The following is a 71,611-nucleotide window of genomic DNA, read 5'->3' as shown; positions in this document are numbered from 1 at the left end:
TCAAGTATGGTATGTTGATTTTATTCTCTGGTTGATTCGGAATTTTTTCAGTCCCACCAAATCCAAAATCAGAATAGATTTCATGAGCCTTGAATATTGCTATCCGACTATTTAGTGCGTATTGTTAAGTTTGATGTTCCTCTAGTCAGAAGTTTTTCGAAGCCAGTCATTCCCTTTGCATAACTTATTTATTTCTAGCCTCTTCTACACTTGACATTGCATACCTTGATCAGGATATCATATATCTGCTAGTGTATATATCCAATTCCAATAAATTAAACCATTTCTTCCATGTGTTCACACCATGCCTACCTATATATAGCGAATCTCTCGCTATTCCATGGTAGTTTATTATGCACACTCATCAAAGTTCGAGAAGACTCGAAGGTGATTTGTTGTCATCGTCATCAACCTTGCAAATTTCATTATCAGGAAAACCCATATTCGTCAGCATTCACGCCTCTCACACAAAAAAAAGAACAGAAAAAGGAAACCACAAAAAAAAGGTCTAGCATACAGAAGATCAGAATGATCATCCTCAAGCAGGAGGAAATTGTCAACATCGCTTCCATATTCATGTGCAGAATAGCTAATTGAACTACTACCTACGCAATAAAGTTAACAAAAATATCTCCAGCGTCCTGAGAACACCTTTCATTGCATAGGCCTCTCAGTCAATTCTCTGGCATGAGTTCATTCTCTCCCATATACTCTGGACAGTATTCTTCCAATGACTGGCATTTTAAAACTTCTTTGTATTGGAGGGGAACTCTTATTTAGCTTTACAATCTAGATTTCAGATTTGCTCATTCTTTCAATTACCCTACCAAGCTCCAGATAAGCTTTCCACAAATATAAGGTAGATAGGAAACACCTTGGCCATTGGCCTGTGAGAATTATCATGTGATGAGAGTAATTCTGGATCATGACAAGGTAATTTCACTAGATACCTGCTCTTGGAAGGTTTACAAGGGAATAACATTGTTGGCTGCTCCTGTTTTCCTTTGTTCATGGCATTGAAGTCGAGCAACCTAGTGACATAGTGTTAAAAAACTTTGGAGCTATACTGTTGATGCTGTTCACTCTCATAAAATAAAGAACATTCTTACAACCTCCTGGCAATGAATAAAGTTGGTATTTATGCTTGTGCTCAATTGCTAGATGCTACTTTGATGAGTTTGTTGCAAGTCTCTCGACCAAAGTCTATGTGGTGTCAGTAAGTGTTTGCACACAGGACACTTGTTTGCAATCTACCTATGCTAAGCTTTCAGGTTTACAAAGCGTATAGACAATTTGAATCGGGAGACCCTGTCACCTATTGTAGTTTCAGAACTTTCCCTCTCCAGAGATGAATCGGCATGAAAGCAGTTTGACATGGATTGTATCTTGTATTTTTCTTTGTAGCCACTTTTCTTACTAAGAATGTATAATGAAGAGAGAATGTGTTGCTCCCCATTTAGTCTTCTCAATGTAGACATCTGTAAGAAAATCTTTGCAACATACTCATCTTGACCTGCCCTTGGATGCAGAGTGGTTACTTGCTAAAGCATAAATAAAGATCCTTTATTTGTTTGCTGCAAAATTCAGACTTTGTTGGTTGCCTTTTGATATCCACTTGAAAAGGTTGACTATCCCAGCATTGCGGCGTAGACAGTCTGCTTCAAGTTAATGCATGCAAGAGAGATTTGTATCTAGGCTTCTCTGAATTAACATCGATGAAAATTGTTCCTCCTACAGCATCTTGCTTTTCAGACACCATGCATCAGAGTAAGACAACAGAGACAGAGACCGCTTTTGGTGAGGTGATTCAGGATTCCCACTAGATGGTTGACTGTTGATGAACGGACTTGTTTGAGATCTCCAGTGCCATTAAGCAAGCAGTCGTGCTGAACTTGGCCTACTCAAACCAAACCGTGTATAACTACTCAGTTTCTTGTGCTAAATGGTAAGCACAAATTAAAGTCGATCATATCATGCCTCAGTAGCCCTTTTTTCCCAAGCACGGGCTGAGCGTGTCCTACTCAAAACAAGCCATGTATGGAGTATTAAACTACTCGGCAGTTTCTCGCACTGCTACCAATGCTAGTGTTTTTTTTTTTTTTTGATAGAACTTCATACTTTATACTTTATTGATCAATTAACCATAGAGTCTTTACAAATAGCCTCCTTAATACAGTCAGGAGGCACACCACGCCACACAAAGCTACTAGATGATTCAACAAAGTGAGCTAACACATGTGCCGCAACATTCTGCGAGTGAAAAACATGAATAATAGAAGAAGACTGAAAAGAGGAGAGCAACCTCTTAACATCTTCGATCACCGCACCACAAATCGAGCGATCCTTCGCCGGAGAACTCACCCGTTGCACAACAGAGAGACAATCAGATGCACAGATAAAATTGTCAAGTCCTTCCTCATTGGCGAAGGATAGAGCACTGCCAATGCCTCGGCCAGCTCCGGATTTGTGACATTTGGTATTTTGTCACAGCGAGCAAGCATGCATTCACCAGTATGGCCACGAACCACAAAACCCATCCCCATACTCCGGGAGATTTTGAACAAAGCTACATCCACATTAATCATCGGCTTACCTTCCATCGGCGGAGACCAAGACACTTCTGCAGATGTCTCACGCCTGGGGATTGTGTTAGCTTGGATCAAATGTGTTTGAATCATGTCGATGTAGGCTATCACCTTCCTCGCAACACTTGAGGGATCAATATGGCCGCCTTCCTCCCGCAGCTTGTTCCTTGCATCCCACATGTGCCAGAACGTAACATCAAGCGTAGTAGCTTCGTCGCCTCTACACCTAGCTAGGAATTCAAAGAGCCACCTCTTAGGAGTAGAGAAGCACTTACGTCCAAGCTGAATTCCAAACCGTTCCTTCACGCCATCCCAAACTGCTCGAGCAAAAGGGCAGAAAAGCAAGGCATGCTCCACCGTTTCATCAGCCGAGCAGTGAATGCATGACGGCGAACAGGGCACCCTCCGCCTTAGAAGTTGCTGGCCGCTCGGAAGACAGTTATGCGCGAAGCGCCAGAGAGTGATGTGCATCTTTCCAGGAGCGTTAATCGTCCACAACGCCTTCCAGCTTTTCTCCACGGCGCCATTATCAGAGGACATGCCTCGATTTTGCCGCTGCGCTCCGTCTGAGCAGACTCGTGTCGGGCGAAGTTGTACGCAGAGCGAACAGTATAGCCTCCATGTTTGGTGTGTGGCCAGGAGATGAAGTCCTCGTCGTCGTGACGACTAATAGGAAGGTGAAGGATCTGCTCAGCTACATCCTCCACAAACAGAGCTCGAACACGTTCTTCATCCCAGAACCTCCCATGAGCCGAGAATAAGGAAGCCACCTTCAAACTATCACGGATAGGCGTCAGAGTGTGGAGCGTGCATGGTATTGTACCCGGTATCCAATAATCAGTCTTGATGTTAATGGACTTCCCATTACCGATCCTCCAAAGAGCACCTCTTTTAACCAAGTCCCTACCATGCAGAATACTTCGCCAAGTATAGGATGCCGATCGAGGGCGAGAAGCAGACCAAAAATCACAGTTTGGAAAATACCTTCCCTTCAAAACCCTCGCACATAGAGATGAGGGATCCGTGATCATACGCCAACATTGCCTACCCAGCATAGCCTGATTGAATAATTCTAGATCACGAAAACCCAACCCACCCATAGATTTAGGTGACGAGAGCCAGCTCCACGAACGCCAGTGCATTTTTCTTTTACCATCTTTGAAACCCCACCATTGATTAGCTATTGCTTTGCGCATCATCTCACATATGGCTACTGGCAATTCAAAACAACTCATCACATACGTCGGGATCGCTTGGATGACTGCTTTAAGCATTATCTCATTACCCTTCCTGGAAAGGGGTCGATCCGACAACCCATTAATCCTTCTCCACATCCGATCATAGAGATATCTGAACGTGACAATAGGAGAACGGCCAATTTGGGTAGGCATACCGAGGTAGGAGTCTTGAAGAGATTCATTATGAACACCCAACTTTTGTTTTACCTCATTCTTGATCCCCACTTGGCAGTCATTTCCAAAGAATATTGTGGACTTGTCCAAATTAATTTTTTGACCTGATCCATCACAATATAACTCTAGAGTCCGGTGCAACGCATCAACACTTCTCTTGTCACTTCGAGCAAAGAAGATAATGTCGTCTACAAACAGTAGATGTGATATAGAAGGACCAAGTCGACCATTTTTAATGCCTTGTAGTTCACCTTGGACCTCCTGTTTTTGCAAACACGAAAGACCTTCAGTACAAAGAAGGAAAAGATAGGGGCTGATGGGATCGCCCTGACGAATGCCCCTGGTGGGCACCACTGATTCGGTTAGTTCACCGTTTACCCGAACAGCATACCTTCACCGTTTACCCGAACAGCATACCTTGCTGATGTAACACATCTCATAACTGAGTCAATCCAACTTTCATTGAAACCATCTCAAAAAATTTTTTTTTCACTGAAACCCAATCTAGCAAGGCAACCTCTCAAATAATTCCACTCTACACGATCATAAGCTTTGAGAGGCTGGGAGACTGCATTTCCATTTTTTCCGTGCTAAAAAAAATACTCCCCTCTGTAAGTAATTAGATTTGTTTAAAAACGCCTTTGTCCATATCCATTGGGCCGAATGGTCGAAATCAGCCGTGCGTCCGTTTCGTCTAGGGGTGTCCAGCTGCCTGACCCATAAATTTGTTTCCATTAAAAAGCCAATATTTTACGTAATTATAAAAATACATAAAAAACCTTAGAAAAATAAAAGGACCAACAAGGCATGCTAAAACCTAGGTACGGACTACTTCTCGTTGTTGCTGACGAGGTCGATGAACCCCGGCATCCGCCATGGGAGCTCGTACACCGGCAGTGGAGGAAGGGGAGCCTGCGGTGACTGCAGTAGGCTGTGGTGAAGGTGGCCACGGATCCCAGGCAGGCGAAGAACCAGGAGACGGCGTGCGCGCGTGGATACGTGTCGGTGTGGCCGGAGGAGTCATCGGCCTCCCCTGCGCCAGCGATGACTCGCGAAGCTGGATGGCGAGGCCGTCCCACATCGAGCTCGCTATTGCCCATTGCGATGGCAATGGCCTCCTCCTCGCTAATGCCGGGCCGCAATCGCCGTGGTTGTTGTCCTCGCCTTGGACATGGTCGTCCGACTCGGCCTTGGAATTGTCGGCGTCGTTGTCCTTGGTGTCCTCGTCCACGTCGCCGTCGGCGTACTCATACTCACCCTCGTCGTCATCGACCTCCTCGTCCACAGCGAGCTCGCGGTTGAATTATTCGATGTCGCCGAGGTATCCCGTTCGGCAGTGTGGGGCGAACACCCACGTCCCGAACGAGATCTAGTGGTACGAGTTTAGCGCGTACGTCAGATCTTCTCGCAGGTCAGCCAGCAAGATGGCTGGGCGGCGGCGCACGTCGTCGCGGCGCTCTCGCCCCTCGCCTGGCACGGGAGGGAGTGACACGTGCCTAGCGTTGAGGTACCAACCTCCTCCCGGCAGGCTCGCATCCGGCCATGGCACCGGCCGGTTCTCCTCCCAGGGGTGGCGCGCGAAACTGATGCAGACGTACCGCCCTACCCGTGGCTTATTGCCGGACCGCGAGTCGTTTGCCTCGTGGTCGTTCTTCATCTTGCAGTAAGGCCAACCCTTCCCCATGGCATCAGTTGGTAGATATGTTGGGCTCTGGCAATGACGTGGTCGAGAAAATGGGCGCCGCCAGCGGCCCTTAAAAAGGCTCGGACGCCACCCCACCTTCAATGCCCTGCCATTGAAGCCGCTGCGACGCTGCCCACCAGCGTAAGCGCGCGGAAGGCGAGACACGCTATTAATGCGGTGTGGAAAGCTGCTACGCGTCGCCCATCAGTTATGCCACGTTGAAGACGAATCATCAGTGTCGCTGCTACGCGGGCCCACGCGAGAACCGTGCGGACGCCCGCGCTGACCGCGTAGAGTCCCCCAGACGCATTTGTGGCACATTTTTGGGTCACGTTTGCGTATGGACCAATAGGTCGGACACTATGCATGGGATCATTGGACTAGGTACAGAAGCATTTTTCGACAACGCGGCCGCAAACGGACACGAACTATCCTTTTGCGTTGCCCCGTTGGAGATGCCCTAACATGGGCCTAGCTTGTTTGGGCCCTTAGTGGGTGTAAGAAATGTATAATCCTACCGCCAAAGCCCAAGAATGGAAGACCCCAAATGACCTAGGAAAACCTAGGGTTTTAACCGCTGCCGGCGATCTCGACGGCGACGGGTTTTCTCCAACTCCGGTCCACTTTCCGGCACCATACGTCCCTCCTTTCTCGCTCAGGCTGATTACGAGGACGTCTCCGCACGTCTACCCGGCCTTGGTGGGGAGGCGGGTGCTCCTGGGGACGATGATCGGGTTCGTGAAGGGCTAACCCTAGGCGATGGCGGCTAGGTTTCCGAAGGAGGGAGGGTCGTCAGGTGCGAAGGCCCCGGTTGATCTGCAGTCACTGATGTAGAAGCTAGTGCTGAAAGATGAAGAGCTCGATGATGTGGTCCTCCCGAGGGAGGAAGTGGTGACCTTCCGGGAGAACGCGAGGTGGATGGCGGTGGTAAAGGTGCACACATCCAATCTGTTTGGCAACTAGCCTTTTTTCCAGAAGATGGACGCCGCATGGGGATTTGCCAAGAAGTGGTCTATACGGCCAGTAAAGGAGAACCTATTCATCCTCCAAGTCTCTTGCCTTGGTGATTGGACCAGGGCGTTGTTGGAGGGTCCATGGATTTTTAGGCAGATGGGCGAATGATCGAGCCCTACGATGGTTTAGTCGATCCAGAGGTCACGGAGCATATGTGCAACTCTGAGGAGGGGGGCGCAAGGCTCTGGCTAGCCAACTTGATCGAGACATTGCCGCAAGAGGTCCAGACGAGAGTTGTTGTCACGCTATGGGCCATATGGCATGCTTGCCGGAAGGCGATTCACGAGCAGCAGTTTCAGAGTCCGTTGTCGACATATTTGTTTGCCGAACGGTTCATACAAGATTTGAGGGCTGGCGAGCTCCGGGCTCAGAGGTGTTTTGCACCTCCCGCGAGGGGAGCAGCACATACATGGATACCCCCTCCGCAAGGCATGATCAAGATGAATGTCGATGCGACAGTGGGGAAGGGAACATGAAGTGGTTCAGTGGCGGAAATAGCAAGATCTGAATCAGGCGAGTTCATGGGGGCCTCAGCGGTTGTCCTCAATGGCAAGACGGATCCTGAAACACTCGAAGCTATGGCGTGTAGGGAGGCTGTGGCACTACCATGCGATATCAATGCGCGGCGAGTGCATGTGGCGAGTGACGGCCTTGCAGTGGTGAGTAGCATCAAGGCAGGGCGGATGGGGGTTTATGCTCAAGTGATTTCAGAAATCAAGATGGCGATGGAGGTTTTTGATCATATGTCCTTTGGTCATGAGAAAAGAGCATCAAATAAAGAAGCTCATTGTCTAGCTAGGAGTGTTGTTAGATGATCCAGGTCGTCGTTGTCCGCCTGAGGGTCTTTGTATACCTGAATTTTTGCAAGTTTGAATAAAGGCGGTGACTCTAAAAAAAAGAATCGAAGACCCCTAACCCAACTCGCCAATCGCCATATGCAAACACGAAGACTACGCCCATGGCCTCGCCGCCGGTGACGGCAGCCACGAATTCCGTCTCCCTTTGCCGACGGGGACTCATCTGCTGTCGTCGAGTCCAACCTCCCCCAAATCTTAAGGTACACCAAACCTCCTCGAAGCCCTCCCTAGAGTAGGTCACACAACCAAGGCGGCTAGCCATGGCTTGGCCGGAGATCGCAGCCGGGTACGGAAGCTACAAATTCCACGTCCGCTCGTTGCAGCCGCCGCGGACCCCATTCGTTAGCAACGAGGTCATACAAGGGTGCCCAAACAAGGTGGTCAGCCATGGCTCGCCGGAGTTCGTCGCCCGCGACGACATCTATGGCTTAGAGCACCTTCAACCGTCTCCCCAACTAGGCCCCCGACAGCCCTTTTTTCATCCGGACGACATTATTCGGCCCAGCCACGCCCCCGGTTCCTCGTTTTCCCCCATAATAGGCCCTTAATTCATCCGGAGAGCCCAGGCCATCCCCGCCCCCCGGGGTGCGCTCAGGGACTCCGGACGAGAGAAAAGCGGGAATGGGCTCGCTCTGTCGGTGAGAGAACACGCGAACCCCACCACTTTCTCGTCACAAATCCCCCTCCCCCCTCGTAGCTCTCTCTCGCCGCCGGCACCACCCCTTGCCAATCCGTCGGCCGGTTGCCTGCACTCCGCCGTCCCTCCTCCCACTAGCCTATATTCCGTCATCCGTCTTCCCGTCTTCCCGTCTTCCTATATTCCACCATCGGGCAACTCCTCGCGTCGTGTCTCGTCGACCACGCCCGGCAGGTGTTCGTCCATTTGCCTGGGTGGACATGGACTCTGACGACGAGGAGGAGCAGATGTTCGCCGACCTTTTGAAGAAGAGATGGCAGCCGCTTGCTTGTCCGGCTTGTACGCGGAGAAGGCCATTGGCCGTCGTGGTGGGTCGACACCAGGTCGCCGGAAGTGCAAGCCGAGGCAGGGAATGGAGGGCTAATGCATGCTCTACACCGACTACTTCGCCGACATTCCATTGCACGGCGAGACTGTTTTTAGGTGTCGTTTCAGGATGAGCCAGAAACTCTTCCTGGAAATTGTGTATGCCCTTCGAGACTACGACTCCTATTTCAGATGCAAGTTGGATTGCACCGGCATGGAAGGGTTTTCCGCCCTCCAAAATTGCACGGTGGCTATGCGGATGCTGGCATATGGAGCTCTTGGTGATTATGCCGATGACTATCTTCGGATGGCGGAGTCCACCGCCCTTGATTGTTTCTACTGGTTCTGCAGGGCGGTGATAGCAGTGTTCGGGGACATCTACTTGAGATCACCCACTATCGAAGACACTGCTCGGATCCTCGCTTTCAATGAAGCTCGAGGATTTTCGGGGATGCTTGGAAGCATTGACTGCATGCATTGGAAATGGAAGAACTGTCTGTTTGCCTAGCAGGGAATGTACAAGAATCACAAAAAGGCTGCACTTTGATACTTGAGGCAGTGGCTATCCATGATCTCTGGATTTGGCACTTCTTCTTTGGTATGCCGGATCCAACAACGACATCAACGTCTTGCAGTGCTCGCCGATCTTCTCCAAGCTTGTTGAGAGTCATGCTCCCCCGGTTGAGTTTGTGATCAATGGCTGACACTACAACAAGGGATACTATCTTGCAGGAGGTATCTATCGAAAGTGGGCAACATTTGTGAAGACTATCTCAAGCCCGGTCCTCCCGAAGGAGGTGGAGTTTGTCAAGGAACAAGAAGGTTGCCGAAAGGACGTCGAGCGTGCATTTGGTGTCCTCCAGCAGAGATTTGATGTAGTCTGGTTCCCCGCTATGACTTGGTGCAAAGATCAGATGTGGGAGGTGATGAATTGTTGTGTGTGCTTACACAACATGATTATTCAGAATGAGCAAAAGTATCTGGTTCCTCTGAGCGAACAAGCTGTACCATATGACAGAGAGGGTCCTCTTGCACAGCCTAATCACCAGGTGCTAGCATCGTGGGCTTCGTTCATCGCTATGCGTCAGGAGATTCGAGACTCCACAATGCATCAACAGCTGCAGGATGATCTGGTGGAGCACATATGGAGGCTTCGAGGAAACACCAACTAGTTTAGATTTGATTTGTTTCAAAACATGTCAAATTATTTGCTTGCTTTGTTGAACTGCAACGTTTATTTGTAAAATAAGCCAAATATAGGCAAAATTTGTCAAATTCGCCGAACTATGAATTTATTTGTGAAACTAAGATAAAAATGCCGATCTCCGGGCGTCTACCTGGGGAGACGGCTAGAAGTTCGGTGCTCCCCACGCCAAAGTTTCATCCAATCCGATGCGATTTATCGCCAGATTTGGCCGTGGGGAGCGCCAACGGCTGGAGGTGCTCTTATACCCCGCTTGATCCCCGACGTGCGGACGGAAGGCGAAGCCGGCTCAACTGTAAGAGCACTTCCAGCCGTTGGATCCGGCGCTATTTAGCGCCAGATGGATGTAAATTTCGGTCTAAGGCGGCCCAATTTCGCAGCTGTGAGCCCAGGGGGAATGTAGGCGAAACTTGAAATTCAAATAGAAGATGACGAAAATCGTTGAAACTTAGCCTAAAATTAGAGAAAGTTAACATATATAGGCCGAATTCATAATATATTTGAACTCGGCGGCGAGGTCGGTCGCCGCCTCCTTCTTCTTCTTCCGCTTCCGTCCGCGTGACGGAGACGAGGCGCCCCCCCCCCCCCCCCCCCTCGCGGATGATGAGGGCACCGGTGCTGCATCCTCGGCTTGGCGGTGGAGATGCGGGCTCCTTCTTCACGGCGCGTAGGGAGCTCCTCGGCGTCACAAGAGGCGCCGATCCGCAATAACGCGTGGCCGGCATTGACGCCGAGCCCGACGAGGAGGACGACGCCATTCGCCGCGGCATCCAGGAGCTTCCGTGTCGGCGCGACATGGAAGGCACCACCGTTGGCGGTGGCATCCCTAGCATGGGGTAGTTGCCTCCCTCGATGTGCGCGACGACGGCCTCGAGCGTGCGGCCCGGCGCGCTCCAGCAGCGGCGGCGGCCGACGACATTGTTGCGCGCGGGAGGGAAGGAGGGCCGTCGTACGCGGCAAGTTCGCGGTCGTACCTTTCACGGAAGAATTGCATCCAAGCCTCGTAGTTCTCCAGGAAGAAGCGAGGGTCGATGCGTAGCTCGTCGCTCATGGTGGCGAGCGCTGCCTCGATCTCCGGCACTAGGGCGTCGCCTTGCGGAGGCGGCGGGATCGGCAAACCTCCCGCGCTTAGCTGCCAACCTCCAAGCGCGCGGAAGTCCGGCGGCGCCGGGTAGCCTGCCATGTACAAGAGCCGCCCCTCCCACTGGTGGAGGGACCGCTGGCCGAAGCCGTCGTTCGCCACGCCGTCGCCGGTGAAACGATTCGCCATTGGAGCTGAGACTTTTTCGAGAGAGAAGAGTGGAGAGAGGGGGACGACGGTGGTGAATGCGGACATGCGCGGTAGCTCCGCGATAAATAGAGGGGAGCAGCGCGTGAATTCGAGGAGACGGCATTAATTTGCCGCGTGGAAGCTATGCGTAGTGGCGACGACTGATCGGCGGCAGGCTTTTACAACGCGCGGAAGACGATGCGATGAGGACGATGATCGGCCTTTCTCGCCGACAAGTCGGGGCCACCAGACGCGCGGGATATTTCCTCGAAAATTCCCGTGCTTTTGTTTCCTCCGGACTCCCTGAACGCGCCCCAGGGTGGTCCGGGTTGACTTGGGCTCGCTGGATGGATGAAAGTCCGAATCCGGGGGAAAACGAGGACCCGAGGGCTCGACTGGGCCATTTTTCACCGTCCGGGTGAAACAACGGCTCCTGGGGCCTTGTCGGGGAGACGGCTGGAGGTGCTCTAAGAGCATCTCCACCGACGGTCCGCCAAATAGGTGCCGGTAGAGGCGCGGCACTGCCGTATGGGGGATGCCGGCAGAGCATCCTCTATTGGGGGATATTGTTCCCACACCGGCGCCATTATACGGCAGCCCCAATATAAATTCAAACTTAAAATGACATTTTTCAAACGATATTCATATGAATATTGATTAGGTTTGTACAAAAGTTACTTGAATTTAAACTAAAAACTAAAAAAAAGCTAGCGGCAGTGTGCGTCGAAGGCGCTGAAGTCGAGGTTGTTCTCGTCGCCGCCGTCGTCGATGGATGTCTCGAAGGACCAGTCGTCGTCGTCCTCCTCCTTTGGTGCCGGTGGCTCGGAAGGTCCGACGGGCTCGACGAAGTTGGCGCCGTGGTCCCTAGCGGACCACAAGGCCACCTGTCGTGGGTCCATCGTCAGCCGGTAGTCCTCCTCGATGGAGCAGCCGACGATGAAGTTTTGGTCGGGGAACTCCTCCGGGTCGTCGCCGCCATGGAGGGCCGCCTGCGCCTCCTTCTCCCACCATTGCTTCTTCACCGACAGAAGTGGTGGCGAGCCCGCGGCGTCCTCCTCCTTGAGGCGGCGGCGTTGGGCCGACCACGTCGTCCGACGGGCCGGAGCCGAAGACGCGTGCCTCGCCCCATCGTGGATGATGATGCCACCCGAAGGAGGCACGTGCGCGGCCGAGCGCGTGCGGTCGCTGGCTACTGATGATCCGGTGCGCGAGCTCACAGACACAGTCGTCCTTGCCGGCGTGCTGTGTAGAGGCGGCTCCTCCGGCGCCATACACTCCACCGGCGGGAAGTACAGTGGGATGCATGGCGGGTCATCATGGGCACGCTGGCGGTAGCCGTACTGCAGCGTGGTGTCGATGTCGCGGCCGTGCCACCAGGCACGGCGGCCGACGTTGTTGAAGCGGCCGTTCGCACGGCTGCCCGCCCGCGCGAGCTCGATGGCGCACTCCTCTTCGAAGTGTCGCGGCCATGTCAGGCTATTGAGCGCGTTTGATAGCAGGCTCCTCTCCGCCGGAGTCATACGCTTCCGCCGCTCGTTGATGAGGGCGCGCAACTCTGGTCCTGCCGGTGGCGGTGGTGGCACGGCGAAGCCGGCATTGCAGATGCGCCACCCGTGCGGCAGCTTGTATTGTATTGGCACGGGGATGCGCTATCAGTATAGTACATCCGCCTCGTCGTACGTTAGTTGAAGTGAGCGGAGCACGCCGCCGCTGCTGCTGGCCTCGTCGTTGTGCACCATCGCGTCGGTGGGGTGCGTGGGAGAGGTGGGTGTTTGCGCGGCATCTGCGACAATGTTGGTGGCGGCGCTTAGGGTTGGAAGGCGGGGAAGAAGAGAGGTGCGCACCAATGGGGTTTTAAGGGAAGCGGCGTACGCGCATTGAAGGCGCGTGGGGAAGGTGGGTGGACGGCTGGACGCCGCGTGGCCAGTCACCGCCCTCGTCGCCGCTTTGGTTTCCACGTGGGAGGCCATTAACGCCGACGACCAACCTTCCCATGTCGTTTCCACGAATCATCGCGTACTCTCGCTGCCAAGGCGGCTCGACACGCGAAAACCGTCGAGCCGCGAGGCGCCGGCGTGTCCTATTCGCGCCCTTCACCAAGAGGCCGACACGGGGTTGCCGGCGCCTCTATTGGGCTCGAAAAAGCGTCGGTGCTTTTTATGACGCGTCGGTGTGAGCCCATTTTCGATGCCGGCCCCCAAAATTCTATCAGGACCGTTATTGGAGCGGCCGGTGAAGATGCTCTAAGCCCATCTTCCTCCAAATGATTGCCCTCTGATCCCGTGGACCCCGAGGTGTTTTTCTTAATTTCTTTTGATCCGTAGAGTCGATGCGGTGCGGTGATGATGAGGATGACCTTCTAGGTTAGGCTTTGTTAATGTGATTTTACTCCTATTTCGATCTGCAACGTTTCGGAAGGTTTCTTCTATGTCGTCAGGTGCGACCTTCAGCGTGTTAACCATTGTGCACTGTGGGTACTCCATAATTACGCTTTCTTCTAATTTGAGGTAGAAAACACCAAAATGACACCATGGTGGTCTGTTTCCGATTTTTTCTATTGAGGAGACCAAAAGGACGAGTCCAGCAGCACGGAGTTGATGTATTTGGTCATGATGCAGCCAAGTGGGATCTGGCCTGAATCGTTTGCTTGCAGGGTCGGTGTACCGCAGGACTAACTATTCGATATAATTGGTGTGAAATCAAGCCATGTGCATCCTCTGCTAATGACCTAATGTGATTGTGCCACCGTCAACAGTTGCACTAGATCACATCACTTGGACCTAAATACTTGTCGGGAAGGGAAGGAGCAGTAGATTTAGACCGTTGCTTGGAGCTGCTGGTGCCTCCGTCATTAGCTGGGCTAGGGTCTTCTCTTAGGGCATCTTCAACCGGGCGATCCAAACCGCGCCCACGTGTCCGGATGGGTCGAACCGGACAAAAACGCGGCCCAGCGCGTGGACCCATCCCTAAAACGGATGGCCGCGGCGTCCTGGACGACCCAAACCCGGCCCAAATCTGGGACGAGTTTGCGTGGCCGCGGACGCCGAATGCTGGTCGCTCGCGTCCTCCCCTTGTCCGCCCCTGGCCCGCCTGTCTGTCTCCCAAAACACAAACCCCTCGCACACATCTCCCGCCGCTCCGCCGCCAGCCAAGGACCGGCGATTTGTGAGCGGCGTCGACGCCGACCACCGTCGTCGAGACGCCGGCAAGCGGGGCGAAAGCATAGGTCGCGGCCCCGCGCTTCTTTCGCCGCGTCGTAGCAGAGTCGGCGGACGCCGTCGCCGTCGCTGTTGTCCTCCCACCGTTGCGAGACGTCCCGCCGTTCGTAGCTGCGCCGTTGCCGCTGGAGGTGAGAGCTCTCGTGCACCGTGTTTGCAGACCGCAAGTCGGCCTAGACGGCCATGGCCTGCAGGTCCCTACGGACACATTGGATGGCCTCCGCCTGCAAGGTGTTCGATGAAATGGGCATACTAAAAATTGTCTGTTTTCATCTGTAGATCATGGTCGACAGCGACGACGACTACTTCTTCAAGAACTTCATCGACACGTCGGCAGACGAGGACTCCGACGACGAATTTTTCACGGATGCTGCGGTGATCATCCACGAGCACATTGTCTCGCAGATCCCAGTGCACCGGGGGTCGTTGCCGGGGCGCGCGGCCGCCTTGAACCGCAAAAGAGAACGCGGCCACGACTAGCTCTTCACCGATTACTTCCAACCCAAGGCATTGTTCACGCCGGCCATGTTTCGCCGTCGTTTTCGGATGTCCAGACCGTTGTTCCGCCGGATAATGGATGGCGTCAAGCTCTACGACGACTACTTCAACGCGAAAGTGGATGCAATTGGCAAGGTAGGCCTCTCTTCGTACCAGAAATGCACGGCAGCGATTAGGATGCTCGCATATGGCGTTGCCGGTGATTTCGTAGATGAGTACACGCGCATGAGTGAGTCTACCGGCTTGGAAGCGATGTACGTGTTCTGGCAGAGTGTTGATCGGTTCGTTCGGAGAACAAGACCTCCGCAACCTCTGCAGAGGACACAGCTCGTCTGTTGTCAATCAACGCTTCTGTGGATTTCCCGGGATGCTTGGCAGATAGACTGCATGCACCGGGAGTGGAAGAACTCGCCCCTTTGGTTGGCAGGGGGCATACATGGTCATTCCGAGGGTGCACGGTCATTCTTGAAGCTGTTGCTTCACAGATACATGGATTTGGCACTCATTCTTCGTAATGGCTAGCTCGCACAATGACATCAATGTGCAGCCGCTCTCCGTGTTTGATAGGCTAGCGTACGGTCGGTCCCCGATGTGGATTTTGAGATCAATGGCCACCACTACACCAAGGGGTACTACCTTGCCGACGGTATCTATCCACCTTGGGCTACACTCGTGAAGACAATCCGAAACCCAACTCGCAGCAGAGGCAAGGTGTGCCCACGAGCCAGAGGCAGCCCGGAAAGATGTCGAGCGGGCGTTCGGCATCCTCCAAGCTCGTTGGGCTATCGTCAGACACCCTGCCAGAGCCTGGGATGTGCAAACTCTGTGGGAGGTGATGACCACTTGTGTAATCATGCATAACATGATTGTTGAGGTAGAGCGGGATGATTCACTCTATGATAATGACTGGGAGGGCCAGAGAGAGTTAGTGTTACTCCTCAAGGTGGCCCGGCATCATTCCAGGAAATTCTTCATGCACACCATGAAATTCGAGATCTAGCTGTACACAACCAGCTGCAGGCAGATTTGATCGAGCACGTCTGGCAGCACGTAGGCAACAATGCTGCAAACAACAATGATGAAGGAAATCCGGAAGCCTAGAGCATTTGTATTGTTTTTTCAGTTTATTTGAATAATACTTTATCCTTGATCACGTGGACAATGTAATGTGTAATAAATTTTGAGTATTTGAACTATTTTATATATTTTCTAATTTATTTTGTGTTTTTTTAGTAAATTTACAAGATAAACGTATTGTACGGCGCCGCGACCCAAAACTGCCGCGTTGGGCGCAGGGCGCGACCCAAACGGACGCGCGGACGTGGGGCTCCGTCCGCGCGTCCACCCAAACGGCCCAAAACGGACGGCCCAGCGCGTCCGTTTGGATCGCCCGGTTGAAGATGCCTTACTCGAGTTACTCATCTGCAATCATAAATGCCAGCACGAGATCTGAATCACGACTTGTTATTGGTTGTTTCACGCCACTGAGTCTGGAATGATAGATACTTGCCAGGCTGGCAACTATGTTACTCCAGCTCATCTGATCAGCCACAGGATCAACGGTCTCACGTCCTCCTCCACGTGAGTGCCCAATGCGTCGTTTTCTCATTTTTCTGCGGTAGATCGTTTTTCTCCACTCATTTATTGTCCTGCTATCTTATCTCCTCGTATGGTTCTTATTCATGCGGACCTTTCTGATCCCGTGTACCACAATGAAGTCTGGATACAAATCTCCTCATTTATCTAAGTTATCATTGTGGTATCCAGACTTCTCCTCATTTGTCTGGATACAAGCTAAGAAGAAAGGTCTTGCCAAAGGAGATAAGCTAAAAAGAAAGGTTTTAGAGTCTTGAGGTATTTTCTTTAAATCTCTTTTGGTCTATAGAGTCGATGCTGGTGTGGTGATGATGAGGTTGGCCTTCTAGGTTAGGCCTTGTTATTGTGATTTTACTCCTGTTTTCTGCAACATTTGGGAAGGTCTCTTCTATGTTGTCAGGTGCGACCTTCACAGTGCGTGTTAATCATTGTGTTGTGGTTGTGGCTTATCGCTAAGGTTTTTTCTGTGGATGGGATTTACATTTTTTGCCATGGAGTGCTTAGAGCATGTCTAACAGGCCCCGTATATTTTCGCCCCTTAAAACGCGAGTAGAGGGCCCTGTATTCACTTTTCGCCGGCCGAAAACTCGGACGAGCTAGCAGAACCTGCTGTAAAATGGAATATTCCTAGAATATGCCAAATCGAAAAAAAAAATCTCCCCTTCATCTTCCTCCTCTAGCCAACTGTTGGCCTAGCCACCAAGCTCCCTGCCCCGGCCATGGCTGCCCCGCCCTCGCCTCGCCCCGGCTCCGGCCGCGCCGCCCCTGGCCGCTTCGCTCGGCCCGCCCGGCCCCCGCCTCGCTCGCCCCGCCGCTCGCGCCGCTTCGGCCGCTCGCTCGCTTCGCTCGCCGGCCACAGCGCCGCACCCGGCCGCCCTCGCTTCGCCCCGCCCCGCTCCCGACCTTGTTGCGGCCGTGCTCGCCCGGCCCGGCCAGCCCGCTTCCATGCTCGCACGGCCACGGCGGCGCTCGCCCGCCCGCCCGGCCGGGCGTAGCTCGCCCCGCCAATAGCTCGCCCCGCCCGGCTGCAGCTCGCCGGAATTTAGCCGGATTCCGGTGAGGCGAATCGCGAAAGCAGTTACATTTTCTGAAATTTCAGCCCGCCACGAGTGGGGGGTTGGCCCTGTATTTGGCCTCCCACCCCGCACAAGTAGGGGGCGAAGACTCGCCCCGTAATCGAAACCAGTAAAAATCGAAGCGGGGGGCGTTTTTACGGGGTCTGCTAGACGGCCGGGTAGAGCTCAAACCCGTATTTTGACGGTTATTATACGGGTTTGGGTGTTTTAAGGGGTCTGTTAGACCTGCTCTTAGTTAGCAGAATGAGTTTAGTTTGATCCCTTCCGTTGTGGTGAGCTCACCTGAAGCTGGTCGCTTGTCTATATATTACCCTGCCTCCTGCACAGTGCACACCCCTCTACTCCGCAGCTTGCACATCTGCTACCTGCCGTCTCTCTGCACCCAGCCCTTTGGCAAGACCTTTCTTCTTAGCTTGTATTTCTCCTCCAGCAGCAACAGTTCAGTGCCAGTTCTGGTGACTAACTGCATCTGTAGCGTTGGCATCTGGGCGCCCACGGCGCCGGCAGGGGCACAGCCGTCCCCTTCAGCTGGTATCCACTTAATCTTCTCTTCCATCTGTGTATATGTCCTGATTCGTCTGATTCCATATCTAGCATAATTTTTACGGTCCTGCTCTTCCATTGTCTTGAGCTTAATCTTCACTTCTTGGTTGATCACATGCAGGTACATCGATAACAACCCAACGATGGAGACGGCCGGGATCCGCGCGGCGACCTGGGTGGTGGGCAAGGCGCTGAGCCCGCTGTCTGGCGGCTTGCTGGAGGCATGGGGTGCTAGTTCCATGCTCGGATCCAACATGGAGGACTTGAAGATGCAGCTGCTGTACGCACATGCCATGCTCAACAACGTCCAAGGCAGGGAGATCCACAACCCTGCCTTGGGTGAGCTACTAGACAAGTTGCGGCAGCTCGCGTATGGGGCAGATGATTTGCTGGACGAGCTCGATTACTTCCGCATCCAGGATGAGCTCGACGGTACCTACCATTCTGCTGACGCGCATGCTGCAGGCTGTGTCCCAGACCTCGTCCTCAACGCTCGCCATACGGTCAGATCTTGCGTGAATAAGGTCAAGCTACCAGCATGCTCGCGTGCTGCCACACGTGATGAGCAACAAGATGGTGTCAAGCAAGGATGCTTTTCTCGCATATGCTCGTGTGGCAGGTGTGATATCTGCTCCTTACCACCATCACCCGCAAGCCAGGTTGGCCTGGAGGTTGACAAAGGATGCGTGCCGAAGGTTGCCTCCAGTGCTCGAGACGCCGCCCGTACCGTCGGTAAACACTTTCCGTGCTATTCTTTTCCGTCCGTTCACGATGATGATTCTGACACTAGCGTACGTGAACAACGATTTGTCTGTGGTGCCTGGCAGTCCTCCAAGGCACCACAGAGGAATCATGACGCACAAGCACCAAGGTTAAAATTTGATAGAGTTGAATTGTCTAAAAAAATTAGGGACATCGTAGAACAGCTGAAGCCCGTTTGTGCGATGGTTTCCACCATTCTTAATCTTGAGCTACTTGGCTCCAGCCGTACCCCTAGTAAGGAAACTGCTATGAACAGAGCCCAAACCACCCCAGATATCGTAGAGCCTAAGTTATACGGGAGGGATAGCCAAAAAATTTTTGTTGAAAATGAAATTGTTAACGGTGAATATTGTGCACTTACCGTGCTTCCTGTTGTTGGCCCGGGCGGTATTGGCAAGACAACATTCATACAACACATATATGATCAGATGAAGAGCCATTTCCAGATACCCATCTGGGTATGTGTCTCTCTCGATTTTAATGCAAGTAGGTTGGCAAATGAAATTGTGAAAAGGATCCCCAGAGTTGATAATGAAAACAATAATTGCAGTGATGAAGAGCTTATCAAGCAAAGAATCAAAGGGAAGAGGGTTTTACTTGTTTTAGATGATGTGTGGACACATCATGAGAGCGACTGGACAAAACTAATAGCTCTATTTAAAAAAGAGGGGGCAAAAGGTAACATGGTTATAGTCACGACTCGAATACCCAAGGTAGCAAACAAGGTTAAGACAACTAAGTGCTCACTAGAATTGGAGCGACTATCTCCCAAAGATATTATGGCTTTCTTTGAAGAATGTGTATTTGGTGACCAGAAACCATGGGTTGACCATCCAGGATTAGATGAAGTTGGGAGCAAAATAGTGGAGAAGCTGAAGGGTTCTCCTCTTGCAGCAAAAACTGTGGGTAGATTACTAAGAAAAAAACTTACAGTAGACTACTGGGTAAGCATTCTGGAAAGCAAAGAGTGGGAATCACAAACAAACGACAATGATATTATGCCTGCTTTAAAGCTCAGCTATGATTATCTTCCTTTCCATCTACAAAAATGTTTTTCGTATTGTGCTTTGTTTCCTGAAGATTACGAATTTGGTAGAGAAGAGCTCGTTCACTTGTGGATTGGACTAGATATATTACATTTGTGTGATATGAACAAAAAAAGAATTGAAGATGTTGGACTTTTCTTTTTAAATGAATTGGTTAATCATGGATTTTTTAAAATAACTAATAATCAGGATGGAAGGCCTTTTTATGTAATCCATGACCTACTACACGAGTTGGCGGTGCATGTTTCATCGTCTGAATGTCTTAGCATATATAGCTCTAACGTGAAGGACATACAAACCCTCCCTACGGTACGTCACTTGTCTATTATCGTGGATAGCACAGATGTCAAGAATAGAATGTCTTTTAAAGATTATAATGATAATCTGAGTGCACTAGGGAAAAGATTGAAAGTACAAAATCTACATACTTTAATGTTGTTTGGAGATTACCATGGAAATTTTGCCAAAACTTTTGGTGGTTTGTTTAGGGAGGCTAAAGCCATTCGCGTCATTTTCTTGTCCGGAGCGTCATACGATGTGGATGATATATTCCACAACTTTGCAAAACTTGTCCATCTTCGCTACCTAAGGATCAAGCCATTGTCTCGCAGGATCTTGTCCTTACCAAGCGTGTTATTCAGATTGTATCATTTAGAGGTTATTGATCTAAGCAACGCGGATCATTGTGTTATTTCAACTAGATATATGAGCAACCTTGTAAAAATACGTCACTTTATTGTGCAAAAGGACAAGTTTCACCTTCATTCTAACATTTTTAGGGTGGGAAAACTAAAAACAATTCAGGAATTAAAGGAATTTAGGGTGAGAAAGGAGAGTGAGGGTTTTGAACCGAGTCAGCTTGGGCAATTGACCGAGCTTAGGGGATCACTTGGCATTTATAATCTTGAAAAGGTGAAAACAAAAGAAGAAGCAAATGAATTAAAACTGATACATAATAAACACTTACGAGAACTCATGTTAGAATGGAATCCTGAGCGTTCTAAAAAGAATCCTTTACAAGAAGAAAATATTCTTGAAAGTCTTGTACCCCATAGCAGTCTTCAAGAGCTACACATTAAAGGGCATGTGGGCACTAATTGCCCATCCTGGCTCTGTGATAATCTCTCAGTTAAATGTTTGGAATCTCTTTGTCTTGATGGTGTATCGTGGAAGAATCTTCCGCCTCTAGGAGAGATGTGGATGGTTAATGAGCGTGGTGAAGAGTATCAGTGTTGTAGTATCTCACCTCCAAGCTTTCATAATTTGAAAAGGCTGCAATTAAGCAACATATTTAGTTTAACAAAATGGGTTGGAAATGGTGCTTGTGCTTTTTTCTCCCACTTGGAAGTGTTCATCGTAAAAAATTGTTCCAAACTTACAGAGTTACCTTTTTCACATCCTACTTGCTGTCAAGCACAACAAGACGAGAAAATGGCTTGGTTTCCTAAACTACGAGAGCTTGTTATTGTAGACTGCCCAAAACTAGCGTCGTTGCCTCCTATCCCTTGGAGGATTCATGCTCCATGCTCTGCTGAGCTACAAAGTGCGGGATCAGATTTTGAGAAGCTCATTTACAAAAGAATAGATGGAAATGAAGTACGGGTGGAAGTTGAGGGAAAACATGGTGACGGTGATGTGTTGTGGAATGTGTTGAATTTCTCTAATCTAGCCGATGTGGAATATTTGCATATGGAGAGATGTTCTCTCCTGCCGTTGAATCACATGCGAGTGCTAACTTCTCTGAAAAAGATCGAGATAGTAGGTTGTTTGAGTAGCATCTTGCCATGGGGTCAAGGCGTGGGTCATGGCATATACCGGTTTCCATGTGAATACTTTGAAATCACTCGGTGTGATACTAGTGGGGAAGAATTGACGCTGCTGCTCTCATTCTTTCCGGAGCTCTCGATCTTGACAATAGGTGATTGTAAGAATATAACTAGGTTGGGTGTGGCGGAGAATGCAAAAACTGCTACGGAAGAGCAGCAACAGGCAAGAGGTGATAATAACGAGGAAATAATAACAGCAGCGACAGCATCACAAGGACTGCTGCTCTTGCCTTCCAAGATACAGCACTTGCGTATTTATGGCTGTTTCTCCAATCCATCGAACGCACGTGGAGGTGGGCTCCAACATCTGCACTCCCTCCGCACCTTGTCTATCAGAAGTTGTCCCGAGTTCTTCTCCTCTACTGTTTCGTCCTCCTCTTTTCTCCCTTTTCCGACCTGCCTGCAACACCTCACCCTAGATGGCGTTAAGCACATGGAGACGCTGCACGCCATCTCAAACCTCACCTCCCTCACCGGATTAGAGATGGGATCACTTGGGGAGGCAAGCCGAGGGCTTGTGGCCTCTCCTCGCCCACGGCCGCCTCACAAAACTGGAGCTCCATGCTGCCTCCGGTTTCTTCGCCGATCCCGACCCCTCACGGCCGCATGACACCGATGTGTTTTCCCGTTCCTCCAAGCTCTTGGATCTGACCACGGGAAGCAAAACAGGAGTCCTTGCCGCGTCGATCTGCAGCCTCCTCTCTTCCACCCTCACCAGATTGAATCTCAGCTTCGACAACGAGCTGGAGCACTTGACAAAGGAGCAAGAGGAGGCCCTTCAGCTCCTCACCTCTCTCCAAGAGCTCCAATTTTCCCTGGGAGCCAAGCTGCAGCGCCTCCCTGCAGGGCTACACAAGCTTATCAACCTCAAGAAATTAAGCATCTGGTACTGCTCGGCCATCCCGTCCCTGCCCAGCCTTCCGAGCTCTCTGCGGGAATTAAAGATCTACAGCTGTGATTCCCTCAAGTCGCTGCCCAACAGCCTCCCGAGTTCTCTGGAAATATTGGAGATCTCTGACTGTCACGCCATCAAGTCACTGCCCAAGGATGGCCTTCCAAGTTCAATGCTAAAATTAAATGTCCATGAGGATACCAGCGAGGAGCTAAAAAGGGCGTGCCGCAAGCTAATAGGAACCATTCCGGTTGTCCGAACCTGACCAATCCAAGGTATGTAACAAGCGAATACTTTCCCTCAATCTCTGTACTCATCCCCAGTTCCTTCCCCTGCCTTTTCGATTCCTAACTTTGTAAGCCTCAAAATCGTTCCTTTTGTTTTGCTTGGTGCATCGCGCTCACAGTTGTTTGTTTCATCTAAGTAACTCACTTGTTTTGATCTACCGTGCAGGTTTCTCCTTGGATTTGTATATTCATGTAGCCTCCTAGAATGCTCTCCGTGGAATCAGGGTTTCTGGGTGCCAGCTGCAAGCGTGACAGGCTCAGTTTGTATGTTCCATCCTGCACATAAAACTGGTTAGTATACTCATATTATCAACAAATCAGTACTGCCTCGCATCCCTCACACTTTAGAAGAAGAAGAAAAATCATCTTAGTTTGTTCATCTGGTTGATGTTGTTTTGATTACCTGGGGCAAAATTCCCTTCGTGTGTCCGTCAATTTTTTGAGACGATTTCTTGTGTTGTTATGGACTGCTCTGTACTAGAGTTCAGTTTGAACAAATAAGATCTTGTTTGAATCCATCCACGATTCCACCACTACCCTCTGTTTTTTTTCCTATCCCACACCAGAAACCACAAATACCATCAATCTTTCCCCAGTTTATGTTGTTATTCCAAAAGTCTAAACTGTGAGTGTTCATAATACCATGCAGGCTGGGCCATGGAGGAGTCATAAATTCTCCCATCTGTGTATAATTCTCGGCATTCAGGCACTGCTCTAACATTATAGTCTTGATATGGTACGCATGTGTAACAACACAGTTTCGTAATTCCATGTATCAAGTCAAAACTTTCTCGTTTGGTTACTGGCTAATCTGATGTCTGAACAAGATTTATTTATGTACTATGCAGGGCTCCATCTTTGAGTTAAACATTGTTGCAGCCTTGTATATTTCGCTCCATTCATGTACAGCGGGCACATGAGTGTCATATGTGGTATATTTATCCTACAAGATAAATCAATACTTCTGGTAAGCATATGTAGGTGGAACTGTACTCATGTTGTACCATACCAAATTACCAATCCCCTACATGATTTTCTAATTAATGCTTAGATGTTCAGGAAAACCCATTAAAATATAATGTATTAAGAAATATCAAGAAAAATGACATGATACTCAGCTAGTACTATTTCGTAGTTTCTCTGTCTAGTGGACTTGATTTATGACACACTTAACACTTTGTCTATCTTCTGCAAGTATTGTTATGTTCGTTCTGGTTGTTTTCTAGACAAGTTTCAATACTGGATAATCTGATGTCTGAGCAAGGTTTATTTATTTACTATGCAGGGCTCCATCTTGGAGTTTAACATTGTTGTAGCCCTGTGTACTTCGCTCCATCCATGTACAGCTGGCACATGAGTGTCATATGTGGTATATTCATCCTATAGATAAATCCATTCTGGTAAGTATGTGTAAATACAACTGTATCATGTTGTACCATACCAAATTACCAATACCTAGATGTTCCAGCAAACACATTATAATATACTGTATTAAAAAATAGCACGAAACTAACATGATTCTCAGCTAATACTATTTCATAGCTTCTCTGTCTTCCTCCATGGACATGATTTATGACAAACATAACATTTTTTTCTATCTTCTGCAGGTATTCTTATGCTCGTTCTGGTTGTTTCTAGATAAGTTCATTTGCATTTTGGTCGTCACCCATAGAAACTTGGTGGTAAACTTGGCTTGTTCGCCCTGTGCGGGTCAGATCACCAAGGTCCAAGGCATAATGTTGGAAGAAATGGGACTCGGTGATTTGCTACTGAAATTTAGGTTTGTATTTTTCTACAGTTCGGTTCTATATTGAACCAATACAAGGTGTTCTTGCATTCTTCATAATTGTGGCTTAACAGAATTTAATGAATTATAGGAACTTGAACGAATACTCAATACTCATGATATTAGTGCTTGCGTGGAGCCAATTCAGATCTCGGGCTATCATTAGTTGGTATGCACAATGTTCTTCCTTTGATCCGTTTAGAAGTATAAAGATAAAAGATTTGTTGTATAATTATTTTAAGTTCTAAACTTTCAGACACAACTATGATCCTGGGGTTGTTGGTATATGGCATTTGGTACAACTATGGGAAACAGCTCTACAATAGAGACATATCTGTGAAGGTACCTTTGTTTGAAGGTTAGTTAAACCCACTGAAATGCATGATCGCTTTAGCTATGCTAGATTGTATTCAATGTGCAAGTGTCAAACTCTTGCCTCATGAGACCTTGGTTAGAGAACTTTTTGCTTTCTTGATAAGTTGATAGTCTAGCTTTTGAGCACACTTACATTCTCTGTATTCATTGCCAATGAAATAATATACGAGAGTGATGAGTTCATACATATAGTCGTAAAGATAAAGAACACGTGTTCATAGGTGATTGATGAACACTGATTGAACAAAAAGACTTGATTTTGCTAATATTTATGCATCAACCCTATGTGAAAGATGATATTATTCTCTTATTGATCCGGAATATTTTTCTGTCCCACCAAAGCCAAATAAGAGAAGATTTCATGAGCCTTGAGTATTGCATTCTGAATATTTAGTGCGTATTGTTAAGTTTGATGTTCCTCTAGTCTGAAGTTTTTAAAAGCCAGTCATTTCTTTTGCATAACCAATTTTTTCTAGCCTCCCCGACACTTGGCAATGCTTACCTTGATCGGTAGATTGCATACTCTACCAGGGTACATATCAAAATCCAAGAATTAAACCGTTTCTTCCATGTGTTCACACCATACCTACCTATATAGCGTATCTCCCACTATCCCTAGTAGTTGATTATGCACACTCGCCAAAGTTCGAGAAGACACAAAAGCCCTTTGTGGTCATCTTCATTTACCTTGTGAATTTGTCAGCATTGATGCCTCTCACACAAAAAAGAAAAAGAATAAAAAGAAAAAGGGAAAAAAGAAAAAAAAGAAAAAGAAAGAAAAGGGGGCACCATATAGAAGATTGAAATGTTCATCCTCAAACAGGAGGAAATTTTCAGCAACGCTTCAATGTTCATGTGCAGAATGGCTAATCGAACTTCTACCTGTGCAATAAAGATAATGAGAACATCTATTGCGTCCTGAGATCACCTTTCGTTGCATAGGCCTCTCAATCAATTATTATGATGTTTGAGTCCATTCTCTCCCACATACCCTGGACATTATTATTCCAATGACTGGCATTTGAAAAACTTTTTTGTACTGGAATTGAACTCTTATTTAGCTTTACAATCTAGATATCAGATAAGCTTTGAATTACCCTACCAAGCTCCAGATAAGCTTTCCACAAATATAAAGTAGCTATAGGAAATACTTTGGCCATTGGCCAGTGAAGGCTGCCATTATGTAATGAGTGTAGTACCGGATCATGACAAAATAATTTCACTAGACACGTGCCCTTGGAAGGTTGATAAGGGAATAAAAGTGTTGGCTACTCTTGTTTTCTTTTGCTCTTGATGTTGAAGTCAGACAACCTAGTGATTTGGTGTTCTAAAACTTTGATAACTATATTGTTGATGCTGTTCACTCTCGTAACTCCATTCTCTCGTGGCAATGAATATGAGGTGTTGTTTAAACTTATGCTCAATTGTTAGGTTGCTACTTTGATAAGTTTGCGGGAAGTGTCTCGACCTGAAGTTTATGAGGGTCTTAATAATTGTTTGCACATGAACACTTGTTTGCAATCTATCTATGCTAAGCTTTCAGGTATTTTACAAACATGTGGGCAAGTTGAATCAGGAACCTATACCCTGTGAAAGATCTGGTCTGCCATTTACTGGAATTGGAGACATTTTTCTCAAGGGAAGAATCTGCCATGGAGAAGCTTGAGTTGAACCGTACCTTGTATTTCCCGTTGTAGCCACTTACTTCCAACAATGTGATAGTGAAGCGATAATGGGTTGTTACCACACATTATTTTCCTTCTAGCTTCTATAGTAGGTTTCCTATGTATGAATGGTGCTGAAATAGGCCAAAAAATTTCATCCGTTCTTATCAATATAATGCACTTCTTTGCAGTATGTTCATAACCTGCTTGGATGTCAGTGTGGTTACCTGTGTTACGTTAGAAATACTGTGCCTGCAATGGTTCAATGTAAAATTTGGCCTTTCTAGTGGTATTATGATATCGAGGTGGCAGTGCTGATCCTCAAATCATGTCGTCGGTGTGTTGTCATGTTTATTATGCGCCCTGCTTTTTTACATTGAGAAAAATCATCTTATTTATGGATACAACGCAAGAAAAGAACACACGTGATTTTTTAAATGTAATAATAAGTTATGACCAGTATGGCAGTATATCTCAAAGAGAGCATCAATTTGTAGGCCTTCTCTGAATATAAAAGTTGAGGACTACTGCCAGAATTGTGTATGTTGCACCTGTTAGCATCAGATGACTACTGCGAGAATTGTGTGCACCCTCCGTCTCACGAAACTTGTTTGGAATATATCTAAATTTAGATGTATCTAGATGTTATTTAGTATCTAATACATCTAAATCTAGACAAATCTCTGACAAATTTTATGGGAAGGAGGGAGTATGTTGTATACTGTCAGCTGTGGTATCTTCCTGGGTGCACCAATTGTTATTTTCTCGGAAATTCAATTCGGCTCCCGGATGCATATGCTTCCTTTACCATAAAAATATATATTGAATTGTCGAAATTTTTTGATAATTTTTTTTACATGTACATCTCCATAATATATGTATGTTCGTCAAGTTTCACGAAAAACCGATATTTTTGTGGTCTATGTAACACCACAAGACAAGTCGATTTTTCATGAAAAAGTTTTGTTGACGCGTAGCACGTGAGGATGTACGTGTGAATTTTTAGTTTCATCTTTTCAACATTTCAAAATATATCTAAGATGCATTTTAAAATAAAAAGAGCATTCTAAATGTACCTCCTGTGGTTGAATTGTAGAGAGTAGAGACCAAATTTAGCTTGCTTTTTTTTAGCATAAAATTTAGCTTGCTTAGAGCGTCTGGGGTCTTGCAATCCTATGGGCCTATGCTATTTGGGCCTTTATTTGGGTTTAATCCTATGGGTTAAAGCCCAAACCTTCTCGGTCTCTAACCTACATTCGCTCGCCAGAAGGAAACACGAAGGCGACGGCGATGGCCTCGCCGAAGCTCGCCGCCGGCGACGGCAACTACGACTTCCACCTCCGGTCGCTTTCCGCCGCATCCAGGGACTCCGCTGCGGCCGCCGATCCAGCCTCCGATCCCAACCTCCTCCAGTCCGTAAGCGCATCTCCCTCCAATCCCCTCCTAATTCCCCAGAACCGGCCACGTGGTGTTGGAGCCGGAACCTTAACCTGTGTGCCTTGGCGTTGAAGGTGAGGATGGTGTTCGAGATATGCAAGGAGGCCAAGGGAGCGAACGACGAGATGGTGGCGCGGGCGTTTCCGGTGATGAGCAAGCTCTTCCAGCGCTGCGCTGCCGCGCCCACGCTGTCCACAGCCTCCACCGGCGTGCTCCTCCTAGTAGGGCCTCAGTACATTTCGACCGAGACGTTTCTGGAAATTGTACCTCGCCTCGTGTGGTAGAATTGTACTTCTACATGTGAATTTTCATATCTATGCTGCAATATGTTGCTAACTTTGAGTGGTTAGAAAGAACTTAAGATAGAATGCTTGATCTAGTGTGAAGCCTGCCACTACCTACTTTGTACTTACCCCCAAAACAACATTTTATCTGCCGGTTTGGTTGTGAAAAGAGTCATTCACATTGGATAACTGTATATGTGAAAATATACAGTACCGAAAACTGTCTAATAATCTGTATCATACTGCTTCCTTTCCAGACTATTCTGCAGTTCTTCCTGGATTTTGGGGAGGCGGTGTTGCACGATGCTGATGGCAGCCTGAAAACTTTCTTCCGCTCTTGCTTAAGTAGGTAATATTTATTTCTGTGCATTTGTTTCTTGTTCTGTGGGCATGCTATGGTTGGGTTGGTTCTACAAGATCTCAAAGCTGCTCATTTTTTATTTCTTGGTGATAGGGAGTTCGCAGATCCTGTTGTCGCAGAGCGGACGCTTGAATTCCTGATAGTGAACAAGATGAAGATCCTGAGCTGTTTTCCCACCTTGGTTCCGCAGGTGCGATACACATGACATGCAGTTTGTCATACCTTATATTGTTATTTTTGGTTGGATGCTTCCTTGCAAATGAAATATGCTGCTCAGCTCCTGCTGGTCATGCAGTTCTAAAGCACGCTGTTCTGAAATATCTCAATCAATTTCCCTTCTTTGATTTTTTTAAATATGACTCCCTTTTCTCTATTTAAGTTCGCAACATATTACTAATGCTGTTTCTATGCAGTTCTTCCCATTGCTGCTGAAGTTAATTGCATCAAATGGCGAGAGGTATACCCTTTTATTTTCAGGCATCTTCCCTCATATTGTTGATATTTTGCTGTTGTTATTTAAAGATGTCCTGCTAGCTGGTACTGTTAAAACGAATATTTTAGATAATCTTATTGGCCATTTACATAACTAATTTGGCTTTCTGTTGTTCCAGACTGGATAAGAAGTTTTCAGAAGTGCTTCCATTGATGATGTCGGCAGGATCTTTTCTTCCCCTCTTCCTGTCCCTTATGGATCTGCCAAGTATGCCTGCCAATTTCATACATACGAAACTTTCATGGAGTTTATTTAGCTGCTAGTTATCCTTTTCAATTCAAATGATAAATGCATGGCATTAGTGTGGGTGTCGTGATGAGCATTACTTATCAGGCATTATATTTTACAATGGCTTATGCTGCACTATTCTACATTTTTCCTTACGTGAGTCGATTTCGACTGCTTTATTCCTTATTAACTTCTTGAACACCATCAGTGTTAGTGGTAGCATTGGAAAAGGTGGAAAGAAGTTCCGGAACTCTCATCGGTAGTAGTTTAGCTACTATACAGAAGAGTGCTGCTCCTGAGGTTTGCTTTCGAGATTACTTAACCGCAAAAACTATGAGTGCAATATCCAGCTCCAATCTGTTAATCCTATTATCATTTTCTATACAGATGCTCCTTGCACTAATGGATGAGGCATATACTGGCTCTGCAATAGAAGACCAAAGTGGCAATTCAGGTTCTGATGATAGTGGTCCTCTAGACCTTGCTGACCCAATGTTCCTTGACCTTCTAAAAGATGAGAATGATGGCATTGCTGTAAGTAGTTCCTCATTTGCATTATGTTGCTGTATATTCTCTCCATCCTTCCCTATATTCTTAGTTATAATCTTATATTTTGTTGTTGTTTCCCTTTAGGCAAAACATTGGACATCCCCTACGATATCTTCCACCTTACAAGCGGCACTTAACAGCCCACAATCAGACAGATTAAAACAGTCACTGAAAATGGCACCTCGCTTTCTTTCTGTGTATTTTGCGACAGCATTGCGGGACGTCAACAACTGTATGTCCCGTATATTTGTCTGTTGCACATGCTAATAACTAACATAATGCTGATTTCACAATCTATTTTGTTGGTTCAGCACTCTTGTGTGCTCTGATTCCAGTAGTCATGTCAAGATATGCTGCAATGTTCCCTGACAAGGATTTCTCTTTCAAGGTAGCTAAACTGTTTTTATAATTTACTTTTCCTCTCTATGTGATACTAATACCTAGCAACTAGATATATGTTGATATGGTTTGTTATGTCCTGATTCAGTTGGTTATTTTTGCTCATATCACTTGTACTAGTTCTAGAGACATATTTGAATTTAAGCTGAACAAGCTCCTGGTTATAACACCCTTTTAGGTGAGGAAAAGGCTTTCGGATTTCTTATTGTCTGCATTCCAGCGCTCTCCTGACATCATTGCACTACTAAAGGTACCAATTGAGCGACTCTTGCTGTGTAGTAACAGTTTCTTTCCTGGTATACAACATGCCATTATTAGGGTATTTTCAAAAAGTTTTACATAGCAATTTCGAAACATTCTGCAGAAGCCTATTACTGATAGACTTGGGGAGGCCCATGGTAATCCTGCAAAGGCAAGTACATCTGTCAGTTAATGTATCTAATATTTCTTTGACGCTTTTATATCCTCACTGAGTTACTGGTATCATGGACTGCTCTTGTTGTTCTTGTGCTGGCTATCATAAAGTAAATAGATAATTTATTTTCTGATGGATTATGGTCTATGCAGACAGAGTTAGCATTGCATTTGTGTTGGGCCATTGGTGAGCATGGAGCAGGAGGGATAAACCACAAAGATGTAGCGCGTGAAATATTTGAAAATCTGGAGTTGCTCTTATATGAAAACTTGGCAACTAGGTTGGTCTTCGTTTTACAACGTCTTTTTCTCTAGGTCTCTATGGTATTACTCATGACTGACTTCTTTCATCTTTTGCTTCCAAGTCGTCTGGGATTAAGCCAGGAGCCAGGATTTGATTCTATGGGTCCAACTTCTCGAAAGTCATCCCAAGCTAGGCTCCTCTGCTTTGTGGTGACTGCCATTGCGAAGCTAGCAACATGCCATAACGAGTTGCTTCCAAGAGCACGCGTATCATTGGCTAAGGTATCGCCTTTATCCTTCTGGCATAACAAACTTATCAAGATTTCAATATGGTAGCGTCATCCATGATTGAAGTATGTTGTTTACTTCCATGCAGGTTGCTCGGTCCAGAACCTTAGACAGGAGAGTCTGGCAACGTGCCTGTGACTATTTAGGGCTCATGAATGAACCAGCCATTTGTTTATCTGTACTGGGTCCATCCACTGCCCAAGAAAATGGTCCTGGTATTGTCAACTGGAGCGAAGGAGGGACGAAGATGGTAGCTCACATTCCATTTTATCTTTTAGCCGAACAAAAAGGTAAACAAATTATGAGCACTTAAACTGTCAAGAGTAGAATAAGCATTACTTGTTTATAACAGAAATACGATACAACTTGCCCCATCTTTCTACGGGTAAAACGTGTTATTCAAGAATCAAGTAGAAATAACTCCATTGTGAACATACTGATCTTTGTAACTTGATCTTCATGATGTGTTCTTTCTCTGTTTTTTTTTTCCTTTATGGTGAACCATGAGCTACCTAACCCGTGGACTCGACATGTGTTTGCAGGTCCACCGTCTCATGATTTTTCATATGTGGACCTCCTGCCTGCAGAATGAAAACACCTTCATGAGTAGTATGGAATCGTGCAATGATTATCTCGCAGATGCCATGTGCAGACAGATCATATTGGTGATCATAGCCAAGTGCAGATGACGTTTCTTTTATCCAGTTAATTTTGCAATCTGGAAGCGCTTGCCCAGATGATTGATGAGTTCCTGTAATGTTGTAGTTTCTGGTATCTGGATTGTATCCACCGTTGCAATTCCCAGAGTATGTACTGTAGATGGTATCCAGAAACACTCTGAGATTGTACATGGAAATGATTTGTCACGGTGTATAACCTGGAAGTGGAAGGGAAGCAGTGTTGTAAACTAAGATATCTGATGCTGTACATCTTCTTGTGATTGAGGATAAGGAATGCCCGGTTTCAACGTTTCCACAAATCCTATACTAAAATAACTGCTCAATCAGTCTAATTGTAGCGCAGAAGATTGCGATGAAATGGTTCAGTCCTCCAGGAAGTAACATTTGTCTTCATCAGAGCCGAGAAGGAAGAGCTAGGCAGTTCAAAAGCAAGCACATCACAACACAAATTTGGGATTGAAACGGTGATGGATCACCAGAAGCGCTACAAAATTATAAACCCAAAGCAGCAGACAGGCACAAGTCTCTATTCTGCAGCACCTACAGAGTACTGGAAGTCTGAAGAACAACAACGACGACGACTGATAGAAGGAATTACAGACAGAAAAATTACGATTTTTTGTACTACACCAAGAACCCTAAAAGCCCAGAGGCAGCAGCATCCAAGAGGCCGACACAAAGAGGAAGTCAATACCCGAACCAGCAGCCCTTGCATAGTGGTGACACAAAACAATCGCCCAAATCTATGAGCACCACATGGCAAGGAGAGTCTGAGGTGCGTTCTTGACTTCCCACTGATGAAAGCTCCAAAATTTTACTGCTCCTGCATCCAGAAGACACCCAATGAGAATTCAGAGAAAACCAGCGAAACTGTCCACGAATAGTTTCAAATTTGCAAGTTGTTTGTCTGTCGACTTACCTCTGACACGGACATAGAAATATTGTTCAATTTAGAGAAGCTACTGCGGAGAGCTTCCTGCGCCAGAGATGGCCGCCTTGATGCGCTCCACGGTGCAGGCGATGAGGCTGTTCACGGTTGCCACCGAGCCAAGAGACAGCTTCGCGTCGGGGACGGAGTCGACCAGGATCTGGAACGCCACCGTCAGGAGCGACCCGCCGGAGCCGACACCGCTGTTGGCGTGCATGATCCCGGCCGGCCCGTCAGGCAGGATGGCAAAACCGGACGGCAGGAGCGCGACGTAGTCCGGGTCGCCGCCGTTGAGGACAACGTTCATGGCCACGACATCAACCGGCGCGTAGATGACATAGGAGCCCGACGCGTCCGTGCAGCTCTCCTGCAGGATCAGCATGTTGCTTTGGTTCGAGTTGGTGCTCTGCATATTTACAGACGATCAATGCATTAGCACATGGCGCAAGAGGAATGCTTGAAAGATGCAGATCGATGGCTTCTGCTTGTACTTACATTGACGCGAAGGAGAGAGACGCAGTTGCCATGATCACGCCCATTGGCGATATGAGCCATTTCTTGGACCATGCCACCATTGGAGAGGATGTCCCACTGCAAGCGAAAAGAATTCCAAGCCATAATCAGTTCATCATCTTCAGAATTTGAATTACATGATGTTGTGGGCAATGCAGTTTGTTCTGGTGTACCTCGCTGCGAGAAGACTCGTCGCGGAGGAAGTCGAAAACGCGCTTGGGCGGGACGGGGAGCCAGAACGAGGTGGCGGCGTTGAGGACGATGCCAGGCGGCCTCCCTGGGTCGTCCACGCTCTTCCTGGTCATGACCCTGACATCCTCGGCGCCGCTCCCCGACAGCGTCGTCCACTGGTGCGCCACGGATGCCGTCACACCGCCGCAGAAGCTCGCCACCATCCTCTCGGCCAGCTTCAGCATGCTCTTCCTCCCCTCTGTGCTTGTGATCACTGCATGCACATGGAGTGCTAGTTCTACTAAGCAATTGTACTGGATACGGTACAAACTCAATGGGCGCCTGCAAGAGTAGTAGCTAGTCGTGTACCTCCGATGTCGCTGGTGGGGATGTTGCTGGCCATGGCGCTGGCGAGGCGCTCGCACTGCCGTCCGAGGGCACCGACCCACCGGCGCGCACCAAAGGCGAGGCCTGAGTTGACAAGGAGCTTGTAGATGTTGTGCACGGCCCTGTCGTCCACCTCCACGTGCTCCACCCACGTCACCTTGGAGTAGCCGTTGGGCGCCTCCTGGATGAGGCAGCCGGAGGGCCTGCGCCGGCACTTGATCCCCTGCAGCGCGTCTAGCGAGACGTCGGCGACGGCCCAGGTCCCGTCGGAGTTGCGCTTGCAGTACCTGACGAAGTAGCTCTCCCTCGTGGGAACCAGCGGCGACGGCACCTGGAACTCCACCGACATCACCTGCAGCGCGCCGTCGTAGCAGCCCGCCACGCCCGTGGAGAGCACCTCCAGGGTCGCCGCCCTGGAGACAATGCTCGAGAACACCGACGCGTACTGGTTCTGTTCAGATGACATGCAGTCAGACATTCAGACCGATCGATCACATAGAGAGAAATGCAGTGCACGATGATGGATTGATGGATGGTGAATTGATGATTTTCTATACTTACGACGTCCATGAGGATCTCGACGAGGCTGGCGGGTGTCATGATGACGACGGCGGCGTCCCGAGAGGCCTCGGAGACGAGGCCGTACTGCTTGGGCCCAAGAACTCCGCGCGGGCCAAACATCCGGGCGTACTCCTCCTCGTCCAGCGTTCCATCCGCCGTCCACAGGGGCCCGTCCATCCGCGCCATCCGGACCAGCTCCTCCATGGCCGCCACGGCCAGCTCCACCACGACGCCCTGCTTCTCCGCGTCCACACCGCCGGCGCCCCTCATCGGCGGCAGATCGGCAGCGCCGAAGATGTCCGCGGGGTGAGCGCCGTAGGCTCCCACGGCGCCGAGCGTGGGGTTGGAGAGGACGGGGAAGGGCACCATGGGCTTGCCGATGTACTTGGCGGCGATGGCGGAGAGGCGGTCGATCTCGTCACGGAGGCGCGCGTTCTCGACGCGCAGGTGGTGCTCGTCGAAGGACATCTCGCCGAGCGCGGCGGGGCCGCCGCAGTTGGGGCAGGAGGCGCTGCTGAGGGCCTCCTTGTAGCGCATGTTCTCGGCGCGCAGCTTGTCGTTGTCGGCCCGCAGCTGCGAGTTCTCGTGCCTCTCGTGCTGGTTCTGCAAGTGCCATCCACCACCGCCATGATCGTGTTAGTTTCCATTGCTAGTTACGAATGATCATTGCTCATTAGCATAGAGTGAGATCGATCATCAGGCAAAGATCAAATGCAGCAGATTGACTGTGCGTATGCATGCATGCAGATATGCAGTGGCCAGGTGATCGATGAGCAGCAGTGTACCGTACACGTCAGCGTGGCATGCCAGCAGAGACTGAGGGGTGGGGTTTGACTATGGCCGGGCCGGCCTCTGCCACATGTGGCAGTGTGCACGCAGACGCGGACATGGGGGCTATGTGTACTGTGTGGGCGAACTTTGTCCAGATATAGTAATCGGCCATGAATGCGTGCTGCAGCGACCTAGGTCAGAGGCTTAAATGAAGGTGGTTGCAACGATGGCTCTCGCTGGCTGGCTTTCCGGCACGAAAATTTTCTCATCATCTCGGCCACAATGCACACCTCTCTCAGTTCCAATGGAAAGATCGGCAGATGAACAACACAATTGAGACTATTTATTCATCTGAGGTGTTGTGTACCTTCATTTGGGTCCTCTTGTTCTGGAACCAGAACTTCACTTGGAGAGGCTCCAGCCCCAGCTCCCGGCTCAGCTCCTTGCGCTGCTTGTCGTCAGGGTGAGGACACTCCTTGAAGAAACTGCACATACATATACACACGTACACATCATCGCTACTCTTCTTTTTGTAACAGAAAAAATGATCCCACCAGTATGTTATAAAATGAGCCATCAATTTATTAGTACTACCATAAAAATACAGTATAAAAAAGAAAGCCCAGTGTGTGAATACTACAGAGCAACGACCTCCTAGCTCTAGCTGGATTTTGGTTCTTGCATGCCCGTCCGTTTGTTTCTCGGGAAGAGCGCAAGAGAACAGAAACGGTTTGGCCTCAGTCAACTTAAAACGTACGCCATTTGTCCGCAGCGACAACTCAATTTGACTTCTACGTGTGCTCGTGTGAACGCCACCTGCTGATAGCTCATCCGGCCAGCCCAGCCATAACATTTTGTTCTCATCTCCTCGGAACAAAATTCAGTAGTCGTGCTTAGTACATACCCAACAACATTTCATGCGTGTTTGTTTTCGTTTTTGGCTATCAACAACAATAGAAAAATATATATAGGAAATTATTGGTTTCATGGTACGTATTTCAAGAAGAACAAAGAATTAAACGAAGAGTTTATAGTAGTAATGATCATGACTAAGGAAGGAGTTCATATAGGCTATTATGCTTCAATCCCATTACAAGAACAAGTGAAATTATAAGGAAAGCTAACATCGACCCAAGGCAGGCATTACAAGAACAAAGAATTGAGCAGAAAGTAGCAGTACACCATGTAAGAGCATGCGTGATATGAGTAACTAAGTAGGAGAGTATAGTGTGGAAATTAAAATGTGCAAGGGAGATCAATCACGTACGCTTCCATCTCCTGGATCTGGTGCTGGGTGTGGCGGTGGTACCGCTTCTTGCGCGGCCGCTGGCTGGGGTCCTGGTCGGCGTCCACGGCGTCGCCGTCCACGTTCTCGCTGCCTGACCTGCTCTCGAACTCGTCGCCCAGCGGGTCCATGGAGTCCCGGCCGCGGATCATGCCGTTGTGTGCGTGGTCGCTGCTCTCCGCCGTCGTCGTCGGGATCTGCTGATCGAGGAGGTGGTGCTGCTGGAGCGCGTGCTGCAGGTGCTGACTGTTATTGTCCAGCAAGTTTGGCTGCACATCAATTTGAAGAGGAAGCGAAATTAAGATCGATCGGTCAGCGTACTGCTTCTCCTGCTGATAAATTTGGAAGAAATTAAGTAGGAGTAAGCCGCGAGCCATATGCCTTGCTATTACATAAGCGCTCTACAATGTTTACATATGAACATTAATTAGTAGCCAGACAAAGGGAAAAGTTTCAGGCACAAAATTGAAGGCAAAAGAATTCTGCAAATTAAAGTCATTTAGATTTGCTGTTTTGGGGAGAAGAAAAATGTGTTCATTCAACAAATATTTTTGGGGAAGAAATGGAGAAGAGATACAAATCAGGAATCAAGGGGGTGTGGATCATGGGACAAGTGAAGCAACTTTTTCGTCCATGATTGATTTCTCATTTTCTCCATAGATGTGAAAGCGAGATTGAAGGAAGAATAGAAGAGGAACAAAAAGGCAGGTTTGCTCATAAAGTGCCACAAGACCCAGAAGATGGATTTGGAAGAGCGAGGAAGGAAGCAACAGCAAACCTGCGTAAGCACTATTCTCTACTTCTCTGGATGTGTGCAAGATCAAGAACTAGGCATGGTGAAGTCTCCTCTCTTTCCCCCTCTCCCATCCTAGCTAGTCTTCTTCTTTATCTGCTCCATTTATATAGGAGTGGGTCTTAAAGAAAGGGGTGCTCGTGTACTCTCAACTCTGATGACCTAATCTATGTGTGAACAGCAGCCACTAAGTACCGCAGATAATCTCTCTCTCACTTCTCTCTTCCCAAGAAAAAATCTGTAGTACAAATAATTATTTTGAGAAGGATCAGTATTCACAAGAGGAAAAAAAATGCAAATCAGAACTAGAAAAATTTAAAGAAGCAAATGATCCACTTTCGCACATAAAAGCAAGAAAACGAGCAAAAAATCATGAAGGATTAGTACACGTGCAAGTCAAAACAAGAGTTTTAAACCACACCAATTGAAGGCAACGCCAGCAATTAATAACTCCTGCAAGCAGCGTGATCGATCCTTCCAAAGGAAAAACTGATTGGAATTAAAACAGGAACAAGCTAGCCTTCTGATTTCCATTTCCTCAAATAAATTAAGCTCTGCACATGGAGGAAATAAAAGCTGGAGTACTGTATTATATTACCTGACCGAGTGACAGTGCTGATGAGGATCCGTAGGCTGCGCTGCCGCTGCTCCGGCCGATCATCGACGATGGCATGTGCCTCGCCGGGATCATCATGGTAATCTCCGCCTACGTCTGAAAACCCTAACTATCGCCTCCTCCAAACACCTTCCATTTCTTCACATACACACCTGCATCTCTCCCTCCAATCAAAACAACATGTGCTATATATGGAGAGAGGTATATATATCTTGCTTGCCAAGCAACAGCACAGCTGCACAAGTACGTAGCAGCAGATCTAGGAGAAGGAAACACAGAGAGCCTTGTCAGGCCGTGAAAGATCTAGATAAGCACCCTATATGTCTAAATATGTATAGAGAGAACTCCGATGTATCCTTCTCGGCCTGCGCTTTTGTATCTAGAAGGAGTTGTGCTGCGTGTGAGAGCTCAGAAGGGATAGCCAGATGATGAGGAGTTCTTCAGGAAGAAGAAGAGCTGGGCGGCCATGGGAGGGGAGGAGGAGGAGGAAGAAGAAGAAGAAAGGGGGAAGAGAATGTGTAGAGGAGTTATTGCCGGAGAGTGTTGAGAGGGTGCAATTGCATTTATGGAGAAGGCGTAGTGCAATTGCTAGGGGAGAGAAAGAGGTAGAGTCAGAGGGCAGTGTGTTTTTTTTTTCGCAATCTCTCTCTTAGGGGTGGGCATTCGGTCATGACCGAAAATTCGGTTTTTGTATTTCGGTCTATTTCAAATTCGGTCAGAAAAAAATGAAGACCGAAATATACTTGTTGCTTTTACTACCCGACAAATTCGGGTACCCAATAATTCGGGTTCGTGTTCGGTCATGACCGAACAATGTGGCCGACGTTGTCAACGCAAAACTTAGACATTATTTAGTAAAAGGTTGGCAACATTTTGGATGTTTTTTCATTGCATATATTATTATCAATTGGCACGAATAAATGTTCAAAAATCTAAACAAAAATGTAGCAACGCTGGAGAATTTTGTGAACATTCAACAATATCACATCTCACGCATATCACAAAATTTAAAGATTGGGATAGTCTTACGTAAAATTCGGTCAGTTCGGTCTATTCGGTTACTCAGAACAAAATGACCGAATTGATCAAACGTAATTCGGTCTATAAAATTTTCTACCCAATATTTTATCAGTCATTTCGGTCTCGGTCTTTTCGGGTTCGGTCTCGGTCTTTTCGGTTTCGGTCTTCGGTCATCGGTTTTTTTGCCCACCGTGACTCTCTACTGAGTAAATGAGTATACACTCCATATACGGTGAGATTTGTATTAATGTGCTACCAGTACAAAGACGTCTACTCCATAAATGTTTGTATTTAGGGTGCAATCGTATTTGTGCTAGGAGTATTATAGAGTTTTTGGGGTGCCAAAAAGACAATAAATGATGTTTTATTGTACATTAGTATTAGTATTTTGTTTTTCCTTTGAAATCCTATATAACTAAAAAAATTCATCCCCACTAAAATTATTTCTCTTGACATGCAAGATGTCCACCTCATCAAGCATCTTTGAGCAAATCCTAGGCTGCCACCTAAGCAAATCTCCCATATAGTGGTGCCACATCATCAACATTTTTTTATTACTCTTCCAATTTTTAATGTGATTTTCCCACACATTCGTCATCTTCACAATCAGAAGTACCCACGGCCTCATAATTATCATCATAATAGCTCCACCAAGGATTTGAGTGTTCACCTCTATGCCTCCCTTTTTAATTTTCAAATTTTCTACTACGAACTGGTGACCTGCATGAACGATTGATCACCCCCATGGAACCTCCTTGGCTTCGTGTAAATCACACTATAAATAATGTTTTCAGAGTATTTGTTTCATTTCTTTGTCTTCTTCCGTTTCACTAAAGCAACCACTTTAATAAAAAGTTGCACTAACGGTCTAACGCAAAGGCAATGATGGATTTCCTCAAGAGTCAATCCTCTTCATATTCTACAAGCATCAGGAACGGATGGAGGTGGCATATAAACTGCTCTCTCCTTCGAGCAGTGGAGCATCTTTCATTCCCGTGTTAGCTTGGTGGCTGCGCCCTTGCTCGGACCAAAATCTCAGATGTCCTCCGTGAGCTATATCCTTCTTCTTCTACAAATCTATAATATCTATAAAGTTCATCCCCACTACTTTTAATGTTTGCAAGCTCACACCTTATGCAGCCACGTCACCCTAATTGTTCATAGCCATCGGATTTCAAATCTAAGGTCATTAGTATACACATGCATCATTGACACATCATCCACTTATTTTGTATTTATATATATCTAAAAAGGAAAAAAAAAACGTTGTGGCTTCTACATCTACCCAACCAAACAGACACTCAAGCCGATCAGTATTCTCCAAGTGATGCACATACTACGGGAAAAACTTTCTTTGCCGTGCATTGCATCTTTGCCGTGTGTTTCCGCACGGCAAAGATTTCTTTGCCGTGCGCACGTAGAAAAACGCACGGCAAAGATTTTGGCCACGGCAAACACAGACACAAGCGCACGGCAAAGATTTGATTCACGGCAACGACGGAAGAGAGCGCACGGCAAAGAAAGTTGCACGGCAAAGGACCAACATAGCGCACGGCAAAGATAGGCTACACGGCAAAGACGTTGACACACGGCAAAGCACAAAAGGCATCGCCGTGCACGCCTTTGCCTAGTGTTTTTAACAAACGCACGGCAAAGCAAGTCTCTGCCTAGTGTTTTTAACAAACACACGGCAAAGCAAGCCTTTGCCTAGTGTAAGCGCACGGCAAAGATGTAAAAACTGGATTTCTTCTCAGCTCAAAAGGTGTGGCGTGGTATAGTTATCAACAAACGAACGCTTAGCTCAGTGGCAAGGTTGCACGCTTTCTCTACTCTGTGTCCTAGGTTCGAATCTCAGACCGATCAGTTTGGAGTTTTTTTTAGATAAACCATATTTAGCACACGGCAAAGAAGCAACCTTTGCCGTGCGGCGTCGCACGGCAAAGATCTTTGCCGTGCTCTTTGCCGTGCAACATTGGCGAGGCGCACGGCAAAGAAGCCTTTGCCGTCGATTGCTTTACCGTGCGATCTTTGCCGTGTGGTAACGCACGGCAAAGCCTTTGCCGTGCATATAAGGCCCTTTGCCGTGCAAATAGTTGCATATAAGGCCCATGCGATTTAATTCTATGGCGAACGCACGCAAGATTTAGTTTACCTGCATGCACCTGTTTCATGTATTCGTTCATATAAGGGCGATCGCTGAGCAGAAATTTTCTCGACCTGGCTGTCTCCCTAATCCTATCTCTTATTCACATCCTCATACCAAGTTACATACACGTATGGCAGAACATCAAGACTGGAGCAGCTGGTAGACATAGGGAGAAGGTGAAGGAATCGAGGGAATATGATCCTTGACCTATGCGGTGATGTGCACAAGTAGAGCTAAAACATAAATCAGGTGAAACTATGCCATCGGTTGATCTGTTACACGGATTTTTTGCATCCGCATTGGGTCTATCCTTTTCAACTTTGGAAAACAAATCGGTAGCATTTTTTATATGTGATTAAAGCGTTTTTTTGAATTGCTATTTTCATTGCTAGATGGATGTCATGCATGCGTGCAGTAGTTGCTCTCATAATAGTTGTTTTATTTTGCAGATTAGCGTGGCATGTGCCAGGATTTCTTATTTTCTCAAGAACATTTACCATAAGATTGGCGTGGGATATGCCAGGTCTGCTTATTATCTCGAGAACATTCATCATATTGGTTCTCCAATTATTATTGTTGTTGATTACATTTTACTGGTCAGTGGGGATTTAGATATGTTGTAAAATCAAGTGGACTAGATCGAAGTGAACGGATAGCTTTTAGCATATACCACATACACATTTATCTACCAATTGATCTGTTTGGTATATATGTAGTTTGCATGTGCAAAAAGTCTGATAAAACAAGTGCCGCCAATAGTTTTAAAAATCATATTTCATGGCACAGGTATATTATGAGACAGTGTGAATAATTCTTTTCAGTATGCAACTATGTATGCCTCTTATATGTTCTAATCTTTATTGTAGCAAAACGTTAATTTGCTACCCCACCTCTTTACCTTCTATATGATTATGACATTGTATTCGATGATATATGCTTATTATTTCTGCATATTTATTGAATATGTTTTTAGCTACGCAATAGTTCAACTTCAATTTTTGAGTCCCTTCTCTGTGATGACGAACAGGTAACCAGTAGAATAGTACAGTAGTTATTTGTTACTATATTAGCACTATTAGATAAAGATAGTTTTCATATAATAATAAATTTATGACCTGCCTTCAATTGCAAGTAATCATGGGGCTTCACAGATTACATGTTATAGCATAGATAAAAATCATCTCTATTGGCCGCCGCAACGCGCGGGGAATCAACTAGTTCTCTATCATATCTCAATCCAAATGTGATCTTAGATTTTGATTTAAAGCTTTCTATCCTAGGAAAGGCGACGTCTGGACATGAAGAATTTGCAGCCACGCTCATCGCATGCTGGAGCTACGCGTGTCGAAGGGATGCCCGCGGACCGATTTATCACCACATAGTATCACCCTATGTCACCACTGAAGATTTCCCAACTGCAGGCCATGGATTGCCACCGCCTACCAGGACACCACTATCATTCGTTGCACCTACGGTCAATTACGATCTCATATTCTCATTAGTTATTAATGGGAAGAAGAATATTTTTTACGGCTAACAGTACATTTGTAAATGTGGATTCACCTGGTACTGGTGACCCATTGAGTCATGTTTTTCTTGAAGACGCAGGTTCGATTTGTGTTCTTTCAGTTCCTATGGAACCATCCGGTTTGCTATATAAAGTATACCGAATCAATTTGTTTATACTGAACCTTTTTTGTCTGTGGTATTTCCATTCCTATACAGAAGTATGATTTCTACAGACGACTACAACAAGTTTCGCTTTCTCCAATTCAAGACATCGGCATAGGTGCCACTATGTGAACCCATGATTCTATCCCTTTCTATCTATTACCGACTTCACCCGAAAAATTATTGATGGTTTTTTATTTTGCCATCTTCTTTCAATTTCAGTATGAGGATTCATATATGTACCGTCTGCAACATGGAGCTATTTTTTTAATCTTAAAATGTATATTCATTTATGCTGAGTATAAAATCATAATGGAAAAATTGCCTGAATTCTAGGCCCATTGTGCCTGCCTATATTGTGATCCTTCCGTCTCTTTTTTCTCTTATGAATGCAGGTCATAAATCTGTTGGTATATCATGTAAGACCCCTTTCATGGGTTTCATGATGTGCCCTTTTCTTTGTTGGGCATATATTGGAGGTCCAGATCAAATTCAGAGTATTTTGGCTCATTGGTAGTTGGTTATTTGTATATTTTCGTGGCTACCATTTGGTCACGGTGGAGTTAGAATTATGTTAAGATGGAAGAAATGGGCAATGTAAGTACATATTGTTGTATGTTTTAATTTCTCACTTTCCATGAAGTTCCTATATATGCCCCTAATGTTGTGACTACATGGTACCGAGTGCACGAATTGAAAAAAATGTTTCAGGTTGATGTAGTTTAGTCGGATTGCACATCCATACTTGATATGCAACAATGCAAATTGATCATGGGCAGGGCAGCATAAGGCACCAAACTTTATCTGTTAATCAGAGATATTGCATATGACGGACCATATCCCTCTATTGTAAGTCGACTCACGGTCTATGATTTGGCCTTTTGTCTTGATATATTTGCATGTTTACGCGTTCATTTCTTCAAGGTTAGTCTTGCTTAATGCTAAACTTGCTGGTGTTTATAGGTGATACATGATGGATTTTGGTATGATTAACGTGGAGTATGTATCCTGAATTTCGCATTATTTACTTCTATTTGGTTGTTGCAAGACATGTGTAATTTAGAACGTTAGGTTATTAGACATACATCAATGCAATTCTATGAACATCGTTTTCTTTCGGACACTTGTGTACTCATGTCTGCACTTTGCACATACTTGGACCTCCTGAAATTTGATAAATAGTTATTGCCCTACAGATTCTCACAGCAACGCGCAGGGTATCTACTAGTTGTATATATATGAAGACCCAAGGACAAGAAAATTGCTAGGAAACTCCAAAAACCAAGTTCTACCCATATTAATTGAAATATTTTTCATTCATCATTTTTATCTACAGTAGTTCACAAGATCATGAAATGTTGGATATTTACATCGATATAAAGGTCTAATTTTCATAAATGGGCTCCTTTGATTTCAAGGAAACATACATGGTAAGGAAAATTTCCAAAGATGCTACAACTCACTACTTTGATTCATAGGAAAGATGGAAACAAAAACTAGAAGAACTTTTACTTTGGATCTCACTTTTCTTTTGGTTATCTTGCTTCTATCATATATCCAATAGTTCTCCTTACGGTAACATGTGCTCAACATATTTATATTGAAAGTTACTCGCCCCTTTGCATGTGTTAGTTTTGTTCCTAACATGTGTTTGTATATGTTGTGCTTCCTACTTGCTTTTCTTGAGAAATCAAGTCTATATATGTTGGGTTGCACACCATGTTGTGTGTTTGTGTTGGAGCCTCTTTGCATCTTGTTGTATATTATATGGCTCTTATGTGCGCTTAATGGACTATCCCATTTTGGGGGAGTGATATTCGTTTGGTAATTTCACAATCCTAACAATGTGTGTACATGAGGAATATCACTTAGAATTGATATTGCAAGATTATCTAGTCTTTATGTGGTATGCCATCTTCATGAGAAATTCAAATTCTAATGTCCATTAATATCTCTAGTTGGATCTTTTTTGCCTCTTGTGAAAATAAATTCCTTATTACATTATGGGGGAGTAATAAGTTTTGTGCATATTACAAGCCTAGAAAATGTAATAATTTGAGGTTGTGCCACATGGAATTGATATTGTAAATTATCTCTCTCCTATGTGGCATGTTTGCTCAAACAAGTTTCAATTTGTTTAAATGGCTTCACAATGTGCTTTTTGTGGATATTATTTGTGAAATTTTTTCTTGGCATGGTTTTTTACAATGTGTCCCTTAATACCCTTTTGGGAAACCATGTGCTTCAAGTCATTCTATTAATTGCTTTGCATGCTGGTATGAATTCTATTAATTGCTTTGCATGTTGGTATGACTAATTGAAGTTATCAAGAAACTCTCTTTGCATTATGGTTAACTCTTATCTTTTATCATATGCTTCACTTGTTGTAAATATGATCTTACATGTACTTGCAAACTACCACCGGAATATATTTTCTAATACCTCTTGTACTAGAACAATTGGCAATCTATTATGAGGTAGAAATTTATTGATCATATTGTATTTGCATTGGCTCTTGTGTTTAATTGCCTTATTTATTGCCATGAATTTGTTGTGCTTTGACATCCATGTGTTTTCCTTGCATCTTATGGATCTAATTTGTCTATTTAAACTTTCTTAGCGTTTTTAGTAGATATAGGTAGCGTGATGATCCTAGTTTGTGCATTTTGTATTCATATGCAAAATCCTAGATAATGCACTAATGTTGGGGGAGCTCTCCTATATTTGTTAGAATGCTTAACATCTCTTGATCATTATCATTAATTTTGTTTTGGGAGACAAACCTTTTCTTGTTGGTACTTTGTGCCATAATAAAAAGTGTTGAGGGTTTGGTTTATTTGTGGGGACATTGCTCTCTTGGGAGTTGGTTATCTCATTCCTTTGTTTTTGGGTTTAATTAGCTTCTTAAAATGAGATAAGCCTTTGGAGTCAATCTTGTGTTGATTTTATTCTTTGATATAATTTGGACAACCATTGTTTCTTGATTCAAAATTGTATATTCCTTTGGTTCTTGAAAGTATTGTGCATGCGTATTTAATATATGTATATCTTATGGCATGTGTTACTTTCTTTGATCCAATATATAGGGTAAACTCCATCAAATCCTAATTTTGCTAAGATGTGCATGAAAGTAAATTCCATATCTATATGCACATAGTTTTGTGGAGTTTGTCCTATATGTTGTAGTGTATCTAACTACTTTGGACCCAATTAGTTTGGGAACCATTTTGTACTATATTTTTTTAGGTACAAGGAGATACATTGGATGCTTGTCTCACACTTGGGAAGATGTGGTGACTCAATGGTAATTTGAGGCAAGCTAGGATGGTCAACGAACTCGTATCTACTACATCCACACCAACGCTATCTCGGTAACAAGTATCTTCGCATGCATATCTTTCTAACATCCAACCATGTGGTTGCATCTTGGCATGAATCTCTCGATTTGCAAATATTATGCTTCCTGCAAATATTTTAATGAAACCTATTTATTGCAAATGTGAGTCAATTGAGATGAGCACATATGTTGGGAAGTGTTTTTAAGCACCTTGTAACTCTGCCGTTGTGGCTTTATTAATTTAAAGCTGGGCCTTTAGCCTTATGTTTAAAATAAAATCATGCTCATAATTCATCCATCCCAACTATGCCTGTCTAGAAATTTTATTGCATACCAATTCCTCAAGCCTCTCACATGTGCACTATCGATGAAAGTGCAAATTGAGTTATTTCTTTTGGTATCCTTGTTTGTGATGCTTGTTGCCTTTATCAAAGCATCCCAACTATATTCTATCCCTTGTTGATATTTGTGATGTATTTTATGTTTTATGATTGAAGTTCATGAATATACAATAAGATAAAATTGAGCCTGTGGCCATGCTATTAAACAAAAATTCTTATTGGTATATTGCATGACTTCGTCTTGGATATCATGCTATATTTCTTGTGTATCTATTTTGTGTGTGCATGTTTCTTTGTGGATAAACATCTTTGTGATATTGCCCACTTAGAGAAACTTATACACATAAGAGATGATACATCTCCATTTGATATCTTATTTATTTTTTGCGTGTTGATTGGTCATGCTAAGCAATATAATTCATTGAAGACTATGATGATGCTTTTTTGCTCATCCTTGTAATAGTCTTATAATATGCTTTGTCATGTCTTTCACATATCATCTTGGTTGAGCCCTTTATTATGGTGTCTCTTACTTGTTGCTCAACTTTTTTTTATCGTTGCAAGTGTTCGGCTTAATTTTCTATCTATGATCTATTGCAAATGTTTGTGTTTTAAATGGTAATGAGGGAGTGAGGATGATTCCATGTTATGCATATTGTATTCAAATGCAACATTTTAATTTATGCTTGTACCTTGGGGAGCTTCCTCATTTTATTTAAAACACTATTTTGTGGTATCATTAGAGTTTAATTCACTTGGTATCTTTGGTTTTGAATGATATTATGGGAGTGCTGATTCCATGTTTGTGCACTTTATACTCCAATGCATATTGTATAGTTTTGTGCACAAACCTTGGGTAGCTTCCTCATATTATTTGGAGCAATCTTCTTGATCTCATCATAATATCTATCTTTCTTTTCGTATCTTCCTTCTGGTTCATTTGGTTGCTTGCTTCATTTGTTGAAGCTTCATGACTTTGTTATCTTTTTGCAATCTTTGATCCTCTGATAGTGTGATTTCTTCCGAATATTCGTCATTGGATACGTGCATTTGATTCCACTCAAATTATGAGAAATGCACACGATATGGAGGAAATCTCAGTATATTGGCCTTCTAAAATTTTCACCCATTTCGGCAATTGGTGCCAATGGGGGAGAAGTTTGGAGGGTTTAAGGGAATTTGGCTATGTCTTTGCTTTGTGCTTAAGCATATGCCTTTCTTGCATTGCATCTTGTTGTTTTGCATAGTTCAATATTTAGAGGAAACTCCACTAGGCTTTGAAGGCCAATATATGCAATGAAAGTCAAGTTCATTCACACATGCATATATTATGGGGAAGTTTGCTCTATGTATTTAGCTTGTTTGTTACTTAAATTCCTTATATAAACTCTCTCAAAGAGATTGTCATCAATTACCAAAATGGGGGAGATTGAAAGTGCATGGAGCCCCCATGTGTGGTTTTGTAATTGATGACAATCCCTATGGACTAATGTGTGCATTGAGTTATATTTGTAGGAGTGGTCCATAGGCAATTCTTGAACCATATGTTGGCTTCAAGGTTGCAATAAGAATAAATTGATGAAGAATATCAAGTTTCAAGTATGTCTTGAAGATGAAGATGAAGTAAGCCCTCAAAGTTAACTTCAAGACATCAACATGATGAAGAATGAAGAAATGAAGCGCAAGTTCAAGATGAGCCAACTCGAAGAGATCATATGCTTAAAGCTTGAAATCCATATGATGATCATGGATATGTGAAGATGCACCGAAGAAGAAGCTTTCCCATAGTGGAGTATGGGGAGCAATTCGCATGACTTCATCAAGCAAGCACAATCAAGACAGGTGTTCCATCTTGTTGCGGTCAAGACCGTCATCATCGAGCTCAAGTGGAATGCGCAAGATTAAGGTTTGCTCTTGATTGGGTTTCTTTCTCACCGGTCTAGTGTAGTTGGAGACCGGTTTATAGTTTAGTTGTCGTACTATCAAGAGGGCTCTCTAGTGAGTAACTCGATCGTAACGGTCGGAGAGAGCTCAAACCTTTTCATCCTTGCATCATCTTTCTTGGTTGTTATTTGGATCTTATCCATGTGGTGTTTTAGAGCTTGTGCTTATTCTCATGACAAGCTCTAAATCATCGAGAATGGTTTTTGCACGGGCAACTTGTTGCATTTTCAAGGTTGGAGGTTTTACCGGTATATATTTTTTAGATAGGTCAAACCTTTCATCGTTTATTTCTATCTACCTTACTGGACTATGATGGTTCCCTGCATGATCTTGTAGATCTTGTTACTAGCTTCAAAACAAGCCCAAGATCATCAAAATTGGAGTCTGGATGCTCAAGTTATGGTCATTCTCGTTTTGATGTTTCTGCAGTTTTCGAGGAGATGGAAATTCCGGCCCGGATTACAAATTTTCTGGCCAAATGTCCGGGCCCCTTACTGCGAGCAGTTCCCTTAAATCCTTAGCCATTTTTAGAAGCCTAGGGGCGGAAATTCCGGCCCGGGCGGAAATTCCGGCCTGGGAGGTCCCAAACGGTCATATTCCATTGGGAGGGGGTATATAAGACCCCCTTCTTCCTCCTTGGGTTGGTTGCTTCTTCTGCTCTCTCTCTACTCCATTGTTGCCCTTGAGAAGCTTCCTCTCCCTCTAATCCCTCCATGATTCTTGCACATATTTGAGGGAAAATAGAGAGGAGATCTACATCTACATCTTGACCAATCAAATCTCTCTCTTTGTGAGGGGAATCCACTAGATCTAGATCTTTGAGAAATTTGGTGTTCCTCCTCTTATTTGTTCTTCCTCTCTTATTCCCTCAATAGCTTTTGTAGCTTTGTTGGAATTTGAGAGAGAAGGACTTGAGCATCGTTCTTGCTATTGCATTCGGTGCATCGGTTTGAGTTCTCCACGGTGATTCGTGGTGATGAAAGCAAGAAGGTTGTTACTCTTGGGTTCTTGGAACCCTAGACGGATTCTAGGCCTTTGTGGTGAGCTGTTGGGAGCCTACAATTAAGTTGTGTATGTGTTCCCTAACCTTTGTGTAAGTCCCGGTTTCTGCCTCGAAGGAAATCCCTTAGTGGAACCGTGACCTAGGCCTTTGTGGCGAGGGTCACCAGAGAAAAAGGTGAGGCGCCTTCGTGGCGCTCGGTGTGTGGTGTGACTACCGCATCTTGGGGTGAGGCCTTTTGTGGCATTGGTGTGCATCGAGTAACCACACCTCAAGGAGAGGCCATTTGTGGCGTTCGGGAGCACTAAGCCACCGCACCTATCCAACGGAGATTAGCACTCGCAAGAGTGTGAACTTCGGGATAAATCATCGTCTCCCAAGTGCCTCGGTTATCTCTATACCCGAGCTCTTTACTTATGCACTTTACTTTGTGATAGCCATCGTGCTTGAAATTATATATCTTGCTATGACATAGTTGTTTGTATTGCTTAGCATAAGTTGTTGGTGCACATAGGTGAACCATAGTATATAGGTTTTGGGATTGACAAAGTAAACCCTAGTTTTATTCCAGATTTGTTAAGCCCATCTCGTAAAAGTTTTAAACCGCCTATTCACCCCCCCTCTAGGCGACATCTATGTCCTTTCACTCGGGGGAGAACTACTCACTCCTCATCGTAGGAGTCAGCAATGGCCATGAAGATGGCGGTGGAGTGGATGTAGATGGCTCCGGGGGCAATTCCCCATCCCGGTAGGGTGCCGGAACAGAGACTTCTATCCCCCGAGATCTTGTCTGCGACGGCGGCGGAGCTACGGAACTTTTCTGGGACGAAGGCTGATTTATTAGGGTTTTCGATTCGGGAGGCATTTATAGGTGGAGGAGATAGGTCGGTGGGGCGCCGAGGTGGCCCACACCACCCCTAGATGCGGGCCAGGCTAGGCCGCGCCTAGGTGTGGTCTGGCCGCCCTGTTGCACCTTGATGTCTACTCACGCTTCTTTTCCTGTAGACAGTGTTGGGCCTCCAAGAGCAGAGGTTTGTAGAATAGCAGCAAGTTTCCCTTAAGTGGATCACCCAAGGTTTATCGAACTCAGGGAGGAAGAGGTCAAAGATATCCCTCTCAAGCAACCCTGCGATCACAATGCAAGAAGTCTCTTGTGTCCCCAACACACCCAATACACTTGTCAGATGTATAGGTACACTAGTTCGGTGAAGAGATAGTGAGATGCAAATGATATGGATGAATATGAGTGGCAATAGCAATCTGAATAAAATATGGCAGTGAGTAAACATGCAACGGAACAGTAAACAAACGGAGATTCGATGTTTGGAAACAAGGCCTAGGGATCCTACTTTCACTAGTGGACACTCTCAACATTGATCACATAATAAAACCACTCTACACTCTCTTGTTGGATGACAAACACCATTAATTGTGTAGGGCTACAAGAGCACCTCAATGCCGGAGTTAACAAGCTCCACAACATTCGATGTTCATATTTAAATAACCTTAGAGTGCATGATAGACCAACGCAATTATACCAAGTACTAACATAGCATGCACACTGTTACCATCAAGCTATGAAAGGAGGAATAGATTGCATCAATACCATCATAGTAATAGTTAACTTCATAATCTACAAGAGATCACAATCATAGCATATACCAAGTACTTCATGATGCACACACTGTCAACATTACATCATGGAGGAGGAATAGACTACTTTAATAACATCACTAGAGTAGCACATAGTGCGGCGCAACACCAGGGATTCCGGCGCCAACGTGGAACCTGCACAACACAACCAAAGTACTTTTCCCCAACGAAACAGCGAGGTTGTCAATCTCACCGGCTTGCTGTAACAAAGGATTAGATGTATAGTGTGGATGATGATTGTTTGCAGAAACAGTAGAACAAGTATTGCAGTAGATTGTATTCGATGTAAAAGAATGGACCGGGGTCCACAGTTCACTAGTGGTGTCTCTCCCATAAGATAAATAGCATGTTGGGTGAACAAATTACAGTTGGGCAATTGACAAATAGAGAGGGCATGACCATGCACATACATGATATGATGAGTATAGTGAGATTTAATTGGGCATTACGACAAAGTACATAGACCGCTATCCAGCATGCATCTATGCCTAAAAAGTCCACCTTCAGGTTATCATCCGAACCCCTTCCAGTATTAAGTTGCAAACAACAGACAATTGCATTAAGTATGGTGCGTAATGTAATCAATAACTACATCCTCGGACATAGCATCAATGTTTTATCCCTAGTGGCAACAGCACATCCACAACCTTAGGGGTTTCTGTCACTCCCCCAGATTCAATAGAGACATGAACCCACTATCGAGCATAAATACTCCCTCTTGGAGTTACAAGCATCAACTTGGCCAAAGCCTCTACTAGTAACGGAGAGCATGCAAGATCATAAACAACACATAGATAGATTGATAATCAACATAACATAGTATTCACTATTCATCGAATCCCAACAAACACAACATATAGCATTACAGATAGATGATCTTGATCATGTTAGGCAGCTCACAAGACCCGACAATGAAGCACAATGAGGAGAAGACGACCATCTAGCTACTGCTATGGACCCATAGTCCAGGGGTGAACTACTCACTCAACACTCCGGAGGCGACCATGGCGGTGAAGAGTCCTCCGGGAGATGATTCCCCTCTCCGGCAGGGTGCCGGAGGCGATCTCCTGAATCCCCCGAGATGGGATTGGCGGCGGCGGCGTCTCTGGAAGGTTTTCCGTATCGTGGCTCTCGGTACTGGAACTATTATCGACGAAGGCTTCTTATAGTCGGAGAGGTAGGTCAAGGGGCGACGCGAGGGGCCCACACACTCGGCCGGCGCGGCCAGGGCCTGGGCCGCGCCTGTTGGAGATATGCCCAAGAGGCAATAATAAAATGGTTATTATAATATCTTTGAGTTTATGATAATGTTTACATACCATGCTATAATTGTATTCACCTAAACATTGATACATGTGTGTTATGTGAACAACAAGGAGTCCCCAGTAAGCCTCTTGTATAACTAGATTGTTGATTAATAGATGATCATTGTTTCATGATCATGAACATTGGATGTTATTAATAACAAGGTTATGTCATTATGTGAATGATATAATGGACACACCCAATTAAGCGTAGCATAAGATCACGTCATTAAGTTATTTGCTATAAGCTTTTGATACATAGTTACCTAGTCCTTATGACCATCAGATCATATAAATCACTTATACCGGAAAGGTACTTTGATTACATCAAACGCCACTGCGTAAATGGGTGGTTATAAAGGTGGGATTAAGTATCCGGAAAGTATGAGTTGAGGCATATGGATCAACAGTGGGATTTGTCCATCCCGATGACGGATAGATATACTCTGGGCCCTCTCGGTGGAATGTTGTCTAATGTCTTGCAAGCATATGAATAAGTTCATAAGAGACCACATACCACGGTGCGAGTAAAGAGTACTTGTCAGGAGACGAGGTTGAACAAGGTATAGAGTGATACCGATGATCAAACCTCGGACAAGTAAAATATCGCGTGACAAAGGGAATTGGTATCGTATGTGAATGGTTCATTCGATCACTAAAGTCATCGTTGAATATGTGGGAGCCATTATGGATCTCCAGATCCCGCTATTGGTTATTGGTCAGAGAGAAGTCTCAACCATGTCTACATAGTTCACGAACCGTAGGGTGACACACTTAAGGTTTGATGTCGTTTAAGTAGATATGGAATATGGAATGGAGTTCGAAGTTTTGTTCGGAGTCTCGGATGGGATCCAGGACATCACGAGGAGTTCCGGAATGGTCCGGAGAATAAGATTCATATATAGGAAGTCATATTCCAAGTTTGGAAATGATCCGGTGCATTTATGGCAGGTTCTAGAAGGTTCTAGAAAAGTCCGGAAGAAATCACCATGGAAAGTGGAGTCCAGGAGGGACTCCACCTTGCATGGCCGGCCAACCCCCCAAGGAAGGGGTGGGAGTCCCACCTTGAGTGGGATTTCCCCCTTGAGTAGGTTTCCCACCTATGGGAGGTTTTGTTGTTGGGGTCTTATTCGAAGACTTGGACTACAACTCTTGGGGATTTCCACCTATATAATGAGGAGGAGAGGGAGGGGGGCAGCCACTCTTGGCCGCACCACCTAGGGCTGCCCATGGCCGGCGCCCTAGCCACCCCCTCTCCCCAAACCCTAGCCTCTCCTCCTCCACCACATCTCCCGCATACGCTTAGCGAAGCTCCGCCGGAGATCTCCATCGACACCGCCACCACGCCGTCATGCTGCCGGGATTCCGAGGAGGATCTACTACTTCCGCTGCCCGCTGGAACGGGGAGAAGTACGTCGTCATCAACACCGAACGTGTGACCGAGTACGGAGGTGCTGCCCGATTGTGGCACCGTGATCAAGATCTTCTACGCGCTTTTGCAAGCAGCAAGTGATCGTCTACCACAGCAATAAGAGCCTACTCTTATAGGCTTTGGAAATCTTCAAGGGTTAGTCTCGTTCATCCCCTCGTTGCTCCCATCTTCTAGATTGCATCTTGGCTTGGATTGCGTTCTCGCGGAAGGAAATTTTTTGTTTTCTATGTAACGTATCCCAACAGTGGTATCAGAGCCGTGTCTATGCATAGATGGTTGCACGAGCAGAACACAATGGTTTTGTGGGCGTTGATGCTCTTGTTGTCTTTAGTTTGAGTACTTTGCATCTTTGTGGCATAGTGGGATGAAGCGGCCCGGACTAACTTTACATGACCGCGTTCATGAGACTTGTTCCTCGTTCGACATGCAACTTGTATTGCATAAGAGGCTTTGCGGGTGTCTGTCTCTCCTACTATAGTAAAGATTCAATTTACTCTTCTATTGACAACACTAGTATCACCGTTGTGGTTCATGTTCGTAGGTAGATTAGATCTCTCTCGAAAACCCTAAACCACGTAAAATATGCAAACCAAATTAGAGACGTCTAACTTGTTTTTGCAGGGTTTGGTGATGTGATATGGCCATAATATGATGATGAATATGTATGAGATGATCATTATTGTATTGTGGCAACCGGCAGGAGCCTTATGGTTGTCTTTAAATTTCATGTTGAGTAGTATTTCAAAGTAGTTGTAATAGTTTCTACATGAGGTGAACAACCATGAAGACGGTGCCATGGACCTTGACGCTACGCCGACGATGATGGAGATCATGCCCGAAGATGATGGAGATCATGTCCGTGCTTTGGAGATGAAGATAAAAGGCGCAAAGACAAAAGGGCCATATCATATCACATATGAATTGCATGTGATGTTAATCCTTTATGCATCTTATTTTGCTTAGATCGCGACGGTAGCATTATAAGATGATCCCTCACATTAATATCAAGATAATAAAGTGTTCTCCCCTCGTATGCACCGTTGTACAGTTCGTCGTTTCGAAACATCTCGTGATGATTGGATGTGATAGACTCAACGTTCACATACAACGGGTGTAAGCCATGTTGCACACGCGGAATACTTGGGTTTGCTTGACGAGCCTAGCATGTACAGACATGGCCTCGGGACAACGGAAACCGAAAGGTTGAACACGAGTCATATGGATGATATGATCAACATGATTGATGTTCACCATTGAAGCTACATCATCTCACGTGATGATCGGTTTTGGTGTAGTTTCGTGTACCACTTAACAACTATGAGGGATGTTGTATTAAGTGGGAGTTCATTAGTAATTAGATTAAAACATGAACTAATTATCATAAACATAGTCGGAGTAGTATTTTGAATTAATTTTGTAGTATTGGCATCCGTTTTCTACCATGCGCTAGTCTTGTTATTGAGATAGAAATACTGTTAAAATCTGACAAGAAACTTTACGGATTGGTACCGTATTGTTAAAGAATCAGGAATTGATTAAGTCCTATTGCAAACTTTTAGTAAACCTCACATTGTTGATTCAAAGAGCTATGGTTTCAATTAGTACCTAAAGTTATCTTGTCTCCGTGAAACTTGAAGTTCAAATCTGTTTGAAAAGTAAGGAGCTGAAAATTTAGTTTTCAGAAATAATCAAGGTATGAGATATATGTGATATCTAAGACCTTATTGCAAGATGATAGAATATAAATTTGGTGATACTACATAAACTCATAAGTTTTATGGGAATGTATGAAGGTTGAAGACGCCAGGCGTCACAATCCTCCAACTATTGGGGCACTAATAATATTCGCATATCCATGAAGTTATCATCCTTAGTATGCACCGTTGCTAAGACTCGTCGTTTCGAAGCATCACGTGATGATCGGGTATGATAGATTCTACGTGTGCATACAACGGGTGCAAGCCAGATTTGCACATGCGAATACCAAGGTTAAAACTTTACAAGCCTAGCATGTACAGACATGGTCTCGGAAAGTCGTCATGATATGATGGATAAAATTATGAGTGAAATTGTTCATCATATTACAAAGCTACTAATAGTGAAATCTGAAACACTTGTCATATGATGATCAACTTAAAGTAAGAACCTCAAGGTTATTGGTATTTGACCAACAAACCTAGAAGTTAATAATGTTAAAGTGTTTTTCTGAATAATGAGGAAAGCTAAAAGAGAAACTGCAAAAGATATTTTGGCAAAAAGAAAAGAAAAGACTAGAAAGTCTAGCTCAGGTGTATATAAATAATATACATGTTATGGTTGTATTCCTAGTTAAGTCACACTATGAAATTCTTGGGTATTAGTACTATATTGGTTGGTATGAAGTGTCATACAAAACAACGCAATACAAGAATACAATGGCCTAAGTGACTGACAAGGAATATGATAGGAATGCACGTCTGGAACAAAATAAAGTGTTATTATGTTCGTCGTTAGCATTCTATCTAGCCCTTAGAATTTATAATAAAGAACTTAATAATTGTTATTTTGCTCTGGTCAAATGAAAACAATGAGTTGTTCAAATTATGATATTACTCCATGTACGATGGATAAGTTATTATAAATCTTAATGGTGAAACACACATACATAACACTGATGCTAAAATGCCATAAGGCAAATGATTTGAATTCCACGTATTTGTGGAACCGCCATTTAGGTCATGTTAGAAAGGAACGCATGAAGGAACTCCATGCAAATGGACTTTTGGAGTCATTTGATTTGTTGAATCGTTTGGCGCTTGCAAAATCTTTTCTAAAAAGTAATGACTGAAATACCGTTCATAGGCCAAGAGTTGAACGGGCAACTAACTTAGTGAAAACATACATAATGATATATGTGGTTCACTGGGCATAGTTGTGTGCGGGAGATTCTTCTACTTCATGAAAACTTTCAACAATGAATTGAGTATATATGTGGATATATTCAATAAGGAGGAAGTTTGAAACATTTGAATGGATTCAAATAAATTTCAGCATGAAGTGAAAATCATCGTAATAGAAAAGTCAAATATCTATGATTGGATCATGGTGAAAATATTTGAATTACGAGTTTTAGCGAACATCTAAGAAAGTCATGAAATTGTTCTACAACTCACATTTCTTGGAGTATCATAATGATGATATAGTATCCGAGAGATGTATCCAAACCTTGTTGGATTAATGGTGAGATAAAATATTATGACGCCATTATATTTTTGTGGATTATGCTTTAGTGACTACCGCTTTTACACTGAATATAGCATCATCATGATCCGTTGAAATGACACCATACGAGTTATGGCATGGGTATGAACCTTAATAGTCCTTTCTTAAATTTTGGTATGCATAGCATATGTAAATAAGTTTACAACCAAAATCGGATGAATGTCTTTGTTGGTTATCCCAGAGAATTGATTGGGAATTCTTCCCACTATGGAGACAAAGACAAAAAGTGTTTGTCAATGTTTCCAAGAAATTGTTTCTAGTGAAGTATTTGAGTGGGAGGACAATATAATTTGATAAGGTTTATGAACCTGAGCATAATGATCAGAGTAGCGCAGCATCGGAATTGGTTTCAGAAGCGGCCACGACGATCATGGCTCCCATGACTACAAAGTGTTTTAGCCATGGAGATCGAAGTACATATTGAACCTTGTAGGTATGGTTTACTTTGTGATCAAATAAATGATTTATGGACAAAGGATTGATTTTGAACAATGATAAACCAACTACAAACAAAGAAGTTATGATGGGCCCTGACTCCGTTTAAAATGGCTATACACCATGAAATTCAAGATAGATGAATACTTTTTGAAAGTAAATAGATCTATAAAATTGATGGACTTGGATGAAATATCCTTGAAGAAGCTCGACTTGTCGAAAAGTTGTTTACGACAAAGTTCAAAGAGTTGACTACGATAAGATTAGATCTTCCGTAGCAATGCTTATAGTCTATGTGGATTATTCTAGTAATCACTACATATTTCTTTTATGAGATATGCTATTAGGATGGCAAAATACATTACTTATCAGACGTGTGTATTAAAGGTGCATACAAGATACAACCAATTGTTTTGCTAGTCCGTGGAATACTAGATAGGTATACAAACTTCAATTGGATGAAGTGAGTATCACGGAGTTGGAATCTTCACCAGATGAAATAGTCAAAGAGTTTTTGATTTCATCAGAAATGATGAAGAGGCTTGCATTTGCAAGAAATTAAGTGGGAGCGCTGAGACATATTTATAATACTTTATGTAGTTGACATATAGTTGGTTATAAATGATGTAATTATATACTTGATTAAAAGGTTTCATTGAGAAATTAACTTCAATGAAAGGATATGGACTGAAACAAATTTAGTGTCAAGATCTATGAAGATAGATTGAAACACATAATAAGTTTAAGTCAAAGTACATAGAATGGATATTGAAGTAGTTCAATATAGAAATATTAAGAAAATGTTCTTGTCATGTGAAGGTTTAACAAGACTTGAGTGTATCTGACACTGGATGAGTAAAAACACATGAGTGATTTTTAGATCATGAATAATATGTACATAATCAGATATCTTGTGCTCTAAAAGGTTAGGAGCGTATACCAGAATGATTCATGTGATGATCATTGAAAAACAGTAAGAATATTCTTGAGTACTTAAGAAGAACCAAGAATATATATATATAGTTTTTGTATGAAGAAATGACAAACAAATCGCTGTAAAGTGTTGCACCGATATTTGTTTTGTCACATATGAAAATAAAATTTCAATTTCAAATTAGACTAAGTGTTGTTTAAAAGGTAGCACAATGAGCTAGAAGTTGTCTATGCTAGATTTAGAAGAGTTCTAAATATTGTGACGGATTCTACAAAAGAAGGCAGAGTATGTCATTGTTTTGACAATGACAAAGGATGTTAAGTCAAGAGGTTTTGTTAGAACTTGGTGTAGTTCCTACAGAGTCAGAACTTTGAAGCTATATTGTGTGTGACAATATTAGTGACATATTTCCGACCGTGGAATTAAGGTTCCACCAGAAGACCAAACATATTTAATGCCGACTCATTTTGAAATGAGTGATGCGTTGGGACGCAAATGAATTACAAAATACATACGGTTCTGAGCATGCCAAATCCGTTGACTAAAACCTCTCCCGTGAGCAAAACATGATAAAGCACCGGAATGCCAAGGTGTTATATCTTTACAAATGTAAACTACATTATTGACTCTAGTGCAAGTGGGAGACTGTTGGAGATATGCCCAAGAGGCAATAATAAAATGGTTATTATAATATCTTTGAGTTTATGATAATGTTTACATACCATGCTATAATTGTATTAACCGAAACATTGATACATGTGTGTTATGTGAACAACAAGGAGTCCCTAGTAAGCCTCTTGTATAACTAGCTTGTTGATTAATAGATGATCATCGTTTCATGATCATGAACATTGGATGTTATTAATAACAAGGTTATGTCATTATGTGAATGATATAATGGACACACCCAATTAAGCGTAGCATAAGATCACGTCATTAAGTTATTTGCTATAAGCTTTCGATACATAGTTACCTAGTCCTTATGACCATCAGATCATATAAATCACTTATACCGGAAAGGTACTTTGATTACATCAAACGCCACTGCGTAAATGGGTGGTTATAAAGGTGGGATTAAGTATCCGGAAAGTATGAGTTGAGGCATATGGATCAACAGTGGGATTTGTCCATCCCGATGACGGATAGATATACTCTGGGCCCTCTCGGTGGAATGTCGTCTAATGTCTTGCAAGCATATGAATAAGTTCATAAGAGACCACATACCACGGTACGAGTAAAGAGTACTTGTCAGGAGACGAGGTTGAACAAGGTATAGAGTGATACCGATGATCAAACCTCGGACAAGTAAAATATCGCGTGACAAAGGGAATTGGTATCGTATGTGAATGGTTCATTCGATCACTAAAGTCATCGTTGAATATGTGGGAGCCATTATGGATCTCCAGATCCCGCTATTGGTTATTGGTCAGAGAGAAGTCTCAACCATGTCTACATAGTTCACGAACCGTAGGGTGACACACTTAAGGTTTGATGTCGTTTAAGTAGATATGGAATATGGAATGGAGTTCGAAGTTTTGTTCGGAGTCTCGGATGGGATCCAGGACATCACGAGGAGTTCCGGAATGGTCCGGAGAATAAGATTCATATATAGGAAGTCATATTCCAAGTTTGGAAATGATCCGGTGCATTTATGGCAGGTTCTAGAAGGTTCTAGAAAAGTCCGGAAGAAATCACCATGGAAAGTGGAGTCCAGGAGGGACTCCACCTTGCATGGCCAGCCAACCCTAAAGGGGAGGAGTCCAAGGTGGACTCCTCAAGGGTGGCCGGCCAACCCCCCAAGGAAGGGGTGGGAGTCCCACCTTGAGTGGGATTTCCCCCTTGAGTAGGTTTCCCACCTATGGGAGGTTTTGTTGTTGGGGTCTTATTCGAAGACTTGGACTACAACTCTTGGGGATTTCCACCTATATAATGAGGAGGAGAGGGAGGGGGCAGCCACTCTTGGCCGCACCACCTAGGGCTGCCCATGGCCGGCGCCCTAGCCACCCCCTCTCCCCAAACCCTAGCCTCTCCTCCTCCACCACATCTCCCGCATACGCTTAGCGAAGCTCCGCCGGAGATCTCCATCGACATCGCCACCACGCCGTCGTGCTGCCAGGATTCCGAGGAGGATCTACTACTTCCGCTGCCCGCTAGAACGGGGAGAAGGACGTTGTCATCAACACCGAATGTGTGACCGAGTACGGAGGTGCTGCCCGATTGTGGCACCGTGATCAAGATCTTCTACGCGCTTTTGCAAGCGGCAAGTGATCGTCTACCGCAGCAATAAGAGCCTACTCTTATAGGCTTTGGAAATCTTCAAGGGTTAGTCTCGTTCATCCCCTCGTTGCTCCCATCTTCTAGATTGCATCTTGGCTTGGATTGCGTTCTCGCGGTAGGAATTTTTTTGTTTTCTATGTAACGTATCCCAACAGCGCCGCCCTAGCGTCTGGCTGCCTCGTGGCCCCACTTCGTATCATCCCCGGTCTTCTGGAAGCTTCGTGGAAAAATAAGATCCTGGGCGTTGATTTCGTCCAATTCCGAGAATATTTCCTTACTAGGATTTCTGAAACCAAAAACAGCAGAAACAAAGAATCGGCTCTTCGGCATCTCGTTAATAGGTTAGTGCCAGAAAATGCATAAATATGACATAAAGTATGCATAAAACATGTAGATATCATCAATAATGTGGCATGGAACATAAGAAATTATCGATACGTCGGAGACGTATCAGCATCCCCAAGCTTAGTTTCTGCTCGTCCCGAGCAGGTAAACGATAACAAAGATAATTTCTGGAGTGACATGCCATCATAACCTTGATCATACTATTGTAAGCATATGTAATGAATGCAACGATCAAAACAATGTAAATGACATGAGTAAACAAATGAATCATATAGCAAAGACTTTTCATGAATAGTACTTTCAAGACAAGCATCAATAAGTCTTGCATAAGAGTTAACTCATAAAGCAATAAATTCAAAGTAAAGGTATTGAAGCAACACAAAGGAAGATTAAGTTTCAGCGGTTGCTTTCAACTTGTAACATGTATATCTCATAGATATTGTCAACATAGAGTAATATAACAAGTGCAATATGCAAGTATGTAGGAATCAATGCACAGTTCACACAAGCATGTAGCAACAATTGATTTTCTCATATGAGATTGAGGATATATGTATAAAACTGAAACTTCCACCATGATTCATGGCTTTAGTTAGCGGCCCAATGTTCTTCTCTAACAATATGCATGCTCTAACCATTAAATGAGTGGTAAATCTCCCTTACTTCAGACAAGACGGACATGCATAGCAACTCACATGATATTCAACAAAGAGTAGTTGATGGCGTCCCCAGGAACATGGTTATCGCACAACAAGCAACTTAATAAGAGATAAAGTGCATAAGTATATATTCAATACCACAATAGTTTTTAGGCTATTTGTCCCATGAGCTATGTATTGTAAAGGTAGAGGATAGAAATTTTAAAAGTAGCACTCAAGCAATTTACTTTGGAATGGCGGAGAAATACCATGTAGTAGGTAGGTATGGTGGACACAAATGGCATAGTGGTTGGCTCAAGGATTTTAGATGCATGAGAAGTATTCCCTCTCGATACAAGGTTTAGGCTAGCAAGGTTATTTGAAACAAACACAAGGATGAACCGGTGCAGCAAAACTCACATAAAAGACATATTGTAAACATTATAAGACTCTTACACCGTGTTCCTTGTTGTTCAAACTCAATACTAGAAATTATCTAGACCTTAGAGAGACCAATTATGCAAACCAAATTTTAGCAAGCTCTATGTATTTCTTAATTAATAGGTGCAAAGTATATGATGCAAGAGCTTAAACATGAGCACAACAATTGCCAAGTATCACATTATCCAAGACATTTTAGCAATTACTACATGTAGCATTTCCTGATTCCAACCATATAACAATTTAACGAAGAAGTTTCAACCTTCGCCATGAATACTATGAGTAAAGCCTAAGGACATATTTGTCCATATGCAACAGCGGAGCGTGTCTCTCTCCCACACAAAGAATGCTAGGATCCATTTTATTCAAACAAAACAAAAAACAAAAACAAACCGACGCTCCAAGCAAAGCACATAAGATGTGATGGAATAAAAATATAGTTTCAGGGGAGGAACCTGATAATATTGTCGATGAAGAAGGGGATGCCTTGGGCATCCCCAAGCTTAGACGCTTGAGTCTTCTTAAAATATGCAGGGGTGAACCACCGGGGCATCCCCAAGCTTAGAGCTTTCACTCTCCTTGATCATATTGTATCATCCTCCTCTCTTGATCCTTGAAAACTTCCTCCACACCAAACTCAAAACAACTCATTAGAGAGTTAGTGCACAATCAAAATTTACATGTTCAGAGGTGACATAATCATTCTTAACACTTCTGGACATTGCACAAAGCTACTGAAAGTTAATGGAATCGAAAAATCCATCAAGCATATCAAAACAGGCAATGCGAAATAAAAGGCAGAATCTGTCAAAACAGAACAGTTCGTAAAGACGAATTTTATTAAGGCACCAGACTTGCTCAAATGAAAATGCTCAAATTTAATGAAAGTTGCGTACATATCTGAGGATCACTCAAGTAAATTGGCATAATTTTCTGAGTTACCTACAGAGAATTAGGCCCAGATTCGTGACAGCAAAGAAATCTGTTTCTGCGCAGTAATCCAAATCTAGTATGAACCTTACTATCAACGACTTTACTTGGCACAACTATGCAACAAAATAAGATAAGGAGAGGTTGCTACAGTAGTAACAACTTCCAAGACTCAAATATAAAATAAAAGTACTGTAGTAAAAACATGGGTTGTCTCCCATAAGCGCTTTTCTTTAACGCCTTTCAGCTAGGCGCAGAAAGTGTGTATCAAGTATTATCAAGAGACGAAGTATAAACATCATAATTTGTTCTAATAATAGAATCAAAAGGTAACTTTATTCTCTTTCTAGGGAAGTGTTCCATACCTTTCTTGAGAGGAAATTGATATTTAATATTACCTTCCTTCATATCAATGATAGCACCGACAGTTCGAAGAAAAGGTCTTCCCAATATAATGGGACAAGATGCATTGCATTCAATATCCAAGACAACAAAATCAACGGGGAAAAGGTTATTGTTAATGGTAATGCGAACATTATCAACTCTCCCCAAAGGTTTCTTTGTAGAGTTATCAGCGAGATTAACATCCAAATAACAATTTTTCAATGGTGGCAAGTCAAGCATATTATAGATTTCTTAGGCATGACGGAAATACTTGCACCAAGATCACATAAAGCATTACAATCAAAGTCATTGACCTTCATCTTAATGATGGGCTCCCAACCATCCTCTAGCTTCCTAGGAATAGAAGCTTCACGTTCTAGTTTCTCTTCTCTAGCTTTTATGAGAGCATTTGTAATATGTTTTGTGAAAGCCAAATTTATAGCACTAGCATTACGACTGTTAGCAAGTTTTTGCAAGAACTTTATAACTTCAGAGATGTGGCAATCATCAAAATCCAAACCATTATGATCTAAAGCAATGGGATCATTATCCCCAATGTTGGAAAAAATTTCAGCAGTTTTATCACAGGCAGTTTCAGCAGTTTTAGCAGTTTCAGGCAGTTTTTCATGCTTTGCATTAGAAGTGGAAACATTGCTAACACCAATTCTTTTACCATTATTAGTAGGAGGTGCAGCAACATGTGAAGCATTAGCATTGCTAGTGGTGGTAATAGTCCAGACTTTAGCTATATTATCTTCTTTAGCATTTTCTTCTTTCTCCCACCTAGCATGCAATTCGGCCATCAATCTTATATTCTCATTAATTCTAACTTGGATGGCATTTGCTGTAGTAGCAATTTTATTATTATGATTTTCATTAGGCATAACTTTCAATTTCAAAAGATCAACATCAGCAGCAAGACTATCGACTTTAGAAGCAAGTATATCAATTTTCCCAAGCTTTTCTTCAACAGATTTGTTAAAAGCAGTTTGTGTACTAATCAATTCCTTAAGCATGGCTTCAAGTCCAGGGTGTGTGTTCCTATTATTGTTGTAAGAATTCCCATAAGAATTACCATAGCCGTTGCCATTATTATAAGGATATGGCCTATAGTTGTTACTAGAATTGTTCCGGTAAGCATTGTTGTTGAAATTATTATTTTTAATGAAGTTTACATCAACATGTTCTTCTTGAGCAACCAATGAAGCTAACGGAACATTAGTAGGATCAATTTTATTCCTATCATTCACAAGCATAGACATAATAGCATCAATCTTATCACTCAAGGAAGAGGTTTCTTCGACAGAATTTACCTTCTTACCTTGTGGAGCTCTTTCCGTGTGCCATTCGGAGTAATTAATCATCATATTATCAAGTAGCTTTGTTGCTTCACCAAGAGTGATGGACATAAAGGTACCTCCAGCAGCTGAATCCAATAGGTTCCGCGAAGAAAAATTTAGTCCTGCATAAAAGGTTTGGATGATCATCCAAGTAGTCAGTCCATGGGTTGGGCAATTTTTAACCAAAGATTTCATTCTTTCCCAAGCTTGTGCAACATGCTCATTATCCAATTGTTTAAAATTCATTATGCTACTCCTCAAAGATATAATTTTAGCAGGGGGATAATATCTACCAATAAAAGCATCCTTGCATTTAGTCCATGAATCAATACTATTCTTAGGCAGAGATAGCAACCAATCTTTAGCTCTTCCTCTTAATGAGAAAGGAAACAATTTTAATTTTATAATGTCACCATCTACATCTTTATACTTTTGCATTTCACACAATTCAACAAAATTATTGAGATGGGCAACAGCATCATCAGAACTAACACCAGAAAATTGCTCTCTCATAACAAGATTCAGTAAAGCAGGTTTAATTTCAAAGAATTCTGCTGTAATAGCAGGTGGAGCAATAGGTGTGCATAAGAAATCATTATTATTTGTGGTTGTGAAGTCACACAACTTAGTATTTTCAGGAGTACCCATTTTAGCAATAGCAAACTAGATAAAGTAAATGCAAGTAACTAATTTTTTGTGTTTTTAATATAGAGTATGCAAACAAGACAGTAAATAAAGTAAAACTAGCAACTAATTTTTTTGTATTTTGATATAATGCAGCAAACAAAGTAAATAAAATAAAGCAAGACAAAAACAAAGTAAAGAGATTGGGATGTGGAGACTCCCCTTGCAGCGTGTCTTGATCTCCCCGGCAACGGCGCCAGAAAAAGAGCTTGATACGCGTACATCACGCGTCCGTTGGGAACCCCAAGAGGAAGGTGTGATGCGTACAGCGGCAAGTTTTCCCTCAGTAAGAAACCAAGGTTTATCGAACCAGTAGGAGCCAAGAAGCACGTTGAAGGTTGATGGCGGCGAGATGTAGTGCGGCGCAACACCAGGGATTCCGGCGCCAACGTGGAACCTGCACAACACAACCAAAATACTTTGCCCCAACGAAACAGCGAGGTTGTCAATCTCACCGGCTTGCTGTAACAAAGGAATAGATGTATAGTGTGGATGCTGATTGTTTGCAGAAAACAGTAGAACAAGTATTGCAGTAGATTGTATTCGATGTAAAAGAATGGACCGGGGTCCACAGTTCACTAGTGGTGTCTCTCCCATAAGATAAATAGCATGTTGGGTGAACAAATTACAGTTGGGCAATTGACAAATAGAGAGGGCATGACCATGCACATACATGATATGATGAGTATAGTGAGATTTAATTGGGCATTACGACAAAGTACATAGACAGCTATCCAGCATGCATCTATGCCTAAAAAGTCCACCTTCAGGTTATCATCCGAACCCCATCCAGTATTAAGTTGCAAACAACAGACAATTGCATTAAGTATGGTGCGTAATGTAATCAATAACTACATCCTCGGACATAGCATCAATGTTTTATCCCTAGTGGCAACTGTCGAGGGTACTCCTCGCCAATGCCCTCTGATAGGGGCTTAGGGTTGATGGAATCCTGTAGGCTGACACGAGACATCGGTTCACAGACAAGCGGGGAGAGCAATTTACCCAGGTTTGGGGCCCTCGATGAGGTAAAACCCTTACGTCCTGCCTGTCTGTTCTTTGATTATGATGACAATGGGTTACAATGGGGTGCTGAATAGTTCGGCTGAGATCTAGTCGAGATTGCTATTGCTAGGGTTACCTAGCTCTAAGCTTTTCCTGGCTAAGATTGCTAAGATTGTTCGTGTCCCTCGGCAACCCCTCTCCTGGCCTTTATATAGGAGGCCAGGTCTCAAGAGATCTAATCGAACACGACTAGATTTACAGTAGTTTAGATCCAATCTTTCCTTGTTTGTTCGCTTCCTCGTCTTGCACGTCAAGGAATCTTCTAGGGCGCCGACCTAGAGGCCCACCACGCCTCCAGGTATCTTCATGGGCATCCAATTAGACAATACCGGATAGGGCAACACTGGTTACTCGAAGGGTAATGCCCACGTCAGTAGCCCCCGAGTGTCTAGCCGAAGATAATTCGGGTAGAGACTTAATGCATATCTTCTCTTGATATTCTTCTCCTTCATTGTCCTTGTTCATCTTGAATCTGCTTTACCTTCTTTTATCGGGTGCGCGTCAGCGCTCCCGATGGGAGTAGCCCCCGAGTCTAGGTACGGATGCTTGCAATCCGTGCGTAGACTCAAGTTGTACTACTCGAATACTTTCCTCTGCCGAGTTTTTCGCAAATCTTCATAGGTCATCCGATACATTTTCTTTACGCAAAGGATAATGAGTAACGTGCCCAACTTTTGTTGGTTAACTGCCGATGGCAAAACAACGTTACCCTACACAGAATAAAGTCCCCGGGCATGATCCTGGAGTGTAAAAAACTTTTAACGGGTGTGCACCACGTCCTCCCGATGGGAGTAATTATCGAATCTGGGTACAGACTCAAACTTCTTTCCCTTCAACTGCTTATTCTGTCGAGCCTTCTTTTTATCGGGTGCACGTCAGTGCTCCCGATGGGAGTAGCCCCCGAGTCTAGGTTCGGATGCTTGTAATCCGTGCGTAGACTCAAGTCCTTCATCCGATGACTTTTCATATTTCCTTCGAGTGCCTTTAGTTTTTTTTATGACGTCATTGATGATGTGTAACAGCTGCGGGCTGATCTGACGGGTCCTGACCTGACAGGCTTGCCCTAGCTATGTGCATACAGTTTTTTAGGGCTTTACCACTAATACGCATAACGATCGAGGTGGCTCCTCGGTTTTCGCGCAATCGTGGGCGTAGTGGGCCGCCAGTTCCTCCCCTTCCTCAAGTGCCACGTGCTTACTTAACTCTTAACTTCTCCTCAAAATCTCCAAAGGGCGAAAAATTCCCAATCTTCTCCACGGTTCCCGCAGTATCTCCTCATTCTCCCCCTTCTTCCTTCCTTCGCCATTGTTGCGCCGCCACCACAGCTTTTCCAATCTCCCTCTGATCCCACGATGGTGAAGAAGAAGAATCATGCCGCCGCCGCTAGCTCCACCAGCGGAGGCGCCGCCGCCAAGTCCTCCTCTTCTCTTCCGAAGGGAGGCGCTCCGGGCGCCCCTCCCCCAGCTCCGGCACCGCCAGCGCCGCCAAGCTCAATGGTCAAACCTGGAGACTGGGTTGCATCAACCGTCACCAAGCGTGACGAGAAGAGATCCCGGAGCCTGGGATTGATATCCTCCGATGCGGGAGATGTGATCCTTCCAGGTGCGATTTCTTGGCCTGATCCTCCTGCTGGATTTACTGTGATGTTCTTATCTTTCCTTCACCGAGGCCTTTCGCTCCCCACTCACGGGTTCCTCCTCCATCTGTTGCGGACGTATGAAATCCAATTATGGCAACTTACCCTCAACTCAATCCTCCATGTTGCTGTGTTCATCACCCTTTGCGAGGCATTTCTGGGTATCGAACCTCATTTCGGGCTGTGGAAGAAGATCTTCTATGTGAAGAGATACAGCAGTAGTAATGGGTACTTTGTTACCGGAGGAGTAGGTTTTGTCGCTCGCTCAGAGGTCAATTACTTTAACTTCCCAATGAGAGAGTCCGTGCAAGGATGGAGGCTAAAATGGTTTTACGTCAAGGACTCCTCGTCACCCGAGTGTCGGCTCCCTTGCTATGCCGATGTTTCTGAAGCCAAGCCCAAGAACTCTTGGAAGAATATTCTCTCAGCCGACGAAAGGGCTTCAGCCGAAGAATTATTTGCCAAATTCCTTCGAATCAAAGAGGCCGACGGCCAAACTATGATTGGTACAGAGGTGGCAGCAGTATTCCTGAAGCGCCGAGTCCAGCCAGTCATGGCCAGAGTTCACCCGATGTGGTTGTACTCAGGTCCAAAGGATGAGACCAGGATCAATGCTGCCGATCTATCAGAAAAGGAGTTGCTTGATGAAGTCCGTCGCCTTACTTCCTTCAACCAGGAAGATTCGATTCCACTGATCTCTTCTTATGCTCCCCTTGACGTTGATCATCCACCATCAGGGGTATTTTCCTTTCTTCACATCTGTACTATGCCTTCTTTCTTAGCCGACATAATTACCTTTGTTCTTACTTGTCATTTTTCTTTGCCAGATCCCCATGGCTTCTGAAAATACACATGATTCACTGGATGATACTTCCGAGGGGAGAGGCTCATCAATCCCCGCAGATTTTCACACCACCGAGCAAGCAGGTCTAGAGGATGAATATAATGGTCCGCTGAATCTCGAAGTTGCCCACACTGACCTTCCCTCCCCAGCCGATAACACTTGTGTCGCAAATGGATTAGTGCGCAATGACGACACTTATCGTGATGCTTTTGTTGATGCAGCTGCGGAAGGGGCCAGGGCTTCACCTGCGAAGAGATCAACCGGCGGCTTTGCCGATGAAGATGATCTCTTCAACATGTAAGTAGTTCTTTTCCAAAAGTTATACTGTGCCTTTTTACTTTTCACACCCCTGTTATAATCATAGTCGACCGTTCACTTTTGCAGCGACGAGGGCTTTATCGAGCCTCCGCCTAAAAAAGCCAAATCTGATGCTGTCTCACCAGTCGTGGTGGCTTCCGAAGCTTCGGCTCCTAAGGCTGCCCCCATGGCTCAAGCATCGACTGCTTCTTCCCTTTCCAAAGGGAAGGATATTTCTCCAATTGCTGCTACTGCGGCTCCTTTTTCTGTAAGTCCTCTTCTGATTGCAATACAGATTTCTTGGAGCGTGCCTTGTTTAATTGTTTTTTCTTTCTCTCTTAAGGACCTGCGAGGTGTCATCTCTTCTCTGGAAGTTTTTGCCTCCCGATTCATTTCTTTAGAAGCTGACAAGATTCGGCTACTAGAGGAAGTCGAATCCTCTTCCTCAAAATTGGATGGCGCAGTCAAGATAGCTGCTGCGGCTCGCCAAGAGATCGATTCCCTGAAGGAAGAACTAGTCAAGCTGAAAGAGAAGCTAAAGGAGCAGGAAGCATCCAGGCTGGCGGCTGAAGCTCGAGCAGCCGAAAAGGATGAAGTCCTTCGCAAGTCTTCTTTGGCCTTGCTTGGTAATTTTTGTTATACTTCTGTCGAAAGACGTACTTATGGATTTGAACTTTTTGTCAATGACTGAATTTTTTTCCTTCCTCTCTACTGCAGAAGCAGCGAACATCCCTGTCGATGCCCTGGAAAGGGTTCCAAATAACTCCCCAACAAATGCTGTATCAACGATCCTCGCTTCTCACCAGCTTACACAAGAACTTCTTGTAAAGGGGAAGGGTGCCTTGGCGCGGATGCACTCGATGATCTTCCCCAAGATCAAGCAAGAAAAGACCCTGGGACAGCCGATCGATACCTTCGCGGTTGACACCAAGGAGGTTATCGAGGTATTCAAGCGTACATCGCGCACTTTTGGTGTTGTCCTTGCCTTCCAACTTATGATGGGTTACGGCTTTAAGGGTGACATCGAGGAAATGACTAAGGGGCTTCCGAAAGAGCGAGATGGGCAGCTTGTTGATTTGAGCACCTTTAAAGCATCTGCTCTTACTTGTGCCCGTCAGCTCCTTGAACTGGTTTCATCAAGGAAGTCGTCGGCTGGACCCAGTTTATCAACTCAGACCCAACTCCCTTGATTCTTGTAACAAACTTGTGCCTTAAGCTGATGCGAAACATTGTTCTGCCGCAAAACTTGTGCTTGTAATAAACTCCGTGCTAGCAGTGTTGTTAGCACACTTTTGTTATGATATTACTTTCTTGCACTTCTCCCGATGGGAGTTATTTTGGATGTTCGGCTGTACCATATCCATCATCCCTTTATAACGGTATTTTCTGCAGGTCTTCCCAGTGCCCTCGTTTGTTGACGACTCGTCGGGTGCTCTTCCTGAAAGTGATTGAATCCAGCGGATGAAGGACCGTGTCACGCAGATGGAAAAAGACTTACGCAGCACTTATGCCTTAGCTGCCATCATCAATAAAAAGAGCGAGATTTTAGCCGACGTGGAGCGGTACATTCTTAGCGAGCTGCATAAGGCTACCGAAAGTTTAAACTGTAAGTTTCCTGATCCCTTCGCCTGTTTGCTAGCAACTTCTTGTCTGAGTCTTTACTAATTCTTTTGGCAGTCATAGCTTTGAACCATGCGGAAGAGAACAAGGGGATACACGAGCGAGTGCATGCTTTGACTCAGCTTTCCTCATCCGAAGAGATTTTCTGGCGGGAACACTCGAAGGCCTCGGCTGTCGTCAAATTTCAGGATCGAGTGCAACAGGTCCACCAGTTCTTCGATAAGTGCTACAAGGCTATGAGGGTAGTTTGGAAGACGATGTTTCCTTTGAATGCAGTTTCCCCTACTCTCTTGACTTTGATGTCTGAGTTTGGAAATGCCAAGAAAGTTCGGGAGCTAGTAAGATCTCAAGTCTTTGCAGGGGCCAAGTGCACGCTTGCCCTTGTGCTTGCTTGTTATCCTTCAGCTTGCTTGTTATCTATCGCCAATGCAACTGGTGATTTCGAAGAGCTGTACCCGAAGGTTTTAGCACCTGCCCATATAATTGTCGACAGGCTTGAGGAGATGTCAAAGGTACCTGAAGAAAGGGAAACCCCGCAAGGATGATATGAAGGTGCAAAGTTACTTTTGTAAATTGTATTGGCTAGTCCATCCGAGTGTTAGGATTGTTTTAGCCGAAACGTTTTTATCTGGT

The 71,611-nt window shown here is 44.8% G+C and overlaps 3 protein-coding genes and 2 pseudogenes across 5 annotated transcripts; 3 read left to right on the top strand and 2 right to left on the bottom strand.

The window, feature by feature from the left end:
• The window catches only part of LOC139830050 (probable disease resistance protein RF9), a 9,299-nt pseudogene extending 7,785 nt beyond the window's left edge, over nucleotides 1-1,514 (top strand).
• Nucleotides 1,515-2,357: 843 nt separating this feature from the next.
• On the bottom strand, nucleotides 2,358-3,125 carry LOC139835853 (uncharacterized). The gene has a single exon (XM_071825737.1). The coding sequence runs from the start codon at nucleotides 3,123-3,125 to the stop codon at nucleotides 2,358-2,360; it is 768 nt and encodes a 255-aa protein (XP_071681838.1).
• Nucleotides 3,126-17,674: 14,549 nt separating this feature from the next.
• Nucleotides 17,675-26,800, top strand: LOC127336043 (putative disease resistance RPP13-like protein 1; annotated as a pseudogene).
• Nucleotides 26,801-27,829: 1,029 nt separating this feature from the next.
• LOC127336046 (uncharacterized) lies at nucleotides 27,830-32,273 on the top strand. Of its 3 annotated transcripts, none has more exons than XM_071826766.1 (16): nucleotides 27,832-28,014; nucleotides 28,110-28,256; nucleotides 28,577-28,668; nucleotides 28,774-28,870; nucleotides 29,094-29,137; nucleotides 29,292-29,380; nucleotides 29,610-29,701; nucleotides 29,789-29,935; nucleotides 30,035-30,182; nucleotides 30,262-30,338; nucleotides 30,528-30,599; nucleotides 30,714-30,761; nucleotides 30,917-31,044; nucleotides 31,129-31,288; nucleotides 31,383-31,584; nucleotides 31,837-32,273. In XM_071826766.1, exons 1-16 carry the CDS (start codon nucleotides 27,889-27,891, stop codon nucleotides 31,884-31,886), a joined length of 1,719 nt encoding a protein of 572 aa, XP_071682867.1. In that variant the 5' UTR covers nucleotides 27,832-27,888; the 3' UTR covers nucleotides 31,887-32,273. The 3 variants fall into 3 exon arrangements, 2 of the variants coding, with proteins under 2 accessions (XP_071682867.1, XP_051218749.1); XM_051362789.2 differs by having other exon boundaries at nucleotides 30,714-30,765; nucleotides 30,921-31,044; XR_007873148.2 differs by lacking the exons at nucleotides 29,610-29,701; nucleotides 29,789-29,935; nucleotides 30,035-30,182; ... (5 more) ...; nucleotides 31,383-31,584; nucleotides 31,837-32,273 and having other exon boundaries at nucleotides 27,830-28,014; nucleotides 28,577-28,664.
• Nucleotides 32,274-32,411: 138 nt separating this feature from the next.
• On the bottom strand, nucleotides 32,412-38,540 carry LOC127336045 (homeobox-leucine zipper protein ROC2). The gene is made up of 9 exons (XM_051362788.1): nucleotides 37,982-38,540; nucleotides 36,573-36,859; nucleotides 35,673-35,790; nucleotides 34,535-35,137; nucleotides 33,956-34,424; nucleotides 33,589-33,860; nucleotides 33,398-33,493; nucleotides 32,894-33,308; nucleotides 32,412-32,797 (listed from the first exon to the last, which is right to left on the bottom strand). The coding sequence occupies exons 1-8, from the start codon at nucleotides 38,075-38,077 to the stop codon at nucleotides 32,934-32,936; spliced, it is 2,316 nt and encodes a 771-aa protein (XP_051218748.1). The 5' UTR covers nucleotides 38,078-38,540; the 3' UTR covers nucleotides 32,412-32,797; nucleotides 32,894-32,933.
• Nucleotides 38,541-71,611: the final 33,071 nt, after the last annotated feature.

Source organism: Lolium perenne, chromosome 2 (assembly GCF_019359855.2).
Source record: "Lolium perenne isolate Kyuss_39 chromosome 2, Kyuss_2.0, whole genome shotgun sequence".
NCBI classification, from domain to species: domain Eukaryota; kingdom Viridiplantae; phylum Streptophyta; class Magnoliopsida; order Poales; family Poaceae; genus Lolium; species Lolium perenne.
The sequence above is the reverse complement of the archived record's forward strand: the minus strand, read 5'-3'. Positions and strand labels throughout refer to the sequence as shown.

Bases quoted from the DNA above. Each gene is read 5' to 3' on its own strand.
- LOC139835853 (XM_071825737.1), bottom strand. From the start codon at position 3,125: ATGTCCTCTGATAATGGCGCCGTGGAGAAAAGCTGGAAGGCGTTGTGG.
- LOC127336046 (XM_071826766.1), top strand. From the start codon at position 27,889: ATGGCCTCGCCGAAGCTCGCCGCCGGCGACGGCAACTACGACTTCCAC. The intron at 29,702-29,788 runs GTTTGCTTTCGA...TTTTCTATACAG, and splicing joins AGAAGAGTGCTGCTCCTGAG to ATGCTCCTTGCACTAATGGA. The intron at 30,600-30,713 runs GTACCAATTGAG...AACATTCTGCAG, and splicing joins ACATCATTGCACTACTAAAG to AAGCCTATTACTGATAGACT.
- LOC127336045 (XM_051362788.1), bottom strand. From the start codon at position 38,077: ATGATGATCCCGGCGAGGCACATGCCATCGTCGATGATCGGCCGGAGC. The intron at 35,791-36,572 runs GTACGTGATTGA...ATGTATGTGCAG, and splicing joins CAGATCCAGGAGATGGAAGC to TTTCTTCAAGGAGTGTCCTC. The intron at 33,861-33,955 runs GTACACGACTAG...ATGTGCATGCAG, and splicing joins CCCCACCAGCGACATCGGAG to TGATCACAAGCACAGAGGGG.